The 72089-nt window shown below is 41.2% G+C and overlaps 1 long non-coding RNA gene across 1 annotated transcript; it reads right to left on the bottom strand.

The window, feature by feature from the left end:
* Positions 1 to 33480: 33480 nt before the first annotated feature.
* On the bottom strand, positions 33481 to 67356 carry LOC142829610 (uncharacterized). Its single transcript, XR_012904184.2, has 4 exons — positions 67021 to 67356; positions 65616 to 65702; positions 35542 to 35593; positions 33481 to 34076 (listed from the first exon to the last, which is right to left on the bottom strand). It is a non-coding gene; the product is annotated as an uncharacterized LOC142829610 (long non-coding RNA).
* Positions 67357 to 72089: the final 4733 nt, after the last annotated feature.

The raw sequence follows: 72089 nt of genomic DNA, 5'->3' as shown, positions 1-72089 counted from the left end.
CAGGGTGCAGGAGCAAGGGGTGGAGTTTGGGAGAGAAGGTACAGGAGTGAGGTGGAGGTGGGGTTTGGGCAGGAGGAGTATAGAGGCTCTTACCTGGTTCCCATCACTCAGGCACTGACCCCTTTGCTCCCATTTGTCATGATTCTAGGCAATGGGAGCAGAAGAGAAAACCTCAAGGCGAGCAGTTTTCTGCAAGGGAAGGGGGAGTGGCAGCATGCTGAGCCCCCTGGCCCACAGCAAGAAACCAGTGCTGGTGGAGGAAGTGGGGGGCATGGGAGTGGAGCCCCAGCACAGGCTTCCTGCTTCAAGGGGGAGAGGAAGCCCTGAGCCTGTGGCCCACTTGCAAGACAGTCTCGGTCCATGGACCACACTTTGAGAACCACTGATTTAGAAGGTAAGTGTTCACAGAAGCAAAAACTTTCTGAATAATTCTCATGATCTCGAGTAAGAATGAGAATTTTTATGATTCTGTAATTTCCATAAGTCCTCTTGCTTCAAGGGTCAGGTCACAATATCTATTCACAAAGTTAGATATAACATGCAGAATCTCTTTGAAATAATCCTCAATGAACTTTGAAGATTTTCAGATGACTAGATTTCTCCAAATCTTTAGAGAGGCTCGTCTTTAAACAGTAATCTCACTTCATGCCTATAGTCTTACAACTTAAGAACATATCCACCTCCTACTGAATTCTTCTTAAACTAGCCAATTAGCCCATCAGGTCTTCCCTCCACATCCATCTTCTCTCCTGAGCCTCCGGTCTCTCTCTCTCTGGGTATGTCTACACTACAAAGTTAATTCGAACTAACAGATGCGGAGCGCTTAGTTCGAACTAGGTAAACCTCATTCTACGAGGACTAAGCCTAGTTTGAACTTACTAGTTCGAATTAAGGGGTGTGCAGCCCCTTAATTCGAACTAGTGGGAGGCTAGCCCTCCCCAGCTTTCCCTGGTGGCCACTCTGGCCAACACCAGGGAAACTCTACTGCCCCCCTCCCGGCCCCGGACCCCTTAAAGGAGTACGGGCTGGCTATGATGCCCGTGCCAGGTGAAAGCCTGCCAGCACCCAGCTAGCAGACCCTGCACCTGGCACAGCTCGAGCCAGCCACCCGATGCCCCCCAGCCCTCTCCCTCTTCCTGGGACCAGGCTGGTGGCTCCCGGGAGCTTGCCCGGGACTGCAAGAGGTGGGTACCTGCCTGGTCTAGTGCGGACATCGTGGACCTCATCCATGACCTCTGCACTAGGCACAGGAAAGTGGCCGTCTAGGGCAGGATAGCTGCCAGCCTGGCCACCCAGGAGTAGGTGTGCATGAAAATCAAGGTGGTCCACTGAGACCCCCGACCCTGAGCCCTGAGCTTACAATGGCCGTACTGGGTCAGAACAAAGGTCCATCTAGCCCAGTAGCCTGTCTGCTGACAGCGGCCAACCCTAGGAACCCTGGAGGGGATGGACCGAAGACAGTGACCAAGCCTTTTGTCTCGTGCCATCCCTCTCCAGCCTTCCACAAACTTTGGGCAGGGACAGCACTCCTACCCCCTGGCTAATACCACTCCATGGACCCAACCTCCATCACTTTATCTCACTTCTCTTTAAACTCTGTTCTAGTTATAAGCCTTCACAGCCTCCTGCAGCAAGGAGTTCCACAGGTTGACTCTTTGCTTTGTGAAGAACAACTTTCTGTTACTAGTTTGGAGCCTGCTACCCATTCCTTTCCTTTGATGTCCTCTAGTCCTTCTATTATGGGAACTAATGAAAAACTTTTCTTGAGGCACCCTCTGCACCCCACTCATGCTTTTATAGACCTCTATCCTATCCCCCCTCAGTCTCCTCTTTTCTAAACTGAAAAGTCCCAGTCTGTTTAGCCTCTCTTCATATGGGACCTGTTCCAAACCCCTAATCATTGTAGTTGCCCTCCCCTCTCCCACCCTCTCTCTTCCCCTCTCCCACCTCCTTTTCCCAGTCTCCCTGAGTTTTGTTCAATAAAGAGAGATTCTATTTTTGACCACACGTTTTCTTTATTTTGTACATCAGGAAGGGGGGCTAGGGAAGGGTAAGTGGAAGGAGGTGAGGGAGGAATGGGGTACGAACCCCCGATGGGGAGGACTGGGCTGGCTCTGCGGGCTTCTGGGGATGGAAGCTCTCCTGCAGCCCCCCAATTGCCCCCTCTCCCCAGATGGCAGCCTGTGGCAAGTGCAGCCGGGCTGATGGCCGAGTGCTGTGATGTGCCCAGTGTGGCAAGCGGGGCACCCCTGAGAACTGTCTGTCCGGGGTGGGGGTCGGGTCCCTTTAAGCACAGCCCTCGGCTAGCCTGAGGCAGCAGCTCCACGCTCTAAGTCCTCATCTGATGCCCTGCCGGCACTGCTTCCGGCCATCCTTAACCCCGGTTCAGGGTCCACTTAATGTGGACATGCTAGTTCAAATTAGCAAAATGCTAATTCGAACTAGTTTTTTAGTCTGGATGCGTTAGTTCGAATTAGCTTAGTTCGAATTAGCGCTGTAGTGTAGACATACCCTCAGTCTCTCTCTCTCTCTCTCTCTCTCTCTCTCTCTCTCCTCCTCCTCCTGCCTTCCCCATTCCACCCCCCCCCCCCCCGGCTCTCCTCCGCCTCCTGCCTCTCTCTCTGTCTCTCTTTCTCTTCTCCTCCCCTCCCCCTCCTGCCTCTCAGTCGGGGGACTGCGGAGCACAAACATCCATTTGGGCTCTGCAGTCCCCGTGCTGCATGGGGACCATGGCACCCAAATGGCTGCTTGCGCTGCTTGCTCCCCCATGGCAGCACAGCTGAGGGGTGCAGAAGTCAGCCGAGCGCCACAGCGGGAGGCGAAGGACATGACTTGGGCAATAGTGCCGCCCCAAGGGAACAGCCAGGGAGGCAACAGCGCTGCCCAGAGGGAACAGTCAGCATTTCAGCGTTACAGAGTCACAGACATTGTGCTACTATCTATATGATGTATTACTATACACCAAATGTAATCGGTGTTTCAAGCTTTTTCAAGGTATTTGCTTTTTAAAATTTTTACTTCCTTTGTCCTTTGACATAACTGTGGCCCTGTCAAAGCAGGAATGTATTTTGAAGGTCAAGACCTAGTTTGTGGAGGTCTTTGAAAACTCATGTAATATCTCCAGAAGTGAAGACATTATAATTAGGTTACTCCAATAAGTCTCTCCTTGGCTTTGCCATCAACAGAGTTGCATGAGACACGGAGAAACATTCTACAGCATCCCTTGTCAAGTTCTTCTGCCTGACACGTGAAGACCACACTACCATCTTCAACAATAACTTCAAACCCATTTTCATACTATCAATTGTTTCATTCTGGAAGTATACCTTTTCATTTTTAATGAGATTTTTAAAAGCATTCTTTCATGTTGGAACGTGATCTGCATTAACCTTCAGTTGTTTGAACAATTCACCAGGAATCAGAATAAAATTTAAGTCTGAGAGTAACCTGATTATTTTGGGTTGGTTTTTGTTTGTTGTTTGGTGTCTGTGCATGTGTGCACACATACACAAAGGACTATCACAAAGGCCTATTTGTCATAATCAGAGTACCCAAGAGGACCATTTGAATTCCTGGAAAGGTTATTTTGATGATAATATGATACTCAGTTGATGAAATCTAAGTATAGAACTCAGAGCCAAGTTGCCTCTTCACAATTTGTCCTGGGGTTGGCGCCCAGGCTCTTGAGTCACTACAGGGCAGCTTGACAGATGCCGTCTCTCTTGTTTGAAGTGGCTGTTTCATTTGTGGACACTACAAAAATAATCTGAATTATAATTAAACATTGTTTAGCAAGTAAGGCTGTGCATCTGCTTTCTGTAGAAAGCCATATAAACCTCCAAGTACGATGGCAAATTCTAATAAATCACAATTGTTTCATATCTGTACTCTCTATTTTCCACGGGCTTCTTTGCCTCAGGAATTTAGAGGGTTTAATATATAGTCTCGTCTATCTAGCTTTTTTCCATAATCCAGTAAAATAAATATTACACAAACACCGTATCTGACATTCATTGAACCAGAAAATGACTCTTGAGTCATCTGAAAAAAGTGCAACATTAAAACATATAAAGACTTAAACCCCCAAATAGGGGGGAGGGGGAGAGAGAGCCTCTTCTCTCCAACTGTCTAACTGTTAAATGTTATTTGAAAATCTTTCCTCTTTCTTTAACTCTCCATTTGATTCTAGGAGAAACATGCATTATGAGGATCAGGTTTGCAGCAGCTTCACAAAAAGAACCTCTGCTTGCCAATGATTCCCTTCAGTGAAGTTAAAACAGTGTCCAGGAACAAAAGAGAGTTTGTTTATAAAACCATCAAGAAATTGTCTCAGTGGGAGCCTGTATTTTCTGAATTATCACAGGATGTAAGTGATTGCTGGAAATGGATACATATTGTAGTAGAAGCACATTATATACAGTTCCAATAGATATGAAACATCACTACGCTCAAAAGTCATATGTTCAAAGAAAATAATATATTTTTTTTATTTTTCTCAGTGTTTACCTGTACTTTCTATGAGGCCCACCTCCAAAGTTGCATCTTCAGGGTTTTACTGTCACAGTCAATGCAAGGCTTTTTGCAGTAAAGTTCCCACAAAGCCTGGTCTTGGGCTGCTCCAACATTGTAGAGCACAGTTTTTATATAATATCTTATTCATTGTTAGAATCTCCACTAAAGTTTTCATAATCCTTTGTCATCTGTCTGTTGCTGTGGAAACTGGTGATGCGGTTGCAAATTCAGTATTAAGACTTCACTTCTGAATCAATTCAGAAGGGAAGGTGGTCTGGGAAGGAACATGCTCTTGCTGGAAACTAAATCTTCAAAAACTAGACAATGAAGACCAAGTCAGTTTAAAAATGGAAAGATGAATAGATATTTTTGAGCTTTGTGCATTTTCAGATGCATCACATTGTGAAAGTTCTACATTAACCCTTTTGATAATGGCCACGCATTATGACACTGCAAGTCAATACCCAATGGTTTTTGGAGGAGGTGCTCTCCTGTACAGACTACTCTTCTTTTTATGACTGTTGGAAAATTACAAAGAACAAATCAAACCCATGACCAGACTTGCCATTAAAAACACTGCTACTGGGCCAGGAATCAGCAAAAGGAAACATGTTACATCAGGTGATGAGACTATTTTCTTCTCACCTTTCTATCCAGATGGAAGCATGCTGTGTGAAAAGGCAAGCAGGGAATGTCAGATTAGCATTTCAGACATGGAGAGGGTATCTAGCAGAAGTGGGTTGCCAGGGGCTATCACAATAGCAGGAGAACCTTCACTTGTGGATAGATCAAGACAGGTAGGAAGCTGGTATTCACTTTTTCACTGCTCCATCCCAGAAAGAGACTAGAGAGGGGTTTGTGATGAACTCATCTCTTGGGAAAGTGTGCTCACTCTTGGTACTCCAAGACTGAAAGTCAGGAGTGAAGGTGAGGTAATGGGAAATAAGGAAAGAGCTAGAGGGAGAATTCCTCCTATACTAATAACATGAATAGAATCTTGCTCTTCCTGAACTTGGGGGAGCAATGCTCCCCAAAAGCTGATCCATCTATGTTTATGTGGTGAGAGTTCTCCCTCAAATTCAAAATAACTTAATGGTGGGTGGTTTAGATGTCTGAACTGAGTATATTTCTTTTTTGGGGGAGGGATCTGATCGGTCATGAAATAGTTTCACTAGAGGGACTGTTGTTCTGTTGTTTAAAGGTGCCAGAGTGCTCCCACCTCCATTGAGAGAAAGGAGGTAATTTGTGTCTGGGGCAAAAGATGCTTGAAAAGTTACTTTAATTGTCTCTCTTCTACTATTTCACTGTTTAAACAGATTGAGAAAAAGCAACAGCCTTCTCTTTACCAAACTCATCAATGCCCAGCTAACAGAAATGCAGATCAAGTTTGTCTTTACCTTAGAACAAAGTCAATAACTGAAATCACTTTTGGTTATTGATGAGCTGTCTTACCCACCTGCATCCTGATGACTTTCATACTTTGAACAGTCATCTTTTCCCATGATCTAACACTTCATCTGACAGCTACCTGAAACTGATCACCCTAGGAAAACAACTGCTGATGTAAGGTGCCATGATGTGGATGCTTTCAGGATCAACTTAATCATTTATCAGATAAATTTCTCACAAAAAAGCCATTTCCATGGTAAAGGGTAAGACCTTTTGTCAGCCAGTTGCTAAGGATTTGTTCTTGTTTCCGTGACAACCGGAAGACTAAAGTCCATGTGTATTTAAAAGGTCTGACTAAAGAATCAACTAAAACCTGGCACATGATAAAACAGAATTTCTGTTTTGTGTAAGATATATCCCCTGCCTTCATCATTGGTTCAGTGCTCCTTAGGGTGGTTCATCCCTTTGTTAAACTGTAGAAAAATGTTTATGTATTAAAAGGCTTGCTTAAATTGGAATTGTTTGTTGGCATGCTGGAATTCATTGAAAAAACTGTTTCATTGGCATTAAGTTTCACTAACTGGAGTTAACTATAAAATTGCTCAACTGTATGTGGTAGAATTTTAGCAATAAGTCTAAAAAAAATCCTCATCCAGTGATCTTAAGTCAACTGCACATTTTTTTCCTGGTACATCTTAACTACCAGCCACAAAGCACAATTGTACCCGATAGTATATATCTTTATGTGGAGAATTTTAGAGCCAAATTTTGAGCTATAATCCACCCCATGCAGTTCCATTGACTTCCGTAAAGCTTCATCAGATGTACCGCATATGAGAACTTAGCATGAAAATACTATTCAATGGGGGAAACTATGACCTTAATATCTAAAAATAAAAAAGGAGTCATATAAAAAATGGAATGTAGGACAAATTACAAAGGATGAATATAGGCAAACAGCACAGGAATGCAGGGGCAAGATTAGAAAGGCAAAGGTACAAAATGAGCTCAGACTAGCTACCAGAATAAAGGGAAACAAGAAGACTTTTTATAAATACATTAGAAGCAAGAGGAAGACCAAGGAGAGGGTAGGCCCACTGGTCAGTGAGGAGGGAGAAACAGTAACAGGAAACTTGGAAATGACAGAGATGCTCAATGACTTCTTTGTTTCAGTATTCATGGAGAAGTCTGAAGGAACGCCTAACATAGTGAATGCTAGTGGGAAGGGGGTAGTTTTAGAAGGTAAAATAAAAATAGAACAAGTTAAAAATCACCTAGAAAAGTTAGATGCCTGCAAGTCACCAGGGCCTGATGAAATGCATCCTAGAATAGAGGAGGTATCTGAGCCTCTAGTTATCATCTTTGGAAAATCATGGGAGGCAGGAGAGATTCCAGAGGACTAGAAAAGGGCAAATATAGTGCTCATCTATAAAAAGGGAAATAAGAACAACCCAGGAAACTACAGACCAGTTAGTTTAACTTCTGTGCCAGGGAAGATAATGGAGCAAGTAATTAAGGAAATCGTCTGTAAACACTTGGAAAGGGTCATAATTCAAAATTACCTGGACAAATTGGAGAAATGGTCTGAGGTAAATAGGATGAAGTTTAATAAGACAAATGCAAAGTGCTCCACTTAGGAAGGAACAATCAGTTTCATACATACAGAATGGGAAGCGACTGTCCGGGAAGGAGTACGGCAGAAAGGGATTCAGGGGTTATAGTGGACCACAAGTTGAATATGAGTCAGCAGTGTGATGCTGTTGCAAAGAAAGCAAACATGATTCTGGGATGCATTAACAGGTGTGTTGTGAGTAAGACATGAGAAGTCATTCTTCCGCTCTACTCTGCGCTGGTTAGGCCTCAATTGTGTTCAGTTCTGGGCACCACATTTCAAGAAAGATGTGGCGAAATTGGGGATGGTCCAGAGAAGAGCAACGAGAATGATTAAAGGTCTAGAGAACGTGACCTGTGAAGGAAGAATAGGCCCCCCCCTCTAGGCCCCAGTGCCCCTGCTGTTGGGAGGAGACTTCGCGTGCTCCCCCAGATCAATCAGGGCCTGGAGACAGGGGAAGCACGGGAAGTCTCTCGCTCCCTGCCCCTGCCCTGAAAGAGGGTGCTGTGCTTAGAATCAATCCTGGTGATTGACTCTAAGTATTGCACGCTGCTAGTGGGGTGGAGACTTCATGCACTCTGCCGTCCCCAAGACCTGATTGGTTTGGGAGCAGAGAAGTGGCAGGGTATCTGTGGGCCAGATAGACCCATTTGGTGGGCCAGATCTGGCCCACAGAGGTCCTTTTGCCCACTCCTGATACAGTGGCCTATCATATCTAATCTTACTGAAGAGCCCCAGGATCTGTACAGATCCAAACATGGGTGATCATCAGGAGCACTCACTCACAGCTTGCTCTGTAAGAGAGGGGACAGGTGATCTCCTGCAGATGGAATTTATTCAGAAGTCCCTTTACTTTCTTCATGTGGGCATTCATTGAATAATTATTTTCAAATATATGTTTCCTGGTGAATATCAAATAGTCTAATGTATAATAATGCTAATCCTGACCCTGATTCTCCTCTCATCTATGCTTGTATAAATTGGCTCCAGTGGCATCACTTCTGATTTACAAGGGTGGAACTGAGAGGCCATTTAAAAAAATTATTCAACATTCCTGTTACTAATAAGGTCTTTTTTAACACCATATGTTTCCCATAAAGGCCTTGGCTGCATTGAGTGCTATACGATAGGTTGTCTGGAAGCTGAAGACAAGGTGCATGTACTTTGCTTGAAAGACTTTCTGAATGACCTACATACAGTAGCTAAAGTTACCGCATACTGCCACATGACTGGATGTGGTCACATTTACAAAGTTCACACTGTAACATTCACAGGGAAAGCCCTTTCATGATGAAAGAGCTTCAATAAATACAGCATGATGTATTTTTACATCTATAAAAGATCTGAGAAGAGGAAAAAATCTAAAAGGCAATGCAGGACAATGCAGTACTGTGCTCTTTTGGGAAGGGAAAATATTCCAAAACATACCAAACAAATACAGTGAAGCATATAAAAAAGTTCCTCAGTCCAAGACTGTTTTCTTCTAATTCTCAATCTTCATCTCTGCTACAAAAAATAAATCTAACTTTTTCTTTCTGAGTAGAGTGGCAGCTTGTCTTATAGATGTAACAATTATGCATCTGACAAAGTGGGTCTTTGCCCACGAAAGCTTATGCTCCGACACTTCAGTTAGTCTATAAGGTGCCACAGGACTCCTCGTTGCTTTTGCAGATTCAGACTAACACGGCTACCCCTCTGATAATTATACAGTATTCATCCTTAATAAGCCAACATTTAATGGCCATTAACATGCTGTCAAAAATATTGCCTTATTTCTCTACATTTTGAAATGCAAAATGCTGAGTCACAACATTCAGATTTTAGTTAATGTTGGCTATCTAATTCTCTAACCAAGTCACATTCTTCTGGCAAATCTTTGTTGATCAAATTACACTTCCACACAAGATAGATTTTTTTAAAAAAAATTGTGGATTGGGTGTAGTTGTTTTTGTTAAATTATGACCCAAATTATGGCACATTTTACTTATGTTAGTCAAAACTTCATTTGACACCAGTGAGAATAAGATTTAGTTTTTAGACCCAAATCATCTTCCACTTGTCCAGTGAGGAGGGCCTCTGATCTATCACAGCTGCTGTGGTTCTGCTGCATAGTGGAGGAAAATGCGTACTAAGGCATTGGCTTAGGATTTCCATGGTCACTAAGCTCTTTGAAATTTCTCATGTAATTGAGCCAATGCACTATAATCTTGACCTACAACTATCCTACTATTCTAATCCCATTCCTTTTTTTTAAGCAAAAGATGCCACATGTAATGTGGCAGTTCTGGGGCTGTATACAATTAATAAGAAATTGACTAAGACTATTCATTTTCACTAGTTACTAAAAATGAGATTTGAATTTAAGAAGCTAAATTCACTTTTTCTTTCTGAGTAGAGTGGCAGACTCAGATGGGGGACTTCAACTATCCAGACATATGTTGGGAAACTAACACAGCGAGGCACAGGCTATCCAATAAGTTTCTGGACTGCATTGGAGACAACTTTCTGTTTCAGAAGGTTGAAAAAGCTACCAGAGGAGAAGCTGTTCTGGATTTGGTTTTAACAAATAGAGAGGAACTAGTTGAGAACTTGAAAGTGGAAGACAGTATAGGGGACAGTGATCACGAAATAATAGAGTTCATGATCTTAAGGAAAGGTAGAAGGGAGACCAGCACAATTGAGGTAATGGATTTCAGGAAGGCAGATTTTGATAAGCTCAGAGAACTTGTAGGTAAGGTCCCATGGGAAGCAAGACTGAAGGGAAAAACAACTGAGGAGAGTTGGAAGTATTTCCAAGGGACGTTGTTAAGGGCCCAAAAGCAAACAATTCCGCTGTGTAGGAAAGATAGAAAATATGGCAAAAGACCAGCTTGGCTTAACAAGGAGTTCTTGCACAATCTCAAAATAAAAAAGGAGTCATATAAAAAATGGAAACTAGGACAACTAACAAAGGACGAATATAGGCAAGCAACACGGGAATGCAGGGGCAAGATTAGAAAGGCAAAGGCACAAAATGAGATCAAACTAGCTACAGGCATAAAGGGAAACAAGAAGACCTTTTATAAATACATTAAAAGCAAGAGGAAGACCAAGGACAGGGTAGGCCCACTGCTTAGTGAGGAGGGAGAAGCAGTAACAGGAAACTTGGAAATGGCGGAGATACTCAATGACTTCTTTGTTTCGGTCTTCACCGAGAAGTCTGGAGGTGTGCCTAATGTAGTGAATACAAGCAGAGAGAGGGTAAGTTTAGAAGATAGGATACACAAAGAACAAGTTAAAAATCACTTAGGAAAGTTAGATGTCAGCAAGTCACCAGGTCCTGATGAAATGCATCCCAGGATACTCAAGGAGCTGATAGAGGAGGTATCTGAGCCTTTAGCTATGATCTTTGAAAAATCATGGCAGACGGGAGATTCCAGAAGACTGGAAAAGGGCAAATATTGTGCCCATCTATAAAAAGGGGAATAAGAACAACCCAGGAAACTACAGACCAGTCAGTTTAACGTCTGTCCCAGGGAAGATAATGGAGCAGGTAATTAAGGAAATCATATGCAAACACTTGGAAGGTAATAAAGTGATAGGGAATAGCCAGCATGGGTTTGTGAAGAACAAGTCATGCCAAACTAATCTGATAGCTTTCTTTGATAAGATAACGAGCCTTGTGGATAAGGGAGAAGCGGTGGATGTCATATACCTAGACTTTAGTAAGGCATTTGATACGGTCTCGCATGACATTCTTATTGATAAACTAGGCAAATATAACTTAGATAGGGCCACGATAAGGTGGGTGCATAATTGGCTGGATAACCGTAGTCAGAGAGTTGTTGTTAACGTGCTAAATCCTGCTGGAAAGGGATAACAAGTGGAGTTCCTCAAGGGTCTGTTTTGGGACCCGTACTGTTCAATATCTTCATCAATGATGTAGATATTGGGATAGAGAGTACGCTTATTAAGTTTGCAGATGATACCAAACTGGGTGGGGTTGCGACTTTTTTGGAGGATAGGGACATAATTCAAAATGACCTTAGCAAGTTAGAGAAATGATCAGAGGTAAACAGGATGAGGTTTAATAAAGAGAAATGCAAAGTGCTCCACTTAAGAAGGAACAATCAATTCCATACATACAAGATGGGAAGCGACTGTCTAGGAAGGAGAATGGCAGAAAGGGATGTAGGGGTCATAGTGGACCACAAGTTGAATATGAGTCAACAGTGTGATGCTGTTGCAAAAAAAGCAAATATGATTCTAGGTTGTATCAACAGGTGTGTTGTAAGCAAAACTCGTGAAGTCATTCTGCCGCTCTACTCTGCACTAGTTAGGCCTCAGCTGAAGTACTGTGTCCAGTTCTGGGCGCCACATTTCAAGAAAGATGTGGAGAAATTGGAAAGGGTACAGAGAAGAGCGACAAGAATGATTAAAGGTCTAGAGAACATGACCTATGAAGCCAGGCTTCGTGAACTGGGCTTGTTTAGTTTGGAAAAAAGAAGATTAAGGGGGACATGATAGCGGTTTTCAAATATCTAAAAGGGTGTCACAAGGAGGAAGGAGAAAATGTGTTCCTCTTGGTTTCTGAGGACAGGACAAGGAGTAATGGGCTTAAAGTGCAGCAGGGGAGGTTTAGATTGGACATTAGGAAAAAATTCCTAACTGTCAGGATGGTCAAATATTGGAATAAATTGCCAAGGGAGGTGGTGGAATCTCCCTCTCTGGAGATATTTAAGAACAGGTTAGATAGACATCTGTCAGGGATGGTGTAGGTGGAGCTTGGTCCTGCCTTGAGGGCAGGGGGCTGGACTCGATGACCTCTTGAGGTCCCTTCCAGTCCTATGATTCTATGAGCATATATAACTCTTCTGCAAGCTTTCTGGTTCGCCTATGAGGCTTTGTCTACACTGAAGGATTTTTGCACAAGAAGCTTTTTGAGGAAGAGATCTTCTGCAAAACTTCTTGCGCAAAAGCGCATCCACGCTTCAAAAGCGCATTGCAAAAGCAATGTGCTTTTGCACAAAAGAGTGTCCATGCTGCATGGATGCTCTTGTGCAAGAAAGTTTTGATTGCCATTCACAGAATGGTGATCAGAGTACCTGTGCTTTTTCTGATAGGCTCTTTCTGCGCAAGAAACCCCTGTTGAGCATCCACACACACCTTTTTGCGCAAAAAACTCTTGCACAAAAAGAAGTTATTCCTCACAGAAAGAGGCATACCTACACCACAAAAAGCCTTCTGCTCTGCTGTTTTCCTGTAAATTTTCTTGCACAAAAATGCACTTGAGGTGTGGACCCTCCGTAGGTTTTTGCGCAAAAACCCTGTACTGTAGACATAGGCTGAATGAATAAAAATTAAGCTTTTACTATAGTTACAGAAAAAAATCCCTCTGGCCTGGAAAGGGGGTTCCAAATGTGAAGGGTGAGCATGAAATCTTGTATGCATGTTGTATCACTGTTAGAAACACCTGAAATCTATAGACATTTCTGGAGGAAATATGGATAGGACTTTTAATTCTATTTTAAATAGACTAGGATAGTAGCACTTTCTTTGGAAGGATAAAAGGGAAAAGAGGAAATATTTTGCTGAAAATAACACTTGCCCTGCTTAAATAAACACAGTTAGATGGAGACTGCATATAGTAAAACCAACGACAACAAAAAATCTGGCAGAAGGCATAAAACTCCCCTTCAGATGAGCCTTCCCATAACTGTAATTAAAATCCTCAAAGGAGGAAATAAATGTACACCAGCAGGAAGGAAGGAAAGAATGAATAAGTAGTAGAGGAGCAAATTGAACTACATTTAAAAAAAAAATCACTCAACCTTTTTATTTTCACTTGTTCTCAAGGCCATCTATGGCTTGTATTTAAAATACGTTAGTGCTTTGATGAAATAGTGATCAGCATCATTTTAAAACCAGATTGAATAGCTTGACTAAACAAAGCTTCCATCCGGACAGTGTATTAATAATTATACCAGTTCCCTATTTTGAATAGTAAGGTCAATATTCTCCTCCTGTTATACTGTATGTGTGCAATGTACCCACATGTGAGAGAAGGCAATATCTGGTAGGTATAGCAAGCGTTTTTTTTAACTAAGCCAATGAACTATAAATATTTACTTCTGAATTAGAAGATATGATAGTCTTCCCTAACATCTGCTACTAGGGTTTTCCAAACTAAATCTAAATCTGAATTTTGCAGCTGCATTCTCTTTATAATGACCGAACTGGAAACTAAATACCTCTAATCTTTGAAGTCTAAGGAGGCATTCCAAAAACTACTCCCAAACTTCAATTTAAATTTTGTAGTTTGGGCTAATCTATAATAATTTTAAATTTTAAGAATTGGAAACAAAGTACTTACTTTGGAGCGCTGTACTTATAAGGGATATGCTAATCCCTGTGAAATGATAGATGTTTGAAATATCTTGTAATTAAAAATGCCATGCATCTATTTTTGCTGTATCTCTAGTTATTCATTCCTATATACTGTCTTTGAATTCCACCACAGATGGATATGTGTATATTCTGGGGGAAGGTTAACTAATGCCCAGTTAGACTTCTCCTATAATTTACTCTGTTCTTATTTTTATCAGTGTAAATCCAGAATAACTGCTGCAATCAGTGGAATTAGCCTAGATTTCTACTGAAGTAAATAAATGCAGACTTTATCTTCAGAAACCTTAATCATCTGTGTTTTAATAAATAAGTGTTTTTCTTCAGGTGATGTCCCTGTGGGTGCTCCACTGTTGGTGATGGGTAGTCCCGGCGCCACAGATTGGAGCTTTTTGAGCAGTTGTCAGCAGGCTGTGCATGCATGGAGAGTGCCTCATGCTGCTTGATCTTTGACACCTTGCACGTGTGGCCCAATCCCTCCTTCAGTTCCTGGCTTACTGCCCTCGGTGTCTGACAGAGCTCTTTGTTCTCCTCAAGCCTTTTTCTCCTCACAGAGATAGTTCAAGTTATTCTTACCTTTGCCTCAGGTTTTTATAATTAATATTTATCTCTTACCTCTGTTTAAGAAAAAAATAATTTTTCTGTCAGCTCTGGACCGAGTTGCCAGTAGTGTCGGCTACAGCTTTTCCAAACCACCGCATAATAGTCTTACCCTACTCTCCCTCCCTTTGTTCTCAGTTTAAAAAACAAAGAGAAAAGGAAAAGAAAAAAAATAAGAAGAGGAGAGGGACAGTCTAGGGACTTGAGACTTTAACAACGCCCACAAGTCTTGCTCAGACTCCCTCCCTCCCTTCTACGCGGAGTCTTAGTCACTCAGGCATAGATGAGAAACAGAAGGTTGGGGGTGGGGGCAGGCCACGCATGCAAGGCGCTAAAGTGCAAGCAGAGTGAGGCGATCTCCGCACATGTGCAACCTGCTGACAACTGCTCAAAAATCTCCAATCTGCGGCTCCAGGATGACCCGTCACCAATAGTGGAATACCCACAGGGGGACACACCTCCAAGAAGTCTTTATTGCACAGGGTGAGTAACTTCCTTTCACTGCAATTTAAACTTTGTTGAAATAACTGTTTCCATATAGCTAAACTAAGCAACTGGTTTTAAATAAGTGATTTTTATTTTTAGCTGATCAGTTAAAGTATGAGTCAAAGGGAAAGAATGTATAACTAAAATTGTAATTTCATATGAAACATTAAACTGCATAAATCTGTATTTTGGCTAAAGTTGTGTGAGAATTGGGAAGAAATGAGTTTGCTCAGGAAGTCGGTGTGGAAGTGAGAACAAAAATCGCACTGCCAACTGCACTAAAGTAACAGGTTCTCTAGATCTGTATGAGATTTATCATAAAAAGTCTCAGTGGGATAGCCTGTTAGTCTGCAACTTTAAAAACGAGTGAGAAATACTAAGCAATCTGCAAGATCTTGTAGTATTCCAGTGGGAGCATGACAAGATGAGACAACATCTCAGTGACCACTGTACAACAGCAAGGGTTGAAAAACAATAAGGAGTGACAATGTAAGTGGAGAACAACAAAAGATGTGTGACTTAATCTGCTCTGGATATGCTAGAAGGTTTTAATCTAATATATACTAACTAGTGGATTTACCCGGCATTGCCCATCATTGTGGGGGCTTAGTGAAGGGGTATGAGTACAAGAGTCAGCAGGGACCTTGGAGATGTGAGTGGGGCACAGGGCAAGTTGTAGGGATTCAGGAGTCAGGGCACAGGGTGAGGGACTCATGGCAGGGGGGCTGGGAGATCTGGGGGTCCTACCAGTGTCACCTGCGGTGGTGAAGGTGGTGCTGCTCTGGAGGTGGGGGGATGATGCTGCACTGCCTGGCCCGATCATCTCCTTGGGAGGGCAGTGGTTTCTACCCGGGCCTCTCCTGCTAGGGGAGGGTCAGTGTCTCCTCCAGAAAAGACTGGGCCACTGTTCCTGGTCTCTCCCGGTGAGGGGACATCTTTTCCTGGGGCACAAGCTCCGCCCTGCTGCATGGAACTGTTTGGGTAGGAGGGCCACATACCCAGTCCAGTGGCTGGAAATATGGCAAGCCCCCTCCCCAGCTGGCCACTCTCTTGGTGGTATGGCTGCCCCTCTGGGTTCACACAGCAGTATAGCTGTCCTCCATATTCATTGCCTCCAATGGTCACTCTGCCAAAGCTGTCCCTCCAATCAGCCCCATTGTTATGTAAAACAATCAAATTCCAGGCACATCCAATTTTCCTGGCACAACCAAACCCTGACTTTGCTTTAAGTTACCAAATTTGGTGGTTGTAGCTCTTACCATTTGGGAGGAGTTCTTGAACAAATAGACTCACATACAGACACACACAAAATCCTAACATATATATATATATATACAAACACACACATATAGATTTCATATTAAGGAAATTAATAATAATAATTTACACTTTTTCTTTCTAAAGGGCCAATATAGTAGGAGAATACACATAAACCACATACTCAGATTAATACATATAGCCAAGAGTAATGGACATGAATATCAGAATTCAGCTATCTTGATTGCAGAAGATGGCTAAGGTGGAGATGAGCAGTGATCTCTGAAATGCTGGACTGGGAACAAAGGAATGTGTGAGTTTTCCAGAGCTAGGTAGGGTTGGGGGAGAAATGAAAGCTTAATGAGAGGATGGTAATCTTTGGGGAGCAGACTACTTCACTTCCTGCAGATGATTCACCTAATCAAACACTATTTTGTGAAAGTACTACCATGCCCCTCATTCTGAAAATTGTGACAATTTTCTTTCACTATTTGATCTGAGGAAGTGGGTCTGGCCCACGAAAGCTCATCACCTAATAAACCATCTTGTTAGTCTTTAAAGTGCTACATATTCCTGTTTTTTGTTTCAGCTATACCACACTAACACGGCTACATTTCTATCACTATTCTACATGGGAAAAGTGTGTCATGGCCCTAAAAAACAAGGAGAGAGATCTGAGATAGAGAGGAGAGAAAGAATGGACACTGAATTCTAGAAACATAATATATTGGCTTAGTGCAAAAGAATAAAGAGTTAAGAATACCTTTATTTTGTTGAATAGTAATAGAAATGTAGCCGTGTTAGTCTGGTGTAGCTGAACCAAAATGCAGGACTATGTAGCACTTTATTTTGTTGCTAGGTTACAGGGAGTATACATCTGAATATGTTCTGCAAACAATTTTTTGAAGCTATTGGAAATTATTTTGAATAAACCTTAATTTGAAGAATTTGTCTGCAACATCATGCTGTCTTCCTGAAAAAAGATGAGAATCTTTTGTCCTCTCCAAGAGGTGAAACAATGTCTGGAGTCTTTAAATACACTTAAGGTTTCAGTCAAAGGAATAGATTGAGAAATCCATTTCCAGGCAACCAGTTGCCATGGGCTACAAACCAGTGAACATAAAGGATAAAACCAAGGACAAAGAGGAGACATATGTTAGTAGGTGCAGGTGACTATGGATTTTGCTAGGCATGTCTACACTAGGTATGTCTAATTCCTGAGATAACTATTTTGAAATTGCAGTTCACACTACAGGGAAGCCTCAAAATTAGTCCAAGAAAGGCTCCTTTAATGTGGGCTCAATACCTTGACTTAGAACACCAATAAGCACTGGGGAGCAATTACTTTGAATGACTTTTTAGAGTAGTTATTTTGAAATAACAGCAGTGAAACGTCCACCTTATTGCTATTTTGAAATAACGATTTCAAAATAAGCATTTTTCCTCATTGAATGCTGGAGTTGTTATTTCAGAATAATAGGCTTGGTAATGTGGACACTCTGCTTGTTATTTCAAAATAACTCCCTAGTGTAGATCAGGGCTCTGTTACATTCCAAAGAAGTTCTGTAACTGACATGAGATAATAAGAGAGTGTGGTGACAAGGGCTGGCTGGGAATAAGAAGTAGTTTAGTTGGCATTAGTTCTTATTGTCTTGTTTTCAGTGAGTTCAACTCTTAAATTGCATTTACCAATCATAGTGCACTGCCTCAAGGAAGTTGTAGTTTCAGACACCCCTATCCTGCTGTGGGTTGGGCTACTTGGAGAGTCACCTCTATCATGATGCATCATGGCCTCAGCTTGATCAGAAATGCATGGAGCCCCATAGGAGGGTCTCATAGCACCATAACTTGAACTAAAATACACAATTTGAGCTATGCAGATTGTGTATCTTATTTTGATGCTATTTCAAAATAGCTTATTTTGTCATTTGGCGCTGTCTACACAGCATCAGATTTCAAAATAAAGTGCTATTCTGAAACATCCCTTACTCCTTGTAGAATGAAGTTTACAGGGACATTGAAATAGAGAGCCTAAAATAACGGGTTTGTTGTGAAGACATGGGATAGATATTTTGGGATACTCCAGTATCCTGAAATAGTGTTGCAGAGTAGATGTACCTGAGAGAACTAGTCCAGCCAAAGAGTCTGGTACCTAGAAGAGAATGGTGTCATCATGCTCCTAAGATTTCTATAAGGAAATAGGCAACCATATGGAAGTGTAATTTCATACTGTACTAAATAAAAAAAGTGTTTCAAAGTAGTTCAACCATCCAAAATGAAACCCTTCATTCCAGGAGTGTCAAAACAAAGCCTAGATACATAGAAATATGCTTGCTTCCAGTGTCTGCTTTACTGTCAGTTCCCAGAACGTGGCTGGAAAGATGCCTGTCTCAAAATTAGGGGTTCTGCTACTAGACCAATATAATACTTAACTCTTTTTTTTAGTGTCTGAAAACTCTAATAATTCCTTTGGATGCTTAGTTGCCACAGACACCCCATTTTGAGCTTACACTTTTATGCAAGCCTTTCCTATCTCTGAAACAAAAGACAGAACTTTGTAGCACTTTAAAGATTAACAAGATGGTTTATTAGGTGATGAGGTTTCGTGGGCCAGACCCACTTCCTCAGATCTCCTATCTCTGTCTCTCTTTTGGCTCTGGTCCATTGAACCTAAGAGATAAACCATGGCATCTGACTTACACCCATGGGTCATCCTTTCCTTCCAGTTAACAGAACAGGATTGAAAACATTCTCTTTGCTTTTTCTTTTCTGTTCCTTTGGAGGCAGCATATTTTTACTGAGATCTAGTGTATCCCACATATCTAGCGGGTGTGGTTCACTGTCTTATGTAGTGCCACTTAGACCACTTACAGTGAGAGATAAGAACAAGTGAGCGCTACAGCCCAAGCTAAAAACCAGCTGGCTCTACAGCTCCAGCTGTAGCAACTCCTATACTAAGCTCCAGAGATCCTAGGTTCAAATCTGCCTAGTGGTAGTTACACTACCATAGACAGAGCAGCACCTGAGACCATTCAACAAATATCTGTAATAAATCTCCATATAACAAAATTGTTCCACTGAACAGTGATATCCTTATCGCTCCTATGCCCTCCATTTCCATAGGGTAAAGCATCACCTAGCCTTGTTCAGCACCATATTCCTTCATTCTCCCCTGCTGTGATATATTATTGTTTCCATTATTCTGTCTGTTTCTATATTCCCTGTTCCCTGAACGTGATAGCTTACAGACATAACAAAGTGAAATTATAGGATACTAAATAATATATTTTCTATTAAAAGCAAACTACCTCTCTAGTTCCTTTCTGTGTTAAAATATTAGACATAGATTTCAACTGTAACTTCTACTGATGCTATTTAGAGCTGCTTAACTATTCTGGGCCATGACTGGAATCCTCCCTAACATACTGAAGATGGGCTACTGATTGCTGACATGAGACTTCTCTTTATCATTGTGACCACTGCACCCAGGTGAATGTATTTAGAAAGAAACTGTCCAAAAGTTCCTCTGTTACTAGTTATAGACTTGTATGATGTACTAAATGACAACAGTGAGGTCACTGCCTAAAGAGTCTGCGTAAAAGGCTTAGCAATTCCATTCTCCCAGGTGGCTATACCACACACCTTTTTATTAGTGAAATGGTTTAGCCTCATGTTCCTGTTTTACTTACACTTTTCCAGATTCCACTCTAATGATTAGGATTTGGAAGAGGATCTGAAAACCATCTCTGAGGCACTAAATCCCCCTTCAAGTTCCTTGAAGAGCTTGTCATAATTTAGTATGGAGTGAAATATTCATTCTTCCATTCCAATGCTGCAGGAAATCCATGAAAGAGTTATTATGATTATTGGATTTGTTAACTCATAATTGGAGACCCATCCATACTGTGCACTCACCCCCTTAACTCCCACCTCCCACATACACACACGGTATGAATGAAATATTCCACTAATGCACATTGCCACTATTGGAGTCCAACTAGAGGCTTGATAGTTATGGCAGTTGTGAGAATGTAGGTTAGCATCCAACTCATCTCAAAACATTTCTAAATGGGAGACGACCAAAGTGAGCAGGGTTGTAGTGTGATGGCACTGTTATTAAATAGGAAAATGTCTAGACTGGTGCCTATAGCATCCTACTGAAGCTATGTTTGGACTTGAATATTTACATTGTCTTTAGTTTAAAAAAACTTGTTATGGAACTGGAAATGCAAAATACATTGAATTCTGAGTTATTTGCTAGGACAGACAGAATCTACCTTTGTTTTATAAGCTATCAAGAATTCATCTTTTCTGGCTTATCATAGAATCATAGAACTGGAAAAGTCCTCAGAAGGTAATCAAGTCCAGCCTCCTGCTCTAGGCAGGACCAATCCCAACTAAATCAACTCAGCCAGGGCTTTGTCACACTGAAACTTAAACACCTCTAGGGATGGAGACTCCACTACTTCCCTAGGTAACCTATTGCAGTGCTTCACCACTCTCCTAGTGAAATAGTTCCTAATATCCAACCTGGACCTCTCCCACTGCAACTTGAGACCATTGCTCCTTGTTCTGCTATCTGTCACTACTGAGAACAGCCTTTCTCCATCCTCTTTGGAAGCTTCCTTCAGGAAGTTGAAGACTGCTATCAAATCCCCCTCACTCTTCTCTTCGGCAGACTAAACAGATCCAACTCCCTCAGCCGCTTCTCATAGGTCATATGCACCAGCCCCTAATCATTTTGGTTGCCCTCCGCTGGACCCTCTCCAATGTGTCCATATCCTTTTTGTAGTGGGGGCCCCAGAACTGGACACAATACTCCAGATGTGGCCTCACCAGAGCCAAATAAAGGAGAATAATGACATCTCTGGATCTGCTGGCAATGCTCCTCTTAATGCAACCTAATATGCCATTAGCCTTCTTGACTACAAGGGCACACTGTTGACTCATATCCAGCTTCTCATCCAGTGTAACCCTCAGATCCATTTCTGTAGAACTACTACTTAGCTGGTTGGTCCTCAGCCTGTAACAATGCTTGGGATTCTTCCATCCCAAATGCAGGACTCTGCACTTGTCCTTGTTGAAACTCCTCAGATTTCTTGTGGCCCAATCCTCCAATTTGTCTAAGTCACTCTGGACCCTATCTCTGCCTTCAACTGTATCTACCTCTCTCCATAGCTTCGTGTCATCTGCAGACTTGCTGAGGGTGCAATCCATCCCCTCATCCAGGTCATTAATAAAGATATTGAACAAAACCGGTCCTAGAACCGAACCTTGGAGCACGTCGCTAGAAACCAACCGCCATTGTGACATCGAGCCGTTGATCACTACCCGCTGAGCCCGGCCTTCTAGCCAGCTTTCTATCCATCTTACCGTTCATTTATCCAATCCATATTCCCTTAGCTTGCTGGAAAGAATATTGTGGGAGACCGTATCAAAAGCCTTGCTAAAGTCATCCACTGACTTTCCCATGTCCACAGAGTCAGATACCTCATCATAGAAGCTAATCAGATTGGTCAGGCATGACTTGCCCTTTGTGAATCCATGCTGACTATTCCTAATCACTTTCCTCTCTTCCAAGTGCCTCAAAATGGATTCCTTAAGGATCCCTTCCATGATTTTTCCAGGAACCGAGGTAAGACTGACCGGCCTATAGTTCCCTGGATCGTCCTTCTTCCCTTTTTTGAAGATGGGCACTACATTTGCCTCTTTCCAATCATCTGGGATCTCTCCCGATCTCCACGACTTTTCAAAGATAATGGCCAAAGGCTCCTCAATGACTTTGCCAATTTCCTCAGTACCCTCGGATGCATTAAGCCCGGACCCATGGATTTGTGTATGTTTAGTTTTTCTGAATAGTTCCTAACCTTTTCTTTACCCACCAAGGGCTATCGATCTTCATCCCTTCTTGCATCACTTAGTGCATTAGTCCGGGAGTCAACCTTGTCCGTGAATACAGAGGCAAAGAAAGCATTGAGTACTTTAGCTTTCCCCACATCATCTGTCACTAAGTTACCTCCTTCATCCAGTAGGGGCTGCACACCCTCTCTGATCATCTTCTTCTTGTTAACATGCCTGTAGAAACCTTTCTTGTTATCCTTCACATCCTTTGCCAGTCGCAATTCCTCTTACACTTTCGCCTTCCTGATAGACCTCCGGTATTCTCAAGCTATACATTTAAACCCATCCCTGGTCATTTGTCCAAGTTTCCACTTTTTGTAAGCTTCCTTTTTGTGCTTAAGTTCACCAAGGATTTCCACTGTAAGCCAATCCGGTTTCCTATCATGTTTGCCTCTCTTGCTATGCATCGGGATGGTATCTTTCTGTGCCTTCAGTAAGGTTTCTTTAAAATACTGCCAGCTGTCCTGGACTCCTTTCCCCTTCCTGTTTGCATCCTAGGAGATTCTATCCATCAGGTCTCTGAGGGAGTCAAAATCTGCTTTTTTGAAGTCCAAGGTGTGTATTTTACTAGTCTCTTTTCTTCCTTTGGTCAGGATCCTGAAATCTACTCTCTCATAATCACTGCTTCCCAGGTTGTCACCTACCGCTACTTCCCCTATTAGTTCCTCCCTGTTTGTGAGCAGAAGGTCAAGCTGAACACGGCCCCTGGTCGGATCCTTCAGCATTTGTACCAAGAAGTTATCCCCAACATTCTCCAAAACTTCCTGGATTGCCTGTGTACTGCCGTATTGGTCTCCCAACAGATGTCAGGGTGATTAAAGTCCCCCACAAGAACCAGGGCCTGCAATCTGGAAGCTTCTCTCAGTTGTCCGAAGAAAGCATCATCTACCTCATCTACCTCATCCACCTGATTCGGTGGCCTGTAGACGACACCAACCACAACATCACTGCTGTTGTTTGCACCTCTACATTTAACCCATAGACTCTCAACAGGTTTTTCTCCCCTATACACTGGAGTTCAGAGCAATCATAGTGCTTTCTTACATATAGTTTAACTCCTCCTCCTTTCCTCCCTTGCCTGTTCTTAGCCTTCCATGACAGCGCTCCAGTCATGTGAGTCATCCCACCAAGTCTCTGTTATCCCAATTAAATCATATTTCTTGGTCTGGGCCAGGGCCGCCAGTTCTTCCTGTTTGTTGCCCAGGCTTCTCGCATTAGTGTACAAACACCTCAGATAACCAGTTGATCGTCCTATCTTCTCCATTCAAATCAGGGTCCTCCTTTCTTGCTCGTTCCTCTTTGCATTTCTTCCCGATATTCAACTTTCCCACTCCCCTCAGGGTTTTGGTCACCGTCCCCCAACGAGCCTAGTTTAAAGCCCTCCTCAGTAGGTATGCACGCCTGCCCGCGAAGATGCTCCTTCGTCTCTTCCTAACAATCCTTGTGCCCAGAACAGAGTCCCATGGTCAAAAAAACCAAAGCCCTCTCTGCAACACTGCCTGTGCAACCACGCATTTACTTCTTCAATACGACAATCCCTGCCCAGTCCTTTCCCTTCTACAGGGAGGATGGACGAGAACACCACTTGCCCTCCAGATTCTTGGATCCTTCTTCCCAGCACTACATAATCCGTGGTAACCCACTCAAGATGATTTTTGCCTGTATCATTAGTTCCCACATAGAGAAGCAGGAAGGGGTAGCAATCCAAAGGATTGATCAGTTTGGTAAGCCTCTCAGTCACATCCTGAATTTGAGCTCCCGGTAAGCAGCACGCCTTTCGAGATTCCAGGTCCAGATGGCAGATGAATGGCTCAGTCCCTCTTAGGAGGGAGTCCCTGACCACCACTAACCATTGTCTTCTTTTGGGGGTGGTGGTTGTGGAACACCCATCCCTAGGACTACGCATCCCATGCCCTTCAGTAGATGGTGTTCCCTTGCGGTTTCTTCCTTGTGAGGTCCCTTCCAAAGCATTCACCACTGCAGAGCCTGTGGAGAGAGCCTGAAAGCGATTACTTACCTCTATAGCATTGGGGGATTCCCATGCTGGCCTTTTTCCCCCTCTAGCAGTTACATGCTGCCAGTTCTCTTCCTAGTCCCATACTGCCCTCTCCGGCTCTTCTGCCTGCCATGCTTGCAAGATTAAACTCTGACTTTTTTCGAGGAAGTCTTCATCCTCTCTGATCGAGTGTAGGGTCGACACTTGGGCCTCCAAAATGGCGACCAGCTTGCACTTTGTGCAGATGAAATCCGTTCTTCCTTCCAGGATTAAGTCAAACATTGCACACGCTTGCAGGTAACAACAGCAGACCTATCTCCATCCATCCCTGCTGTCCTGTTCACGAGCTCCTTGGTCACTTGCCCACTGTATTATAAAGCCCTGGACTGCCTGAAAGTCTCTCCCCCTACCAAGGCTCAGCCAATCAACAGAGGCTTCTGTTTGCAAGCTTTTGAAGAGGGATTATATATTTTTGTATATATTGAGTGATGATACAGTTTTCTTCTGAATTCTAACTTACGAGTACATTCTTTAACCTATGAATGTAGCAAGGCACAAAATAGATGTATAAACATGCCTTATCTCATGAAGACATTTTAAATTTAGGGGCGCAATGCATCTGCAGTACTCCATTCCTTCCCAGCAACCATGAGAGCCCTTGTAAAGATCTTAATGATACTCAATCAGGGAAACAAATAACAATCCTGCATTCAAGTAGTGCTCTTGGCAAAACTACTCAGAAGTTTTTCATAATTGTTTCCTGTTAATAATGAATTTTACAGAAGACAGACTTCAGTTATTGGGGACATGCTGCCCTACTTTTGTGATACAAGCTCTGAAACAGATTTTTTAGAGTCTGTGATAACTATATCTCATTGGTTTGTAGCTATATAACAAGACGTTAAATTTTCTCTGAATATACCACCCTTCACATGGCACCAGGGACTGCATTAAATCCTGACTTCCCAGTAAACAAAAGTATGTTTTCAAAGCTAAGAAGAAATTGTCTGGATTTGCCATCATTCACCATGACAGTAAATATCTTCAGCAAGTCTGACAATTTTGCTTATTGTGGACATCTGTACAGTACTTCAAGGCATCAGGGGAATATTTTTGACATCACAGGAACAGGTATTATCTGTGTGTTCTCTTTATGCATATGTGGTACATTCCTTTAAATAATAGCTCACAAGACTGAGTCAAGAGCTGTTGATCAGTGTGGAACAGATTCACATAGCAGCACTTTGTAGCATTTATGGGAGCTCAGAGTAATGACTGAAATTCTAGAGCTTAGTCTAAGCTAACATGGTACTGGTTCTATATTAAAACAGTATTGCTTTTGTTATAATTAGCAATGATTCTATAAAACAAATATTATATAGTGACTGCTTTAGAGATAACTCATGCTAATTTTTAGCAGCTCTAATTACAGGTATTACTATGTTCTTTGTATTCTGTCCTGATGACTTCTCGATTGCTTTGAATCAAAATACATTTCATTTTTATTATGCAAACCTTATCAGCTTGCTGCTGATTGGAGTGGTCTGTGTCCATCTCAACCTGTACTTTGACTAATATTAATGCTGAGGAGAAGCACTGAAAGAAAGGGGGAGATAAAGTTCTGTGTAGTTAAAGAGCAATGGTGAGGTTTTTAGCATAGGATTTATCACTTCTAGGTTATACACTCCCGGCACGGTGTCTCACACATTAGCTGCCAGGAAAGCCAGAGCTTAAGTCTTATGCATAAACTGGCTCTGTTTATCAATGTACCATTTTTTGTTCATTTATTTTAATTCTGAATTTTCCAGGTTGAATAGTTCTTCAAGTCTTTCCAGAGAGAAATGACCATAAAGCCTAGTTCTTATCATCACCATTCTCACAGACTCTTCCCCCTCATATACTTCTAACAAATTCTAATCCATTAGCCGCTCTCTCAAAATATTTCATAGTCTGTATAGTCTTTAAGAGCTTGTATTCTCACTGGAGCAAGAGGAGTTTGAGAGAGAACTTTAGGATTTCTTTTCTTTTTACACAAAGACTTGAGAAAAGAAGTGGAAAATGTAATCAGCTAAAACAAAGTCCACTAATTAATACTAGAAATCCAAGGAAGGACTGTATTTTATTGGTTAAGCAATATGTTCAATAGAGTATATGAATACAGCTTGGACCTCCCTGGTCCGGCACCCTCAGGACCTGACATGTTCTGGATGAGGGATTTTGCTGGACCAGGGGAGGTCATTTCTGGACCGCTGCCACTGGCGGCCCTGGCTCAGCCCACTGGTTTCCCAGACCTCCTGCTGGTCTTGCTTCCCTGCCTACCTGCTGAGCTGCTATTGCTGCCATGGCTCCAGGACCCTGCAGGCAGCTATGCACACTCTGCTGGAGCTCCTGAACCTCAAAACAGCCACGCTCCACAGATCCATGCTCCACTGAGCTACCACAGCTTCCAGCCCCACCAGGAAGCCATGCACTGGGTCTCCCAATCATGATGGGCAACCCTTCTGCCAGCTCACTGCAGGCAGCCCACTGCCCTGCCCGCCCCCAGGAGATCCTTGCCACTGTCCCTCCACTGGGACTCTCTGGTCCTGTAACAACCGTGCCGGACCATGGATGTTGCCGGACCAGAGAATCCTGGTTAAGAGAGTTTCAACCTGTAGTGAAGATGGATAAAGTCCCAGTCTCAAAGGAATTCTGAGGGCACAAACAGGTACATGTTGTTGCAATAGAGGAACACATTTTCAAATGTACATGCAGGCTTTTTTACAGAGGCCTGACAGTCAATGTACTGAGATCATAGCTTATCATTCTGACCAGCATGTGTCATTTCCTTGTACTGTTCCTTCAGTCTGTATGTAACCTCCCCTCCTCCCCCTTCCCCCCCCCCCCCCCATGACAGAGGCTCCTGGTACAAGTATTATACAAATAATAATCCTTTTCAGAGTCTTTGAAAATTTGTCTCGTGTTTGCTGAAAGGTACTCACACAAATTGATGCAGTCTTGAAAAGAAGAGACCTCCCGGGCCTCTAGGCAAGGTGGGAGGGGACCCCACTCCATGGAGCACACTGCATTGTGCTCCAGCAACAGTTTCAAGGGTACAGAGTTCTTGATGTTGCACAGTGGCAGCAATTGTGGACAGGAGCCCTGGGCCCTTTTAAATTATCAGGCCTCGGGGCAACTGCCTCTGTTGGCTCCTTGCCTCCTCCCCACCTCATTCATGCATCTGAACAGATGGAAAAAGTTATGTCCACTTTTAGTCTCTTGCAACATACAGTTCTTAATTAAGATCTCTTTGTATGCATTGCTTGCTTAGCAAACTGTAGCAACAGCTTAAGTCTGACAGTATATATTTTAATGAATAAAAAATGTCATTCATTAAGAACAGTCTGGTAAGTAGCTGTTCTTAAAGTATGACATTTTTTATTCATTAAAATATATAAATCAGGTCCAAGTACTAAGACCTCCTAGTAAAATGGCATCACCAATCTTAGACAAGGTACAAGCATAGTGCTGAAACAACAAATGCCTCTGAAACATTTCTTTCATTCCATTTATCTATTATTGGGAAAAATGTGAATAAAAGAACCCTACATGTGTTACCATAAGCATAAGGGAGTTTACATGGATATTAGCATGCCTATAGAAGTTGCTTAGATCAAGCTTAATTCTATTCTTTATTTGGAATATACAGTAAAAGTATTTCTCAAGTTACAACATACTTGAATATGGGTAGATTTAATTTAAAAATAATAGGATAGCAGCTGTGAGAACATTTTCCATGTGACAACACTGAATTCGTGACTTCCAGGCTACGTCTACATTGGCCCCTTTTCCGGAAGGGGCATGGTAATTTTTGAAATCGCAATAGGGAAATGCGCGGGGGATTTAAATATCCCCCGCGGCATTTAAATAAAAATGTCCGCCGCTTTTTTCCGGCTTTTAGAAAAGCCGGAAAAGAGCGTCTACACTGGCCCCGATCCTCCGGAAAAAGCGCCCTTTTCCGGAGGATCTTATTCCTACTTCAAAGTCTATTGCGATTTCAAAAATTACCATGCCTCTTCCGGAAAAGGGGCCAATGTAGACGTAGCCCCACAGAATTCTGTCTTTGTCTCAGAGTCTTCACCATATTTTTAGACTGCTCAAGTCTTAAACTGGAAGTTAAAGAGAAGCTTCAGGCAATTATCCTACAACTGACTCTGTGGGAAGACTCTTACACTTGTGTATAACTCTGTAGGCCAGGTCTATGTGATAAATTTGATTCAAGATATGCAACTCTAGCTCTGAGAATTGCATAGCTGGAGTCAATGTATTGTAAATCAATATTATCTGGAGTTCCCATTGTCGGAGGCTGATGGGAGAAACTCTCCCATTGACTTCCCTTATTCCTTGTGACCCTGTTTAGTACAGGGGTCAAAAGGGACACTATCAGAGTTCAATTTATCGAGTCCTTATTAGATCTGCTAAATTGAACCACAGAAGATCAATCTCTCGTAAGTAGAGACAAGATTTTATATTCAGTGGTATTCTGAATGGCTGGTTCCACCTGAAAAGAACTAATTATATTACAAACATTAATGGGTAGCTGGTGGACTTAGCAACTATTCCACCTAGATGGAATCTTATGTTAAAGATTAGGGAGCACTGCTTAAAAACTTGTCCTTTGCCTATTTTAGCAAAGAGGTTTAGTACTTAATGTACATGAGCTGTTGCTTTGCCTGAAGGGTCAAATAGAGATAAGGTTGAAATTCTGTAATTTTTTCTGAATGTTAAATATATGTACGAGATTTCAGTATGGAGCTTTCTCATGCTACCTCCTGAATATATGCATGCATATCATGCACATAACTTTATCTTATGAAGATAATTTCTCTGTTTCAATGTTTAGTGGGCAGAAAAGGAAAATGGCTTGTTATTTTTTAAGGGATCCCTGAACATGGTGAGTTTATTCATTCTGAAGCATTACATATCTTTTTAATAATGTTCATATTAAAGTGTCAGACAAAAGACATTGGCAATTTCCAACCATAACTTAAAGATATTAAGTTAAATCTATTCAGAGATCACAAATTTAAGATTACAATTTAAATGTGTTTTGTATTTCCAGATATTTAACTGTTTTAAATTGGGTTAGGTCTGTAAAGTTAATTGATCTGCTTGTATCTATGGCCTGGTCTACACTAGGGCTTTATTTTGAAAAAAATAAAATTTATGTATTTACCCTTACGTCAACTATATAAGCAGAGTGTCCATGATACCAAGCCCATTACTTCAAAATAAGGTGATGCTTATTTTGAAATAGTTACTCCTGCTTTTCTCAGGGAATAATATTAATTTTGAAATAGTTATTCCAAAATACCGTTGGTGTGGATGCTCTGATGCCACTATTTCAAAATAACTACTCCCTGGAGTAATGCACACTAATTACTCCCTGGTGTTTCCTGGAGCTCTAAGTTGAAGTAACACATCCACATTAATGGAGCATGCTTTGCATTAATTTAGAGGCTTTCCCATAGTGAGGGACACACTATTTCGTTTTTGTAAAATCAAGAGTTATAAAGTTGAATTTAGTTATTTTGAAATCGTTTCCTAATGTAGATATGCCCTGTGTTTATTGTGGTTATTGTTCAAACACCTGTCAGGGATGGTCTAGGCAATACTTAGCCCTCCCATGAGTGCAGGGGACTGGACTAGATGACTTCTTGATTCCCTTTCATGTCCTAATAATTACCAGTCTTTCTGTAAGACACTGGACCCAACATTTTTTTCATTGACTTCAGTGGGAGCAACATGAGGCCTAATGCAATAAATTGATTCTTACCAGATTAAATTCATAGCTAATGAAACACATAGCCAGGCAGGTCAAATTCTGGAATAACTCCACTGACTTAAACTCATAAGATTAATGAGAATCTGGCCTAAATAATTGTAACAAGAACTCTGCCCTCACAAATGTAAATTGGGGCAATTCTATTGAAGTCAAGGGAATACCAGGTATAAAAGTGGCATGAGAGAGGAATGAAAACATTAAGAACAAAATTGATTATAGAGATGGTTCATAGGATGTTATTCAATAGGTCAGTAAAAATTAAGCCAGGACATAATTTTCCTCAAAAGGTACTACCAATAGTTTAATTAAAAATGAAACTGTTTTTTTTAATCTCACTCCAAGCTTTGTGATGCTGCATCTCTTTGTACAGAGCAGGTGTACAAATAATAAAGCAGTCTCATGTAATAATACACTGTAGTATTAATAAACTGTATTAGAGTAAGCCATTTCAATTCTGACTGTGCTGCAGGGAACTGTCAATCTCAAGGTTAAACTTGAAAAAAAAATTCATTTATGGATTTTCACTGAGGATTTTGTCAAGCTGTTTCTTAATCAGTTATAAAAAACATTGGTTTGATCATCTTAAGCTTTCAGAATATAAAGAAGCAAGAATCAATAAACCTGCTATGGACTAACTCCAATAAGGAATATGTTATTTGCATCACCATAGTTATTTTCCTTGTGTTTGTTTCTTTTCTGTACAGTCAAAATTGGGGAGGGGAAGAACATCACAGCTGAATTAGGCTCAGAATTCTTCTGTGTTATGTATGAGGCAAAGGTGGTTCTAACCTGTCTGCCTCATCCAAGACCAGAGCCAGAGAAGTAACTGGCCCCAATAAATATAAGAATAGCCTCAGATATGCTCCAGCTTACACGGTCTACTAATGATCACTGCACTGGCTCCAAGCTCTTGACCTTTGCCATCTTATGCCCTCTACACTGGAGGTAAGGTCCTATGTAACAAAGCCAAGATAAGTAAATTTTCAGAGGTCCTTTTGGGACTGGTTTAAGGTCTTCTGTCTTCTATTCCCCTGGTGTAAAGGGACCACAGCTCTCTGCTGTTGTTTTGGCAGTAATATCTTATAAAATTGAAATTTCACTCTAAAATCCATGCTGCTAATACATGTGTGTACAGATTAATGTAATTCTCAGAGAGGGGTATCTTTATTTTTGTAATACCATGTTAAATTGTAAATAAATCCATGGTAGTTCACTTTTTATAACTTAGCCATCATTTTTCAAATCAAGATTGAATAAATTAAAAGCTATGTATATTAATGATCTTGAGTTTTACATCAGTTTGTCAGACTGTTTCATTGAAAAAAAGATTGAAACACATTTTATTTCTCATCAGTTCCAAAATCAACGTGAACAAAATGATTTGTGAGATGTCAAATTGATCAAGCAAGTTTATATATTACCAGACTAAATGATTTTACAAACATAATGTGCAAAATCAATCATTCAAAAATTGGGAAAGAAGACCTTTATTTGGCCACCTTGTGCATATAAAATAACTTGAATAATCATGGTCTTTTGTTCCATGGGACCATTCAGTGCAAGAATGAACCATGCCTAGGAAATAAATCAGGTATATATAATGGATTAGGACTTATCTGGATGACCCCTGCCTCATTTGTTACACTTGTTCGTTGAAAGATGTGTAATGAATGATGCAAGGAATTTCAGGAAGTGTATGAATGGCCTTATGGCTAAGGCAGACAACTAGCATGATGGAGAAATAGATTCTATCCCTGCCTCCACCACAGAATTGCTGATATTGCTGGGCAGTCACTTTCACCAAAACTTTTGTAATTGACCACTGTTTCACTCCTTTTCTGTATCCAGCTTCAGAAACTTGGGGTCTGATTTGCAGATTCACTGAGAACTCACAACTGCAATTCTCGTTAGTTACTTCTGTTCTGAACATCCATGATACTACTTTTGGAAAAATACAGGCCTAGATGCTTTGAATTGTGCAACCAATATCAGTGGATATATCTGATCTTACTCTGAGATTTAGTACCTCAGTTTTTAAAAGTGAGAATACTCAACCTCTGGAACAAATTACCAGGAGAAGTGTGAGATTCTCCACAACCTGATGACTTCAAATCAAGACTAGTTGCCTTTCAGGAAGATTTATTCTAATTAAAGCAAAATACAGGAGTATGTAGCACTTTAAAGACTAACAAGATGGTTTATTAGATGATGAGCTTTCGTGGGCCAGACACACTTCTTCAGATCAAATAGTGGAAGAAAATGGTCACAACCATATATACCAAAGAATTTTCACTGTAGTCAGTATAGTATGTTGATCTTAATGGATTGTTCACTTTCAGTCCTTTGGGTACGATGTCCATCTTCTTGCACTTGCATAGAAAGATGATGTCTGTCTGTATCTGTGCAAGTTTATTCATATGGTTGATGGATTTCCATTCCAAACGGCTAAATGTAGTGCCTTGCATGTAGAATAGTGATAGAAATGTATATTTCTATCACTATTCTAGTTAAGTAATTTAGCTCAATAAATAAGATTCGGGCCACGTTTTGAACAATGAGATGAAAGAAACTGAATAGACACCTATGTACTGAATGCCATCCATCCCATGCACTGAATGAGCCAGGGTCCTGTGGTAAAAATGGTATGATTATTAAAATGTCATGGCTTTATTATAACACAGAAGGGGACAATATGAGGGTTGTATGGGTAGATTTAATCTTGGTATCTCCAAACTTCTGAGTATTTAGTTTCTTAGACTTACTATGGTCTATGCTGCTACACTAAAACGTCCATAATTAAAGACCATTTGTCTACCACATGTGATACAAACAGTTATCCAGTATTTTCAATCACTTTTTCAGTCAAGTAAAGAGCGTATATGAATTCCATTCTCATTACCTATGTCTACATATTAGGTGTCTGTAAAACCTTTTAAAATCATCCCTTCCTTAGTGGTTTACATGAAAACTCTCAATGAGGCTACCGGAAGCAGAACTTCCAACCAGTCCTAGATATATTATAATTACTGATAGTGTGAGGGAAGAACCCCTTGCCCACAGGAAAAACTAAGACATCTCTCTGAGAATCCCTTCAATTTGTTCCATTAAGGGAAAGACAAGGAATTGGTTAAGGCATAAAGCAATGGTCCCAGGTCCAAGATCCACACAGAACTCAGGGAATTTTTCCTGGATCAGATATCTTTACTTCCCTTTGTAAATGTAACAATAAACATGTACCTTTTAAAAATGCTGATGCAAAAGAAACTTAGTCTATCACAGATACAAAGTACATGGGACTTAATGGTGCTCAGGCCTTGTTCTGGCCCTTCACACAAGGGTAAATATCTCACAAAATTAACTGAATTAACAATGTCTGACTTTGAACGTCTCTAGTCAAGCTAATCTCCTAGTAATGAAGACCTTAAAGCAGGCTCATTATCAATAATTGGCACATCATGCCAGGATTTGGCCAAGCATTTATGAACATATTCTAAATATGCTCAGACATAGCATGGGATAACTTCATAGCTAGAGCAAAGCTAGAGAGAAACTGTCAGTTGTGGGTTATTTTCATTCTTTGATAGAAGAAAGCAGATTTTATCATAATAGAACATTTTTCTATCTAAAATATAACTGCAATGGACTGGTAGTATACAGGTTTAATTAAACCAAGCTCTGTCTTTAATTTCTTTAAATCAGAGAGGTGAAAATCGTTGCCAGACATTGATTCTTTAGTGTGTTTACACAGGAAAAGCAGATTCACTAACCATCAAATGCACAATGCTAGCAACCATGAGTTCCTTCATGTTTTCTGAATAAAGTGCATTATTTCCCTCCTGGAAAATCAGTGGGTGAAATGACGGAAAACTGTACTCAAATCAAGCCTTGGTGGTTTATAATAGTTTCAAATGATGCAGTTGGTTACAGACCAGTGTTTCCATCGCACTCATATGCATTACTAATAAGTCACATCTGAATGACTTTCTTCTGAATGAAGAAGTGGAAGGGAGATCTTCCTTCATAATCCTTTGAACTTGCCCTTAAGCCCAAACTGGTCTATTAGCAATAATTGTTGTAGCTGGTGAGGCTTTGACTTGGCTCTCCATTGTTTCCCTCTGAAAGTAAATGTGTGTGTTTGTTTTAATAATGCCCTTGTCATTAGGCCCAACCTTTAGAAATCAATGCAAATAGAAGGTTAACATTAATTTCCTTACTCTGAAATCAATCTTGGATTAAAAAGAAAAGCTAAAATGAAATGCACTTAAGTTACCCTGACAATTTCTTTTGTTCTTAATTTTAGTCCTTCATCTATCTGTCTCTTAAGAAGGCTTGATTATATAAATATGATTATATTGACCTAATACATGGCCCCAACAAAAAGTTTGACAAAAATATACCACTAAAAAACAAACATGGCAGAATAACAGCAACTCAGGATTTGAGCTCTTCAGTGAAATTGCCAGAGTGAAACCTCTTGAAATAAATAGGGCTCTGCCTACATCAGTGCTGGGCAAATTGCAGCCTGAGGGCCACATGCAATCCACTGAGGCTCCACCTGTAGCCCATGGACTCCCTGTCTGCCCTTTTCCCCCATGTGCCTCCCAAGCACTGGGATCCTGCAATTCCTACTCCTCCCCTTCCCTCCCAGCACTTTTGGAGCACCATTGCTCTCCATACCCACTCCTCCCACTCCCTCACTGAGCTGGAATGCTGTGAACCAGATGTTTGTGGTGTTTCAGCTCTGGGAGGAGGAAGGAGGAGTGGAGATAGAGCGTGAATCAGGCAATTTGTGGTGCTCTGAAAATGCTGTGAGGGAGGGGGAAGAGTAGGAAATGTGGGGCTCTAATGCATGAGAGGCATGTTGAGAAAGGAGTAGGCAGGGGATCTGTGAGCCTAGTGAGCTGTGGGCTGCTACAGCCCCCTGAGATGAAAGAGGACCACTCAAACAGCCCACTCACTGTTCTTGGTTGCCCATTGCTGGCCTATATAGATACAACCGCAGTGTTGTCACTTTGGTGATTCTGATGTTAATATGTTCATGGGAGTTAACATCTTTGATTTTGTGTGTGTAAAAACTCACATGTATACACACACGCACATAGTACTTTATTAGAATCCTTCTGATTTTTAAGGACAGATCAACATCAAATTTTATTTTAAGGCTTGGATCCAGTCCTCGAGGTTCAGGGTTCCCCCCAGCAATGGGGAGACTGTGCTGGTGCTCCAGCCCCCTTACCATCACCCTGCAGGACCACACTATCCACTAGCCTGAGTGGGTCTTCTAAGCTCTGGGGTGCAAAGGGAATGTGTCTTTCTCCTTCTCAATCTAGGGCCATATCAGTGCGGGATATTTTTGCTTTGGTTTGGTTTTTTTTGCTTCTCACTTGTATGCAGCAGTCCTTGACTGAACCCCAAAAAAGTTTCCCCGGCCTTGTTTTAAACCATTAGCTTTCCTCAAAGATTTATTTTGATGGTACTGACTAGATGGGGTCTAGTTAAATGCAAAATTGTAAATATTTACATTAAGTGGGAATGGAACTGGCTCACAGAAGCTAGCGATATAAAAGTTGGAATTCTTACCTCAGCTAGAGGGGACTGTGAGAGACAAGGGTGAGAAGCATCCCTAATAAGCCTGCAAAAGGAAAGGAAAGTTTGTTAAATCATCTGTTTTCATTTTGTACGGTATATAGTACACAGGTTATCTTGAATATGTTTTTCTTTGAATGCAATCTACTGTAGCATCTTTCTCTCTTGTCTTCAGTTTTTTCCCTCCAGAAGTGTTTTATAAATGGACGTATATCTTTCACTGAAACTATATTGTCCAGTTTCCATCTCTTGCTGAAAGGGAGGTCTTTTACCCCAGTCAGTGAAACAGCTATTGGTTTATCGCCATCAGACTACACGAAGTGAGACAGAGCATGCAAAAGATACATGCCTTTTGAGTTTCTAAGAGCACACCTTCACTAGGCTCATGAGTTCTGAAGCTTTTTGTTTAAAAGAAAGTTGTTATCATAAAGCTGTCTTTTTTTTTATTAGTGCCCTACATTTGCCTGTCTTAGCTCCTTTTATTACCTCTGTATAATTGAATCAGAGAATAAGGTCTGGAACTGATGCTGAATTCAGAAGGTGGTCTGCCATGTGCTATTTTCTGCCAGAGAAATTGTAGAGGGAAATGTATGATGACTTTGTCCTTGTCATCAATACGTTATATCCTCCTTTGCCCCATATAAACAGTTTCTTTTTTATTATACACCAACTATGTCCTTAAGACTGTATGGAATAGAGCACATATAAACAAGGACGTCTAATAACCCAAAACACACTCAGGTTGTGGTCAACAGAAATTGTGAGCATGGCCTCTTGCTCTGCTTTGGTATATTTAAGTAATAATTCCTCAAAGTTTTTCACCTATTTTGCAACAAGAACTCATTCTTTTCAGAGCAATATCAATTTACAGTGATCTTTGGAAACACTACTGCTTCCCCATTGGTATTATGTCTCATCATAATCCTAACTATTTTTCCTTTAAATATTCTGCTGTAATCCTAATGATAGGCTAGAGATGTGAACAAGTGAATTTTCTCCATATTTCAGAATTCACCTTCATAAACTAGTTACATGTCTACACTTGCTAAACTAAAATTGAGTAAAATGAACATAAATATTTCCAAATAAGCCTCAAATGAAAAACTGGCTCATTCAATCAGACATACTGCCCATAGAGTTCTCTCTATCAAAAAAAAAAGTTACAGGATTTTCTTTTATATAAAAATCTATTAATTCAAACAATGTGCTGAATAGTGCAGAGATCAACATACCTTTTCATCTCCTGTATTAAAATATGATCTTAAAATATTTCCATTGGTGCTGTGGGTGCTTCTGCACTTCCTGACTTAAAGTGGCTTCCATCATATGCAGAGTTTACAATTTGGTTCAGTAGCTTGTCTCCCTGGTATTTTGGAGTGGTAATTTCCACTCCAATGCATCTGAGGAAGTGGGTTTAACCCAAAAAGGTTATGTCCAAATAAATTATTTCCAATCTGGTGACAAGTTATACCTCCAGATCAGCGGCATAGCCATGGGTACTTGCATGGCCGCACAGTACGCTTACATCTTTATGGCTGACTTAGAACAACGTTTCCTCAACTCCCATCCCTTATCAACCCTCCTTTACTTACGCTACATCCATGACATCTTCATCATTTGGATCCAGGGTCAAGAAACACTGGAAGAATTCCACAGAGATTTTAACAACCTACACTCCACCATCAATCTCAGCCTAGACCATTCGACATAAGAGATCCTTTTCCTGGACACTACAGTACAAATCACTGATGGCAAAATCAATACCACTCTCTACAGGAAGCCCACTGACTGCTAAACTTACTTACATGCCTCCAGCTACCATCCAGGACACACCATATGATCCATTGTCTACAGTCAAGCCCTTAGGTACAACCACATCTGCTCCAATCCCAGTGACAGAGACCAAAACTTCAAGATCTCTACCAAGCATTGATAAAACTCAATTACCCACCAGGGAAAAAAAGACAGATTGAAAGGGCCAGATGAATACCCAGAAACCAGCTACTTCTAGATAGGCCCAAGAAAATCAACATTAGGATACCATTTGTCATCACCTGTAGCCCCCAACTCAAACCCCTCGAAAGCATTATCAATAAGCTTCAACCTATACTTGAACAGGATGCTACACTCCAAGAGACTCTGGGTGACAAAGTTATACTTTCCTATAGACAACCACCTAACTTCAGGAAGATTCTTACCAACAACAACAGGGCATACCACATTAAAACTAACCCTGGAACTTTCCCTTGCAACAAACCCCATTGCCAGCTTTGTCCACATATTTACTCTGGAGACACCATCACTGGACCTAACCATGTCAGTTATACAATCAAGGACTCATATTCCTGTACATCCAGCAATGTGATATGTGCCAGCCATGTCCCTCTGCGAGGTATATTGGACAAACTGGTCAGTCACTTCACCAGAGAATTAATGCTCACAAATCAGGCATCAGACATCTCCACACAGAAAAAAATGTTAGCCAACATTTTAATCAAACTGGCCATTCCCTTAAAGACCTAACAACACGTGTGTTACTACAAAGAGACTTTAACAACAGATTACAGCCGCATTTCTCAGTTGTGGGTCCTGACCCCTCGGGGGGTCGCGAGCAACTTAGAGGGGGGTCACGGTATCACAAAATTTGAGAACCCCTGGATTACAAAGAGAGACTTCAGAACTCTTTTTTATGCTAAAATTCGACACATTGCGAATGGGCCTTAATTGAGATGATAATTACCTTATACATTACAAAGACAGCCTCCCCACCTTTTGATATTTGTAGTAACTCCAGATAAGCCACTTAATTGATGCTTACAATAAGCAATTTCCTGCTTCCTTGTCACTTCGCCCCTCCTCATCCCCACCTTCTATGCTAAGTATCTGATTCAAAATCATTACTGTATATTTTGTGTACTTTTTCATTGTACTGTTATATAATGGTCATGCCCAGGGCTTGACAAATGGTGGCAAAATCTGCTTGCCAGCCCTGCACTGTGCATGCGCAAGACCCGCATTGCGCATGCGCGCACAACCAGTGAATGGGGCGACCGGCTGAAATCTACTCGTCACAGGTGAGTAGATTCACTGATTTGTCAAGCCCTGGTCATGCCTATTCACTTTCAGAATATGATCTGAAGAAGCGGGTCTGCCCCACGAAAGCTTGTCACCTAATAAACCATCTTGTTAATTAATCTTTAAAGTGCTACATGACTGGGTTTTTTATGGCTACCTCTCTGAATTATGTCTGTCAATCTCAATAATATGAAATACAGTGTCAAAATGGAAGAAATTTCCACTAATTGTATTTCTCTCAGGACTTCTTAGAAGGTCATTTAGACACTCTGTAAAGTCATTCCAAGCTCAATCACTGTGATGGATGTTTATCAAACATGAAACTGTGACAGTGCAGCATGTTCAAGTACATTAGAAATGGTCCTCTGGACACAGCCTTATGGGTAGAGAGAGGCATCTTTATATTTTATATGTAAAAAACACAACCTACTATAGGACATTCATTGACACCAGCCATCTATCACAGCTGAAGAACAGGATTATAGACATCTGAGGAGGGTTTTTTAGAGAGGAAGGGCAGTGAGAAAAAAATGTTTGCCTTAGTTTAAAAAATTACGGTGTTTTTGTTTTAAAATAACTTCTACCCCTACCTTCTAATAAACTACTTATAGAAAAAAAATCAATAGCACTAGAGAATCATGGCAGAAATTTTACTCTAATCAGTAGAAGCAGCGATGCATGAAAGACTCATCCTTTGTAGCCTTTGTCTGAAAAACATATATTGGGTTGAGTACAAAAAGTATACTTTTTGTATGCACTAGTATTTATCTTATGTACTTATCTTCTAGCACATTTTTTATTATTTCTCTTAACTGAAGACCTACCTTTGAAGCTGAAAGCTGTATGAACAAGTGCTTGATCTTAAAATACTAATAGTCCTATGAATGCATTAGTTATGATTTCAAGGAGGGACTAGGTAACAAAAGTGAAAGTAACCTTCCAAGTAGAGACAAGAAAGGGGGTTTTATTCCTTAACAATCTGAAAGGCACAAGTAATTTCCTAATGAATACAAAGCCTTCTATATAGTATGAACATGAAATATAGTCAAGAAAACTAGGTTAATTTCTATATTTACATATAACCCTCAAAATATAGGGAAGAGAATCACAAAGGGAGTAATAAAGGATGCCAAATATCTGCCAAATATCTTAAGAGATAGATACAGATATTTATCAGATAGTTTTTCTTTTCTTTAATCTTTTAAGTTTAGCCTTCTCAAACCTAATTTTCTCATCAGCACATCATGAAACAGTAGTATACAATACGTTTCTTATATATATATTTTTTTTTCCTTGGTCTGGGGAAAAAAATCTTCATTATACATTATTGGTTTAAAAAAGGTCTCAAACACCACAATTTCTTCAGGGCCAATTAATCTTTTAAGATTCCACAAAGCTATTTTGTTAGATAGCAAAACCATGAGAAAAATATGGAAAATCATTAATATAATGGTTGAACGTTTATATGATAAGACTAAAGTCAAGCCAATTCTCATGTCTAGTTACAGATAGATCCATGAAGGATATGAACAAATTATTATTGCCGTTAATGCAGGCAGTTCTCTGAAACGCTACATTTGCAATATAAGGCAAGCTAAATGTGAAATGGTATCATCTGACCAGAAAAGAGTTGGATTAGTAGTAGTTTAAATCTAAGAATTCAATCTTTGTCTCTGCCACTGAATTGCTGTATGACTGGAGACAAGTCATTTCACCAACTTTGCCCCAAATTTTTCATCTTTAAACTGGGAATTCTGTGTTTATTTATAGGATACTACCATTTGTTATGTGTTTGAGAGGCTTGGACAAAGGTGTTATAAGGGTGTGAATAAACGGTATCATAAAAAGAAATGAGTGTGAAACAAGTAATCTTCCATAACACTCCGCATATGCCAAGTACAGTAAACAAAAATAGTGCAATAACATCAGAGAAATAAAGCTAGTGTAGCATGGCAATGGTCATTAACAGCTAAAATGGTAGTTGAAGTACTTAGATGTTTCTGATAAGTTAAGTTGTAGTAGAGACACCTGATTATACACAGCACAAAGTCAGACAGGAAGCTGCAAGTCACTATATATAATCATTTAGATTTGACTTGATTCCTCTACAGTTTGTTTATATTTCCACATAAAGAAAAGGTAATGGTTTATATGATGGTTCAGAAATCAACTGTGTTTGTAATAACGAGCCTTTCAATAATTCCTGTTTGGCTGACAGGAATCCATGTAACAGTCTTCTTCCATAGCTAAATATGATGCATTTTAAATCATACTGTGGCTTAATACAGATCTCTGCAAAAGAATTTGGCAATTAATATTAACGCTTGCTTGCTGATCATGAATTTAAACTTTTTTTAAGTCAGTAAGAAAACTTACAATGAATCAATTTAAAAAAAAATGTCTATCTTCTGCTGTCACCAGGTGTATTGCATCCATGGAGGGACAAGATTAAAATTAGTGTTACCTTCTGGGAGTTATTTACTTAAAACTCTGGTTATTCTAACATGATGTTCCAAACCCTGAGCTCCATCAGTTGTCAGAAGTTTACATGGCCATGTTTAAAATCCTTCCTCTGTCTTTTCAGTGCTATCTTTGATCTGGCTCCACTATATCTCAAGGATTAGCTCTGTGCATACTTCTAGTCTAACAGCTTTACGTGTCTCTTGGCAATAGCCAGCTTTAAAGTTGATACTGTGAAAGGTCACGCCTTCTGTTGCTATGCTTTTTATTTCGGAAACCCTCCATAAATTATTGAGTCTGCCCTGGCTTTAAATTCTTTATGTATACATTTGGTTGAGCAGCAAGCCCATATGTACAACTTGCTGCCTGACAGCTAGTTTTTGCACTACAAAGCAACTAAGTATAGTTTACTGAGCTTGGCCTCTGTGAATCATTGTATACTATAACATTCTTTTTTAGTTGTGGCTATGGCATAATAATCTATTAATGACCACTACTCCAGAGAAGATTTATAGACAGAGGCAATTTTGCTTATATATTTATATTATAAACACCTTTATTTTAACCTTTATTTTTCTTACTAAGAATATTTACATTCTTCTCTACCAGCTGCTGTTTTCACATACTAAGACTTAGCTCTGATCTTAAGCTATGTTCAAGCTGTGCTGAGATGGGGAAGATGCAAAGGTGACTTCAAACCTCCTAGTTGTTGAGTGGAAGCGTGTCCCTACACTAGCAGCAGGGTAGAGCAGTGTTGCAGGGGTCATAAAACATTCTGCCACCCAAAGTATCTCCTTTACACAAGGGAAATCCTGAGATTATTGGATCCTCATTGGGGTTTAGCCTACTTTGGGTTACCGCTCATACCTCCCTTTTTCTAAAGCCAGTGCATTTCAAAGCTGACCAGAGAGCATCAAATATTTTAATCAATTTTAAGTGCTCTTCTTCAAGTGTCTGCAATGTTCATATTTTTTCAGGGTTGTTTCCTCACATGGTTTACCATTGTTCAGACACCTCCACAAAAAAGCTTCTAATCTATCTGCTTTCAATTTTTTATCTGAATAACTTGAGGCTGCAAGCCTTTATGCTTTGAATAACATTTCAGGTAAAGTATTTATTGGTGTTTAGTTACTAAGCTGCTTTTAGACATCAGATATATCTTAATTGCTTTTAACTAAACAGTTGCCAGATGTTTTTAGTTCAAAGACATTTCTGAGTTATTAGTGCAGCAAATGTTGAGTCTGCAGATTTAATTTATTTTTCATCCTTATAATTTAGCAGCCAAATGGATTTATTTTTAAAGTAGTATTTTAAAAGGGTGTCATTTTTTATTCTTCACTTTGGAGTAACTGTTTATAGCTGAGTCCTAAATCTAGAAAGTCTATGCACTGGAAATGCTGCCATATATTGAACCATAGCTGCTGTCAAAATGAGGCATAGAGAAAAGAAACAAAACACTCCACACAGGGAATTGTGAAAACATTGTCTATAGCCTCATGCAGCTGTATTAAAGATAGTAAATGTCCCAATTGCATGTTTTGTATAATTTTGAGAGGACTTTCTATACATTCTCTTCTATACATTAAAGAATAACCTATTTAACATCGACAGTAATGTATTTCCAATTAGTGATTACTGTCTTCTAAGTAAACAGAGAGAGAGAGGTGTGAATGGAAAATAGAATGATAGGGAAATATCTTGCTGTTCCTTTTTCTGGCCACCAGGTGTCACTCTAGGAGCACACTTGTCCTAGTGTAGGAGTATTACTATGGCAGCAACTGCTGCCGGTTTTACAGAAAAAAATGAAGGTGCTTTACCCATGTTCAGTGTGTACAATGAAACCACCATGTTCTTTATTTAGAGAGACTGAGTGACTGGAAGGAGGAGCAGAATATTAAAGGAAGTAAAAGGTCTTTGCTCTCTTCCTGTGAATGTTCTGCATAACTCGAACAATCCTTACATCTATCAGTGTGTATTGTACGGCATTAAACAAAGTTTTTCTGAAGTAACTGTGTAGTAAAAATGCTGTCATTTTTACTCACTATCTTGGATTTGAAACCATGTTATTTACCTCTATTTAACATACAGAAAAATTGGGAAAGTACAAAACGCCCTTAATTTTACTATTGTATGCATGAGTTAAGTAGTAGCTTCCAATTGTATAAATGTGTTTGCATTGTTCTCATACCAAATTTACATAATAAGGGATGAGAAATAAGTGTAATATTCCTGTCTTTATATGGCACCCTTTATGACATCATCTGAAGCTCTTGGTCATTAATATATTTAACCTCACAACACTCCTGTGCAGGGGTGGAGGAGGAAGTACTACTATCCCTAATGTTATTCCCAGATGGGGAATTAAGATATAGGAAAATTAAATGATTTGCCCAAAGTCATACAGGACATTTGTGACACAGAAAAGAATTGAAACCACCTCAGGCTTGTTCCTTAAGTACTGTATTATCTGTTCTTCCCATCTAGTCATTTCTTCAAACCCAAAGGAAAACTAGTGGAAGAAAAGAGGATGCTGTAAAAGATTGTACATTATAATATGCATGCTTAGTTTTGTTATAGACACATCACAGTTGCAAAATCAGACAAGTTAATTCCTTTACTGATGACAGTTCATCTTGCCCAAGGTTAATTCAGTGTGAATGCTCCATTTTCAGAAAGCAGAACAGGATGCTGTATCGGATGCCAAAAAGAAAGAACAGCTGGCTTAGACTTTTTCTATACTTACCTGGAGATTGATGCTCCAAAGATTGATTTTCCAGGGTTTGATTTAGCAAGTCTAGTAAGGACCCACTAAATGGACCACTGATGGCACACACTTCCCTGTCCCTATCGACCCTAGTACTGCAGAGTCATGAGCTGTAAAGGAATAAACAGGAGATTTTCTCCCATCGACCTGTTGCAGTGGTGACGCCACAGAAATTCTGCTTAAGGTACGTTGATTCCACCTACACTATTCTTGTAGCTGTTGTCACATATCTTCAGTTAACTTTCTTCCCCAAGTGTAGGCCTGGGTATAGGTCAGTTAGTCTCCTCTCAGTGGGGAGATTCACGCTGCATGTGCATATCATTGCAACTGTAACTTACAATTAAAGCCTCAAGATGCCTAGGTAGTTGCTTTGTCAGACAAGCCAAATCAATCATCAGCCCATGCTGGTATAGCTAGTGGTGAGTAAAGCTTCTTTCCCCTGAAAACTTAGAATCATGTTTTCTTTTTTTTTCTAAAGTGAAATTCTGGGTGGAGGAAAATATTATGGATCTTATCTAGATTTCTTATGTGGGTTTTAATCAGTTTGATCTCATTCTCGTGATCTTCTGCACAAACTAACCAGTGGATTAGTTATAGGTCAGTGCATAGGAAGAAAACAGCCTTTAGCAAGCTCACAATTTCACTCCAGCAAAACATTCATATCATTTTAGTTTGCCTATAACTCTGCCACCTCTCTCAGGTGCAACAGTGCTATCAACTGTTACTTACTTTTTCACATGTCAATAAAATGGGCCCAACTCATGTCAATGAGTTATTTATGCTTGGGAGAGATTATTCATATGAGTAGCCCCACTACTAATGGATATAATTTTGTGGTTATCCACAAAAGTAAATCTGTGTCATGATTCTTCCTACATAGTTGTTGTTAGTATGTGTCTGACACAACAAAAGAAGAAATATGCATACACAAAAGAGACTTTCAAAACCCAGAGAAATAGTTGAGGAGGTCAGGGTTAAAGTATCAACTGAGGAAACAACTTCTGCTCTTGAAAAAAAATGAATTAGATTATCCAGATGCTGTTGTCCTTAAAACTTAATTTGTTGGCAGAGAGAAAAACACACAACTTTTTCAAAGTAAGGCTTATAAGTATATGATAGGAGGAGGGAAGAATGTCATAGTTTAACTAAGAATTGGAGTTGTTTCCATACATGGTTTGGAGCCTCACAATATTAAAATTGCATCTTTTTTGGAAACATACTGCATGTTTGTGTGTGTATGTGTGTGTGTGACTGTTATTTTTTGATTTTACAGTAGGGATAAAACAGTTTCAGGAGGAGGGAATAAATAAAACTGTGAACTGACTATATTGTTGGGTTCTTAATAGGACAGAAAAATTACGTTATATAGAATCAGTAATTACTGAGAGGTCTAAAAATGTATTTGAAAAGGTCTAGCTTACAATGATCAAGCTGCTACAGAATTTACCTTTTAATGTTAGGTTGGGTACATAGTAAAAAGTACATTTGGTTACCAGGGTTACCAAGAGTGATATAACCAGCAGATGCTTTCTTTATAATGTTGAACATTTAAAACTAGGAAGAAAAGCTAGTTTTTTAAAAGAGGTGCAGAGGGGAGCAATGACATTATTATAAGTGAGCAGCTGTGAGGACTATCAAGATTTAAGTCTGCTGTGCTATTTAACCTAAGTGCATCTGAACTAGTTTCACTGCCACCTAGTCCCACCCTACCAGTAGGACTGAGACCTAATGTGGTTGAAGGGAAGAGAAAGAATAATATTGCCAGGACATGTGTATGGAAGGGTCATGCTCTATTAATTTCTTCTCTTCACATACCAGCCTGAGAGGCATTAGCTCTTTCCCATATCACTGTCCTCCTCTGTCCAGACCCATGATGTATATTCCCTAGGGACAGAGATCCATACTGTGGGGAGACAAGCAGTACTCCCATGAAGGAGCATAGTATTACACGAGGTAGGTTCACCTCTAAGAACTTCGGTGTATTATTCATTTAAGATAGTAAGCCTATACAAGAGATAGCAGCAACTTTCAAGCCAAAAAGCACACCTGAATTCACCACAGGGCATCAATCCTTACTAGGAAAGAAAAGGTATAAATACCAGTACCAGATGAAGCTTCTCCCTCCATTGGTGCGGACACAGAAGAAACTAACTGAAGGGTAAGAGCTTCAACTTATAGAATTGTTTCCACAACACTGATTTTGATACTTTCCAGGTCACATGAATTATAGCTAAAACCTAAATTCTTTGTACTGTTTATTTGTTTAAAATGCTGTGTTGTATTGTTGGAGAATTCATTTGGGTTATATCCCATGCAATGGACATGGCAATTTTATATATTAGCAAACAAAAATGACAAATAGTGACAATTAATATTCAGCAAGGCTATACCCATATTTGAAAATCATGAAAATAAGAAATTCAGGGAGAAAGACTTGTGTATTTCATTCCAGCCTCATGTTGCTGTCAATAGCACACTCGTACACTCCATAATTCTGTCTCTTCAATCATCAAAAGTGACCCAAAAGCAATACACTCCTCAGCTTAATCAAAACTGCATTCTAACACAAAACCTTTAATAGTATCTTTACCTCAATAAATCATAACATCTGACTGTTGCACATTCCAAGTATTTGAAAACTTACTTTGCCTTAACACTGCAGAGGTCACTGCACTATCGCTGTGGGGTAGATAGCATTAAAAAGATGAAAAAAGATAAGTGTAGGCACTTTCTAATTGACTTTATCAATCAATACGGCTATCTTCAGGTATCCTTAGTAAAACTGTTTTGGATAAGTACAATTTTCATAAATTCAAAGGTTAATTGAACGTGCTCCTCTTAGAAAATATAAAACTGCTTTTTCTAAACATGCAAATGTATTCTTTTAAGCACAAGTTTTGCCAAAGAATTACAGAATTTAAAAATAGTTCATAGTTTTTTTCCCTCATTTTATCAATCTAGCTTTGTTTTACACACTTTTCATTTGAGATTTTTGTGTTTGACGTGACCTGCTTCACTAACTTATTTTCTAAAACACTTGAAAATTCTCCAACTTTTATAGATTTTGCCAAGCTATGCCGTATTTCTATGGCTCAGCCACAAGGCTAGCTAGAATTCTTTATTGGCAAGTCTAAGGGTACGTCTAGACTACAGGGTTTTGTCGACGGAAGTTTTGTTGACAGATACTGTCGACAAAACTTCTGTCAACATAGAGCGTCTAGACACATTCAGTTCTGTCGACAAAGCAAGCTGCTTTGTCGACAAAACCCTGTAGTCTAGACACAACCCTACAGGCAATAACAGAATTCTGTCGACAGAAGAATTCTGTTATGCCTCGTAAAATGAGGTTTACCAGCGTCGACAAAACTGCTGAGTTCTGTCGACGTTATGTCGACAGAACTCAGCGGTAGTGTAGACGCAGGTATAGTTTTGTCGACAAAAGTCCACTTTTGTCGACAAAACTCAGTAGTCTAGACACACCCTAAAAACATTTCTTTAGTTTGCCCTTATACCTAAGGTTTCAGTTCTGTGGTTTTGGAAACAGGTCATCAGGAGGCTAACATGGCTCACATTCTGTAAGCCTACTGTGGATTTCAGAACAAATGTTTTTTCATACCATTTCAGTGCGCTGCTGACTCACCACTTCAGCAACAAACCTGTCATCCAATTAACAAGGACCCAAACAGAACAGTTCCTCCAAACCTTTCTATAGGAAAAGTAGCCAAGATTGGTGACTTTGTTACTAGTGTAACTAAGCATGCTCAGAGAGAAAACACACAAAGGAGAATGCTACGGAAAGGCTGATTAGCTAGATAAGGGACTCTGTCATTCACAATTAAAAGAATGCAGAGAGAGCTTCAGGCTGAATTTATCTCTACACTGAGTGTAGTCACCCCAAGGTGAATTTGGCCCAGTGAATCTGTTCATTATATCTGCTTTCGCTTTGCCAAGGAAGCTCCTCAAGGCTGTGTCTTCTGATGATTGCAAAAATTCACTGAGTTTACTTGCAGCTGTGCACTGATTGACTAGGAGACTACTTTTATTGCTTCTCTGTTTCATTGATTGCCCCATACTATAGAAAACAGTGAATAATACTGTTTGCTGTCCCTTCTCTGTACATCCATTTGTATACCATCATCGTGTCCTCTTTTATGTGCCTCTCTCAGGTAAATAGTCCCTGTATTTTCACTCTTTTTCTGCATGGAAATTTCTCCATGCCAGTCTCTTCACTTGACATTCTGAATCCCTTAAAATGTCTGCTATTCATTTTCTGAAAAACTTTAAAAAACTGATTCAATAGAAACAATTTGTCATGATATATATTTAACCGGGGGATTTGCTGCCTCATGACTGAGGCCAAGAACTAAGACAAATTTGAAACAAAACAAAAACTGAACAGGTATTATATGGACAGCAAGAACCTTTCCAGTTATACTAAAGCAAAATTCTGGGCAGTTACTTTTAGAAAGGACATAAATCCTCACAAGCTACTCAATGAGAGCTAGATTATTTCTGTAGGTACAGCCCTAAGTATAGGACTGCATAATAAAACAACCACTGCACTCTACAGAAAGCTAAGCTTGAAAATGCCAATAGATTGTTGAATTACCACTACTGTGACCAATATGTGGCTTTCTGAAATGTTTTTATTTTCATCCCAGTAAATCCCCTGTGGAACATGAAGTTTGACAACACCAACTGTAAAAATGTGATTTATGGATGGCAATCTGTTCTTGCAAACTGGATACCAGCTGGCAGCTGTTGAAAATGGTGTAGACACTTGTGTGCACATAGGTAAAAGCATTAGCCATAGTATGGCAATATCTGTGAACTCATTTACAGACATGACAGCAACTAGAAAAGCCAAATTCTCATTAGGTCATGTTGTCCATCTTCCTGCCAGTACAGATACGTTCTCTCTAACAGAGGGGTAGCAGTGTTAGTCTGAACAGTATTCCTGATGATGCCACAGCACAACTGGTGGCTGAACTCTGTGAATTTATCCTCACACACAACTATTTCAGATTTGGTGACAACATATACCTCCAGACCAGTGGCACTGCTATGGGCACCCGCATGGCCCCTCAATACGCCAACATTTTTATGGCTGACCTGGAACAACGCTTCCTCAGCTCTCGTCCACTTACACCCCTTCTCTACCTACGCTACATCGATGACATCTTCATCATCTGGACCCATGGGAAGGAGACTCTGGAAGAATTTCACCATGATTTCAACAGCTTCCACCCCACCATCAACCTCAGCATGGACCAATCTACACGGGAGGTCCATTTCCTGGACACCACGATACAAATAAGTGACGGTCATATCAATACCACCCTATACAGAAAACCTACCGACCGCTATACTTACCTGCATGCCTCCAGTTTCCATCCCGGACACACCACACGATCCATTGTTTACAGCCAAGCACTGAGGTACAACCGCATATGCTCCAACCCCTCAGACAGAGACCTACACCTACAAGACCTTCAACAAGCATTCTGTAAACTGCGATACCCACACGAGGAAGTGAGGAGACAGATTGACAGAGCCAGACGTGTACCCAGAAGCCTCCTGCTACGGGACAAGCCCAAGAAAGAAACCAACAGAACACCACTGGCCATCACCTATAGTCCCCAGCTAAAACCTCTCCAACACATCATTAGTGATCTTCAGCCCATCCTGGACAATGATCCCTCACTCTCACAGGCCTTGGGAGGTAGGCCGGTCCTTGCCCACAGACAACCCACCAACCTGAAGCATATTCTCACCAGCAACTACACACCGCACCATAATAACTCGAACTCAGGAACCAATCCTTGCAACAAACCTCAGTGCCAACTCTGCCCACATATATACACCAGCAACACCATCACAGGACCTAACCAGATCAGCCATACTGTCACTGGTACATTCTCCTGCACATCCACCAATGTAATATATGCCATCATGTGCCAACAATGCCCCACTGCTATATACATTGGCCAAACAGGACAGTCCCTATGTAAAAGAATCAATGGACACAAATCTGATATTAGGAATGGCAACATACAAAAACCTGTAGGGGAACACTTCAATCTTCCTGGACACACAATTGCAGATCTAAAAGTAGCCATCCTGCAGCAAAAAAACTTCAGGACCAGACTTCAAAGAGAAACTGCTGAGCTACAGTTCATCTTTAAGTTTGACACAATCAACTCTGGATTAAACAAAGACTGTGAATGGCTTGCTAACTACAAAAGCAGCTTCTATTCTCTTGGAATTCACACCTCCAGATCAGCTGCTAGAAGTGGGCCTCATCCTCCTTGATTGGATCCACCTGGTCATCTCCAGCCTGATCCTGGCCTGCATATTTATTCCTGCCTCTGGAAATTTCCACTACATGCATCTGACGAAGTGGGTCTTTGCCCACGAAAGCTTATGCTCCTACACTTCAGTTAGTCTATAAGGTGCCACAGGACTCCTCGTCGTTCTCTCTAACATAATTCTTTAGTGCTTTGACTGGGGTTTCTAGCACTTCCTTTGGAACACTTTCACAACCAAAAGTGTACCCTGCAGATAGTATTTTCCAAGGGCCTACATTTTCCCTGCTCTGTTTTATCTCATTACTCCTAGTTGATGAACTTCTCTTACAAATGTTCTCTCTCCTGCACCCCACCCTTTAGCACAATTTATAGCTACTATACAACAAATTCCTTGGAAATGCTTACAGACTCATTCAAGAACACACTTCTTGTACTGCATAACAGGATTATTTAATTATTTGCCCCATGATGCTGCTAAAACATTTTTCTAAGAGAGGGAAGAGATATCGGTGGGGGGGAGGGGGGGTTCATTCCATTTTTTTTTTTTTTTAGTAAAGTAAAGTTTATCAAGTCACAATATAGCAAAACATTAGGTCTGGACAAGATGCTTTGAGCCAACGTTTTGAAAAGTACTCTAATATTTGCAACTGTCTTACAATTATGGTATCTTTGCATTGAAAGAAAGGTGATTTTACAATTAGAAGCATATGCAGTACACCAGAACATTAATTATCTTTCATTAATTGTTTTATACTAATTCTTCATTGCAACAAATGAATGTAATGAGTCTGCTTGCAAGAGCAAGGTGATCAAATGTTGTCTCCATCTTGGTATGAAGCTATATATTTTAATGTTTCCTCAAGAGTATGTTAAACAGAGCTGGACATGTAGGGATTAGCTCAAATTGATATGAATGCACCGACTCCCTTTAGGAAAGATCCTTCAAAGGAAAATCATGATGTAGTCTGACATTATGAAAACACTGTCAGGAAGCACATTAAGTAATTTACTTTCCAATTAGGAAATATTTATTAGTTACATGCAGAGGCATGTACAAGCTCACACTCGTTTCAGAAGTAGCTGACATCTCAGTATAATCTCATTTGCAGCTTCCATTAATCTTTAGCAATACCTTTCCAGTTATCCAATTAACCCAACCTGTTAAATTCATTTTGTTTTGGTTTCTCCAGAGATGCATACAGATATCTGAAATGGTTGGCTTGGCATTAAATAAAAAGGAACAAAATCAGAATTTTTTTTCACATTCCTTTTAGAATGACAATACAAGGGTAAGGGTTAGAGACAGTCAATATCATAAAATTATAAAAGCATAACTCAGTGACATTTCACTTATTTCTCATTAGGTGAGAAATTAACCTGACTTACTCCTAATAGGGTCGAACAGAGGAATAAGAAATGACAGAAAGAGACTAAGTTAGTGTTTAGCTATTTGGAAATTGCCATTAACAGCCTCTTAAGTATGTGCCTTTGTATTGTAGCTGCAGACATGTCATTACTATACAACTATTTTAGATGAGATAAAGCATTCTGTTGTGTCCATCAGCAGTGCCAAGAAGTCGCAATATGTATAAATCTTACCATGTGAAAACTGTTTCACAGTATATACAAATAGTCATCTATGATCACCAGAACATTTATATATACACACCCACACAATACACTTTATTTAACCAAAATTAAAGTCCAGAAGAGTAAAGGAATTTTAAAAAAAAGACTATGTGGTTGTGATAGGATAATCACCCCTACAGGGGATGAGAGGCACCGGATTATGCTTGATGCTATGTAGTGCCCTACAGTTACGATTATCTGATAGAAACCACAGCCCACTTTATGCATTAGTGCTTACTTACAGAAGTGTATTACTCATAGAATTCTGTTAGTATAAGTATGCAAAGTGGAGGTAAGGGAAAATGCTGTGGTTTCTGAAATACTCTGTAATCGTAAAGAGATCCATAGATTTATGTCAGCATGGGCAATACGCGGCCCATTGGCTGGACGCAGTTAGCTGGAGTTACCTCCTGATGAGTTGCCACATGCTTTATTTACCAGTGCAACTACAGGTTCAGCCACTTGCTGCTCCTTTTGGCTGCAGATCACTGTTCCCAGCCAATGGGAGCTGCTGGAAGTGGTTTCCCAGTCTGCATTGCTTCCCACAGCATCCGTTGGCCAGGAATGGCAATCTGCAGCCAATGGGAGCTGTGATCTAAGTATCTGACAGCCCGCCAAGAGCAAACCACGCCCAGCTCATGAGCCACTTATTGCCACCCCTGATGTACGTGATACCTTTTATCTTATGCCAGTTAGAAATTGAAATAAGATTAAGCTAGTGTCATTTTCACTCATATTCATGGATTACAAACACCAATAACTAGTTCAGTGCTTAGTTATGTCTTGATAAGTCACTCCATAAAACATTATGAAGAAATCTTAATATTTAAGCCCTGATCCAACAGGGCAAATTTTACATAATAATGCTGTAGGTTAAATAGTTTTAGTTAAAGCATCACAAAATCCTTGGTGGACACTCTTACTTCAGTTTGAAAGGTTTAGTTCAGTTTAATTTAAGCCATTTCCTAAAGTGAAGCTAAGCCAAAATAAATTTAGTGTAAACTAAATAGGACTCTATAAAGCCATTAGCACCAGTTGATTTTTAACAAAATTTAATCACACCCTACAGCGTGCATCTATCCACCAACAGGAAGCCTAAAGAAGTCTTATTGAAAACACAGAACAAGCCATCCTGATGCATAATAAGAAAAGCAAATATGGTAGGTGATCAGCATGGCTTAGCACTGAAATCCTTGGTGAGCTTAACACAAAAAGGAAGCTTATAAGATGTGGAAACTTGGACAGATGACCAGGGAGGAATATAAATACATTGCTTGAGCATGCCGAGGTGTAATCAGGAAAAACAAAGCACATTTGGAATTGCAGCTAGCAAAGGAAGTGAAGGGTAACAAGAAAGGTTTCTATAGGCATGTTAGCAATAAGAGGGTGGTCAGGAGAGGTGTGGGAACCTTATTGGATGAGGCAGATAAGCTATTGACAGATGATGTGGGAAAAGCTAAAGTACTCAATGCTTTTTTTCCCCTCTGTCTTCACAGACAAGATTAGCTCCCAGATTACTGCACTAGGCAACACAGGATGGGAAGGAGGTGGGCAGCCCTCGGTGAAGAAAGAACAGGTTAGGAACTATTTAGAAAAAGACCTGGGGATTATAGTGCATAAGAAGCTAGATATGAGTCAACAGTGTGCCCTTGTAGCCAAGAAGGCTAGTAGCATATTAAGGTGCATTAGGAAGAGTATTGCCAGTAGATCTAGAGAAGTGATTATTCCCCTTTATTCACCTGGTGAGGCCACATCTGGGCTATGTCTACACTGGTGGGTTCTTGTGCAAGGTTTCTTGTGCAAGAGCATCCATGAAAGTGTGGATGCTCTCTTGCACAAGAAAGCCCTGCCACGCATCCACACTGCCCTCTTGTGTAAAAGAGTTTACACTTGTTAGAAAAGAGCATCGCTCTTGAGCAAGAAGCCCTCTCTTACCATGCTTTACTGTAAATCTTCTTGTGCAAGAGTGGGTGGGCAGTGTGGACGCTCTGCGGAAGAACGGCTGTTCTTCCACAAGAACCTGCCAGTGTAGACATAGAGTTTTGCTTCCAGCTTTTAACCTGCCATTACAGAAAGGATGTGGACACATTGGAGAAAGTCTTGCGGAGGACAACCAAAATGATTAGGGAACTGGAACACTTAACTTACGAGGAGAGGCAGAGGGATTTGGGCTTATTTAGTCTGAAGAAGAGAAGAGTGAGGGGAGATTTGATAGCAGCTTTCAACTTCCTGAAGGGAGGGAGGTTCCAAAGAGGATGGAGAGAGTCTGTTCTCAGTAGTGATGGATGACAGAACAAGGAGCAATGGTCTCAAGTTGCAGTGTGGGAGGTCTAGGTTGGAGATTAGGAAAAATTATTTTACCAGGAGGGTGGGAAAGCACTTGAATGGGTTGCATAGAGAGGTGGTGGAATCTCAATCCCTAAAGATTTTTATGTCCCAGCTTGACAAAGTCCTGGTGGAGATGATTTATTTGTGGTTGGACCTGCTTTCGGCAGGGGGCTGGACTTTATGACCTCCTGAGGTCTCTTCCAACACTAAAATTAGGAGTACAGGATCTTTCAAAAAAAGCCTGCTGTTTTCGAAAGAACCACATCTAGACTGCAGTTTTACTTTCGAAATGACACTTGTTCGAAAGAGCGCCATGACGCAATTATGCAAATGAAGCACGGGATATTTAAATCCCCACTTCATTTGCACTTTCAAAGTGTCTCATTTACACCCCTCTGCCGACAGAGGGATGTAGTTTAGACGTAGCCTAGAATTCCACCAATTCTAGGATGACATTTTCATAAACACCTATTCCCATTGGCTTTCTTTGAGTGCTAGTCAACTAACTCCCTTAGGGTATGTCTACACTACCCCGCTAGTTCGAACTAGCAGGGTAATGTAGGCATACCGCACTTGCAAATAAAGCCTGGGATTTGAATTTCCCGGGCTTCATTTGCATAAGACGGGCGCCGCCATTTTTAAATCCCAGCTAGTTCGAACCCCGTGCCGCGCGGCTACACGCGGCACAGAGTAGCTAGTTCGGATTAGGCTTCCTAATCCGAACTAGCTGTACTCCTCATTCCACAAGGAGTACAGCTAGTTTGAATTAGAAGCCTAATCCGAACTAGCTACTCCGTTCACTCTTCTTTGAGTGATGTCCCCATGGGTGTTCCGCCATAGGTGACTGAGTAGCAGTACCCACCCATGGAAAGGAAGGTGGGATTCGGAGGCCCCTATCTGTTCATGGATGAAAGCACTGCAGATGCTATGGAAGTATGTGGAAGCCATCTGCTCTGAATAGCGTAGTGCTTGGCAAATGTGTGATAAGAGGCCCAGGTGGCTGCCCTACAGATATCGGAAAGGGGAACACCTTTTAGGAAGGCAGTGGAAGTTGCTACGGCTCTTGTAGACTGAGCTCTAGGGTGTTGTGGAAGTGGCACATTTCGTATAGCATAGCACTGGGTTATGCAGGAAACAATAATGTTAGCTATTCTCTGGAATGATATAGGCTCTCCTTCAGAACACTCAGCAAGAAAGACTAATAACCTGTCTGTTTTTCTAAAGGTCTAAGGGTATGTCTACACTACCACCCTAGTTCGAACTAGGGTGGTTAATGTAGTCAATCGAAGTTGCAAATAAAGCCCGAGATTTAAATATCCCGGGCTTCATTTGCATCTTGCCGGGTGCCGCCATTTTTAAATCCCCCGTAGTTCGGACTCCGTGCCCACAGCTACACGCGGCACAGAGTAGGTAGTTCGAATTAGGCTTTCTCTTCCATTATGAGTAATGGTAGTTTGAATTAGAAAGCCTAATTCGAACTACCTACTCCGTGTCGGGTGTAGCCGTGGGCACGGAGTCCGAACTACCGGGATTTAAAAATGGCGGCACCCGGCAAGATGCAAATGAAGCCCGGGATATTTAAATCCTGGGCTTCATTTGCAACTTCGATTGACTACATTAACCACCCTAGTTCGAACTAGGGTGGTAGTGTAGACCTACCCTTAGTGCGCTCTATATAAAAAGCTAGAGCTCTGCGCATGTCTAGTGTGTGGAGAGCTGCCTCATGCGATGAGGCATGAGGTTTTGGGTAAAAAGTGGGTAGCACCACTGGTTTGTTAAGGTGGAAATCCGAGCAGACCTTAGCGATAAAGTCTGTATGGTATCTCAGGATCACGCTGTCCTTGTTAAAAATGGTATACGGGAGGTACCGCCATAAGTGCTGAAATCTCACTAGCTTTTCACACAGAAGTGATGGCGATGAGAAAGACCAACTTCGTCGTCAGGGTCTGGAGAGGAATTGTAGCTAGTGGCTCAAAGAGTGGTGCTCCGAGAGTTCCAAGTACCAAGTCCAGGCTCCACAATGGGGAGAGAGTACGTATAGGAGGGTTTAGATTTATTAGTCCCTTGAGAAACCTCTTTGTGAGAGGATGGGCGAATAAAGAAACGCCAGGTATTGGATGCTGAAAGGCTGTCATTGCCACAAGATGGACTCTTAGGGTGTGTCTAAACTACACACCTCTGCTGACAGAGGGTATGTCTACACTACCCTCCTAGTTCGAACTAGGAGGGTAATGTAGGCATACCGCACTTGCAAATGAAGCCCGGGATTTGAATTTCCCGGGCTTCATTTGCATAAGCGGGGAGCCGCCATTTTTAAAACCCCGCTGGTTCGAACCCCGTGCAGCGCGGCTACACGGGGCTCAAACTAGGTAGTTCGGACTAGACTTCCTATTCCAAACTACCGGTACACCACGAGTACCTAGGAAGCCTAGTCCGAACTACCTAGTTCGAGCCCCGTGTAGCCGCGCTGCACGGGGTTCGAACCAGCGGGGTTTTAAAAATGGTGGCTCCCCGCTTCTGCAAATGAAGCCCGGGAAATTCAAATCCCGGGCTTCATTTGCAAGTGCAGTATGCCTACATTACCCTGCTAGTTCGAACTAGCGGGGTAGTGTAGACATACCCAGAGGGATGTAGATTAGGCACATCACTATTGCAAATGAATTGGGGATTTAAATATCCCGTGCTTCATTTGAATAGAAATGGCTGCCGCGTTTTGCTGCCGTGGCACTTTGCCGGCAAAAAGCAGCAGTCTAGATGGGGATCGGTCAACAAGGAAAGCCTTTTCCGACCGTTCCCTTACGCCTCATGCAACGAGGTTTACAGGATGGGACCATTCCAATTGAGGAGAAAAGCATCCCCTAAGTAACTGAGGCCCTCTCTGGAACAATAACGATGACATTTCTTGTCGTTGGTGGCGAATAGGTCTATCTGAGGAGTGCTGGGTGCTGTGGCAAGGCCGAATGGTAGAACTTGATACTGAAAGTCATCTGTACCGATTATGAAGCATAGAAACCTCCTATGTGTGGGATGAATTGTAGCATGAAAGTAAGCATCTTTGAGATTTAGAGCAGCAAACCAGTCACCCTGCTCCAGGGCGGGTAGTGTGGAGGCTAGTGTTACCATTTTGAAGCATTGTTTCCGGAGATATTTGTTTAGTTGCCAGAGGTCTAATATAAGTCTCCATCCTCCGGTTTTCTTTTGTACAAGGAAATAGCGGGAGTAGAACCCTCTCCCTTGGAATTGATGTGGTACTCTTTCTATGTGAAGCATAGTTTTTTGTGAGAGGGGTCCTTGAAGAGGGATGGGGATGGTGGGGTTGTGGGTGGAAGAGAACGGAATTGAATGGTGTATCCGGATCAGATTATCTCCAAAACCCACTTGTTGGTGGTAATGTTGGACCAGTGATGGGCCTTAGATGATGGTGAAAGATGTGGGTGGGGTCTGGAGGGGCTGTCTGCTTGCTCTTGATCAAGGCGTCAAACCTGCTGTTTGTTGCCGGGCTGAGTCTGTGTGCGGTTATTAAGGTTTCAGTGTCTCATTGGTCTGTGATGTTGACTGTGGCGTGACTGGCCAAAGGGACGGTGTTGATGTTGCCATTGCTGCCTAGTATGGAAGTAGTCATAGTGCCTTTGAAATGGTGTGTAGCAACTCCTTCTATATGGTGGGGTGTGCATTCCCAACAATCAAAGGTTTGTTCTAGAATCCTTACTAGAACGGAGGACTGTATCTGTATTCTCACCAAATAATTTGTTCTTCTCAAATGGTAAGTCCTCTACTTTTGTTTGCAGCTCCCTGGGAACTCCTGTGGATTGAAGAAAGGAAGCCCTTCTCATAACTACGGCCGTAGCTGTGGTGCTAGCTGCTGTGTCTGCCACATCCATGGCAATTTGCAAGCTGGCCTGTGTGGATGCATAGCCCTCCTGGATGATGGACTTAAGCAGGGGTCTTTTGGATTTCAGAAGTGCCTCCATCAGAGCCATTAGCTTGGCGTAGTTATCAAAGTTGTGGTTTGATAAATGCACTAAGTAGTTGGCTATTCTGAGAAGTAAGGTTGAGGACGTGTACAACTTTCTCCCGAATAAATCAGGCATCTTTGACTCCCTGTCTGCTGTGTTGTTTTTATATTGTGGTACCTTTGCTCTTTGATGCGCTGCGTTGACTACAAAGGAGTTGGGCTGAGGGTGGGTAAATAAAAACTCAGACCCTTTTGGAGGCACAAAGTACTTTTTGTCTGCCCGTTTCTTAGTTGGAAGGGCAAATGCTGGGGTTTGCCAGAGTTCATTGGCCACTTCTAAAATGGCTTCGTCCAAGGGTATAGCCAGCTTGGCACTCTGGGTCATTTGTAGGTTTTTAATAATGTTGCTTCTCCTTAATCTCCATTAGTTGTATCTCCTGGGAAACTGCCACTCTCTTAAAGAGGTCCTGGAACTGCGGTAGGTTGTCTGGTGGGAAGACGTCCCCAGAGATGACCGCTTCATCTGGCAAGGAAGACTGGTCTGTGGGAGACACCTCAGGTGGTTGTGACTCTGTTGTGGTAAACGGTTCCTCCTCCTGATCAGCAGGAGGAGGGTGGAGCAGCAGTGGGTCTTGGTCCAGAAATGGAGGAGCCAAGAGTGGGGAGTGTCTGGAGGAGGAGTAGCCCGTGGTAGATCTTGGTGGAGATCTGGGTGAATAATAATAACAGCATCAGTGTGGTGAGTATTCCCTGTGGTAATCATGGTGCTCATAATAGTCCCGGTGGTAGTAAAAGGACAGTGAAGGGGAACACCTGTAGGGATGATGTCTCTTACAATCATGCCGAGAAGATGATCTTGGTGAACGCAAGGACGGAGGAGGAGAGTAAGATCTTCTCAGAAGTGGAGATGGAGAAGCAGAGAACTGATGATCAGGGCTCGACAAATAATACCATCTACTCACCCTTGGTGAGTAGATTGCAACCCGGAAGAGCCAGGTTCGGGCGATCTGTGCATGAGCAGAACGATTTGTGCATGCTCAGATCACCAGAGAGCATGGCTGGCAAGTGGGGCTCGCCGCGGTTCGGCGAGCCCTGCTGATGATAGTACCTGCTGGTATCTCTTCAAGGTGTTAGAAAGGGAGATGGCAGTCTATCAGGAAGAGTATACCTTTTAGAAAGCCAGGGTGCTCTCCTCCTGAATGGTGGGGGCGGAGAATGCAATGGCGCTGGAGAGAATGTGAGAGGCAGAGAAGCTGCGGATAGACTACGGTGATGGTACATCTTCACACATGACTTCACAGGTGCCAGTGTTTCTGGTGCTGAGACCAGTGCCACATGCTCTGGTGCTGAAGATGGCTGGTGCCATTTGCTATGGCACCAAGGTCGGTGCCTCTCACCCCCCGTGCCAAGGTCGGTGCCTCTCACCCCTGTGATGAGGTCAGTGCTGCTTAACGAGGTGGTGATCTCTCCGGTACTGAGCCCACCTCGGAGGATGTAGACGTGGCCCGTAACGGTGCCAACTGTGCATGCAGCTCTGCGCCGTAGGTAATGCCGATGGCTTCAGTGTGGAGACCGCCAGTGCCACCATTGTCGAAGTTGCGGCCAAGTGGCGCGAAGTCACTGGTGGATCAACCTTTTTGGTTGTACTTGTAGTTATATGGGCACTCAGACCTGAAGTGCCTGGCTTGGACCCCGTGCTAGTTCTGCCATGAGGAGTTAAAGGCAGCGATCTAGTGGGGAGGGCTTAGACTTTTTCGGAGGTGCCCTAGTTGGTGAGGAGGATCTTCTCTTTTGAGCCTGTTGACTGGCTCCAGGGGTGGGGGTCAGAATATCCTTCAGGCTGGAGAGCCTTATCAAAGAGGATCATCCGGAGCCTCCTTTTTCTATCATGGTGAGCCCTAGCCGTGAGTTTTGAGCAGTGTACACACTTTTGTGGTACATGGCTCTCACCGAGGCAGCGGATACATGCTGCATGGTCATCTGAGGCAAGCATGGTGTCACGGAAAAGGGAGCATTTCTTAAATCCTGGACAACCAGGAATTTTTCTTTTTCTTTTCCTTTTCTTTTTTTTTGAATACATGGGAATGAGGGTGAACTATATACAAGAATAGAAGGGCTATAACAAGAGAAAGAGGGAAGAATGAGAACTTAACTATCTATCTATCTATATACACACATACACACACACTATTAATTTTTTATTTTATTTTATTTAAACTGGAATGTAAGTAGATAAGCGAATAGTAACAGGAAACAAGTATAACTGAAGAAAATAACTGGTTTTATCTCACAAACTATGTCAACAAGAGAGAGAGAATTCGCTCCGTCTGCACCCTGAGGCGGTTGAGAGGAATTGGTTAGAATCAGATCGCGCAGTGTGGGAGAGCATGAACGCCACAAGATGCCCCCATCCATGCATGATCCGGCCAACTACAGCTCTTGAAGATCTCCATCCTGCGGTGCCGGGACAAGCCCAGCACCTATGGTGGAGCACCCACAGGGACATCACTCGAAGAAGAAATAAGTGTTAACCTTCACATTTGGGTAAATTGATGGAACACTATCTATAGCTATGGTAAAGTTGTTGCAAGGGTTGTTTCTAGATGAGTATGTTAGTGCCACACACTGAGACTTAACTCTTTGAGATGCCAAAGTCTCGGCCAAAGTCTATGACTACCAGAGAATTTGCCAGGAAAGCAATATAGTAACTTGCACTTCTCCCCAGCTGAAAGGTGTAATATAATTGCCAAGTAAGAATATTGTTCTGACATCCTATCAGTAATTATACACATTGGGAATATAAACTGTAAAAGGGTATGTCTACACTTCATTCCTCTTTCTTGAGAGGAATGTAAATGCAGCTGAGCGAAATTGCAAATGAAGCACGGATTCGAATTTTCCGCACTTCATTTGCATAATTGCGTCGGGCGCTATTTTGAAAAAAGGAACGCTGTCTTGATGCCGTTATTTCGAAAGAAAACCCTTCTTTCGAAGTTACCCTCAAAACATATTTTATAAGGAGTAAGTGTAATTTCGAAAGAAGATTTTTCTTTCAAAATAACCGCGTCTAGACAGTGTTTCTTTTTTTGAAATAGGGTATTTCGAAATAGTGCTCTGACGCAATTATGCAAATGAAGCACGGGAAATTCAAATCTGTGCTTCATTTGCAATTTCACTCAGCTGCATTTGCATTCCTCTCGAAGAGGAAAATGCCACTAAACTCCATCCTTTTGTGCATATGTATTTCATTATAGTCTTCAATTAAACATCACACACTGCTTTTTCCTTACAGTTGGCTCCCTGTCTCTTATTGCTTAAAGGATAGATTATTTCATATCTTATGGTGCACTGAGGATACGGGATGAGATGAGACAATTGAACAGTGGGTAGTTGTAAACCTTATTTCTGCATAGGACCAGAGACAGGTATAATGCTATGGAGGTTCATAGGTGCTACACATTTAAAACAAATGTAAATTTAAATTACTCACACCACCTACTGCCAGCTACGAATGGGGCAAACCAACAAAGAGCAGAGCCAGGCCCTGGCTGTTGTAGACATGCCCTGAGACATGAGTTTTTGTTTGTAGTGCTATTTGGCCTCCCTATGCATGCAGGGAATGCAAGCAGGTGTATGGGATTAGGGCACAAGACATGAGGGAATAGCTATTCTGCCCCTTTCCTCTTGATGCGTAGAAGCGCAAGGAACCATTATCTGGACCCACATCCAGCAGAACTGTAGCTTTGGCTAGCTATACATTCTCTGCTTATTGCAAACTTCCAGAACAGTGTGTGCTGTATGAAAGACATTTGAATATTATACTGAATACAGAAGGTATATATAAATAAACATCAATAAGAGTACAGTATCTTTCTGATCTTAACTACGCTTCTTTTTCCATTTACTTTCTAGAAACTATCTGAGATGGCAGTTACTACATTCTCAGGCCCTGTCCTGAGGGATATGAATGCCAAGATATGGAACACTAGTGATTTGACGGCATCAAAGGAGCTCTTACTGTGCCAAACTGAGTATATCAGAATTACACTTTTTTCAGTCCTTTTTTGCTCTATTCACTTTCTCATCCTTGATAAAAGAAGCTATAAGTCTAGAAGTGGAGAGACTTGCAGAGAACTGCTTACTGTGTTGCTTTGAAAAACTGCTGTCTCTGGAGAATACACTAGAGTTCTGCCACATCCTATAAAACTTAGAAGACAGTATGAATTTTATTAGACTCTTTATTTAAAGTTGAAGAAAGAAAAAGTAAAGAGTCAGGCTTAGCCCAACAGAGAAAACAGAGCACAATGTGCATTTGTAGCAGTGGTAGGAAGGATTAATGTAACCTTCATGTCTATGACAACTAGGCCCACTGATGCGAGATGGGAGGGGCAAAGAGGGCAACTGCACCAGGGCCCAGTGATTCAAAGGGGCCCCAAGGTTCTCTAGCAGTGATGAGGGCTGGTAGGGGAAGGAATGTGGAACAGTCCAGGTAGCACTGAGGGCTTGCTGCCCAAACTCTGCCCCTTCTGCCTATGGCCCTGACCCTTCAAGGGGGGTAACAGGATTGTTACCCTTGCCTTGTCCAGGCCCCAACAATTCTGTTGGCTCTCACAAGTGTCTATTTGCATTATTTCGGATACAGTTTTCCATTGTTACAAATTGGGTGCTGCATAGTTCACGGTATATTCTTGTAAAAATATCATTAACAATTAGAACTGACTGGAAAAATCTTGACTGGAAAAAAGATGAAAATTCTCAAAAGTTCGCCCACCCCATTTTCCTAAATAGTTCTATTAAACAAATATATTCTGTGCCAGAAATGTAACTGGCCTGTTACAAACACAAGTTGTCATCCTTCCCTTTTGATTAAAATTACATTCTTGCTGAATTATTTGCAGAAACAGGACCACGGAGTATAATCCTATTCATGTCATGTCAATCTTATTTAAATGACTTACACAAATCACAGTAAGAACAGACCCCCCACAGAGCAAAATCCTGTAGTTTTCCCATTGACTTCAGTAGGAATTTTGCCTGCTTAACAGCCATGTACAGATGCCAGAATTTTGTTTCACAGAAAAAGTCCACATTCTTTACCCAGAGAGCTTATGCAGAGGATAGAGTCTCTGTCACTTACATTCAATACCTGTGAGGATGTAATCAGAAAACTCACACTTGACAATGACAAATTTAACATACAGTTATGTATGGAGGCCTGACTGTGAAGTTCTGACTCAAGCATGACTACTCTCATTTGCTTGAATGAGAGTCTTGCTTGAGTCAGAGTGGTAGATTCAGTCCTATAGTATTTGTATATCTTGTACTATTTTTAATCAGAACATGCAATTATCAAAATTAATACGCTTTATAAGAAGACAGTATTATCTGTGACACATAACACCAAACAGCAGTTTGGTCACTCTTGGTTATATGCTTAAATTACATATCAGAGCCAAACTCTATTACGCTGGGGCTAGTTCCTGCAATCTTTTACTTATAATTCAAGAAGCACCCGCTTATCTCTGTAGGAATTTTTATTAATAAAAATTGGGAGATTAGAGTAGCTATCAAAATAAAAAACTCAATAATAGTGGGGGATTTCAACTATCCTCATATTGACTGGGTACACATCACCTCAGGATGGGATACAGAGATAAAATTTCTTGATACCTTAAATGACTGCTTCTCGGAGCAGCTAGTTCTGGAACCCAGAAGGGGAGAGGCAATTCTTGATTTAGTCCTAGGTGGTGTGACTATACAAAAAAGTGCCACCGTGGCTTTACAATCGAGTAAAAGAAGCAGTGAGAAATAAAAAGGCATCGTTTGAAAAGTGGAAGTTAAATCCTCGTGAGAAAAATAGAAAGCATAAACTCTGTCAAATTAACTGGTGTGTTTTGTTTATTTTGGCTTAACTTATTTTGATCTGTTTTCACTTGCAATCACTTAAATCCTACTTTTTATACTTAATAAAACACTTTTGTTTATCAAGCAAGTGTAAACAATTGTTACCTGAGGGAAGCAACCACTTTGTATATCTCTCTTTCATTCATAAAGGGGGCAACGTATTTATGAGCTTTCTCTGGGTAAAACTTATACATGGGGTAAGACTAATATAATTGGGGGTTTGGAATTTTGGGGGAGTTGGTTTCCTGGGTGTTGTCAGCAGCCTCATAGCTCAGTCCTTCCAGAGCTAAGCTGATTCAGTGTTTGAGTTGCTCTGCAAGGAGGAGATATAACCCCAACTCTGTGCCTTGGCTGGGAGAGACCACAGCTTCTGGCCCAGCAGGATAGGGTGGTGAGGAGCCCCAGAGGGCAAGAAGACAGCCATCAGTGGCATGATCAGCTCATCCTGGACAATCCCAAGGGGATTTCTGTAATCAAACCCATCACAAGGGACACCATTGAAATAGGGCATATATAACTATGTCATCCTCCTACAAGTCAATCCAAGCCAGGAGAACCAGAGTCCTGATTTGCTAGTGCATTACTTTGCTGTTACACCTTTTCAGCTCCAAAGGTCTTGTGTAACCATCTCATCTATTAATTTATTTCTGAATTTCTCTTAGTCTCACTAGAACACTAGCCAAGTAGGTCTATATTTTCTAGGTTAACATTATCCAATGATTTTGGCAGAGCCTTGTCTATTCATATCAGTTTTAAAATCCAGAAATACTAATAAGATAACGAGTTAGCTTTAAGGACAGACAAGAACTCCTGCTGCATATAGCAAATGAGAAGATTCTCCATAGGCTTCTGCCAGAGACGTCCATTACCCGTCCCATTCAGCACAACAAACTTTCTGATGCTGGAGTCAGGCAGCTGAGAGATGCAAGAAGTTTCCATCATCTACATTTCAGCTGATTGCAGGGGAGCTGTGAAGTCTTTGTGCTGGTGTAAACTTAGGCTGACTTTGGGGGAAACATCAGCTGAAGGAGACTGACTAAGCCCTAGTGGGAGAAAACTTGTAGGAAAGAGATCTTAGGAGCTGGGCATATAAAGCTTCTTGAATAAAACATTAATTGAAAACTCCTGAGGTTTAAGGTGAAAAGATTGGCTCCTGCTTAGCTGACAACATTTGAATGGGAACAAAACACCCATATGTGAAAAATCTCTTTATTCCTTGAGCAATACTTTATACATATTTTTAGCCTTTTAGAGTGTTTTTTCTTAGGCACAGAAGGGGGTAAGTAGTATGTAAGGTTATGCCTGAATAGCAGCCTGCTCAGCAGCAAGTTTGTGAGTGTAAATTAAGCAAAAGAAGAAGATAGCTCATTAGTGAGTTATCATAAGATAACTTTCAATGAAGCAAAAAAGTGAATTTGAAAATATCCTCTAAGCCTAATTTTTCCAACTGAAAACAAATTCAAGTTTACCTTGCAGAAAGATTCAAACATTTATTATGGGGAAGTTTTTCTGTATGGGAAGAAAATGATGTTTTTATTTGTGTATTAATATAGATTAGTGTTTTAAGATCCCAGAAGCTCAGTTAGTCATTAGAGAGAGTTAGTGGAATCCTAGGTTTAGATTGCACATGTGTACTACCTCATACCTTTGAATGAAGTGAGTTAGATAAACACCACAAGCTCTCCTCTCCCCATCTTGCCAAGAGCCATGTTAATAAGTAACAGACACCCTCCTGAAGGGGAGAGAAAAGGGAAAGATGAGTTATTTGAGTCTAGGAGATAGTGGTGGTCATGATGGTCTACGAATCACCAACTGTTAATTCTGTTACTGATTACTAAGCAAACACAGAAGACAGTCTTTCAACAGAAAGTCCACAACTGTTCTACAAGGGTCACTTGAGGGTGAGATGTGTCTCTGAAGGATAAAAAAATGCAAATGAATAATTATGAGCTCATTAGAGCCTAGAAGTCTTCATAGAATTTTGTCTGATTCAGGCACTGAAATTAATGTGCAAGGTATAAAAGGAATAAATATAGTTCTCCTTTTACAATAATTTTTATTGTATGCTGGAAAAGTCTGATTTTAACTGTAGAGATGCTGCTGTTACCCTTCACAGGAGCCTGAGTGTGCATGGGGAAAGTCAACCTTATCTTCAAAAATTTGGGAATGGAAGAGGATGAAGGTGAGAGATACCGAATGATACAGCATGGCAGCTGGACAATGGCTGTGGCAGACTTCTTTAGACTTCCAAGATGACCTACAGAAAACTCTTCACTTGATAGTATTTGCACATGTGGAGATAATGGTTAGAATATGCCTGCAGAGCAGTACTTGGCAGAGAAATTTTCTGCTTCAGTAAGTAATTTATGGTTGTTTATTGCCAACATGCATGGGGTAACCTCCCAGGCTTAAAAAAACCCAAACAAACTGCATGGCTCTGGCTGCATTAGTACAGGTGGGAACAGCCAAATTAGAAGGGAGGTCGGGAATTCTAATAGGTTATAAGCTGTACATAGGTAGGATACTGATGAAGTACTCTAAGAACATAAGAATGGCCATACTGTGTCAGACCAAAGGTCCATCCAGCCAGGGTTGGCTTTACCATGAGGTGAACTGAGGCAGCCTCCTCAGGTGCCAGACTGTGTGTGTGTGTGTCGGGGGGGGGAGGCACCACTAGGACCCAGAGTGTAGAAAATTGTGTCTGCTGCTGGTGCATATGTATTCTCTCTGCAGTACCGTGGCGCCCTGTGGCGCCCCCAAGCCGCCTCATGGCGTTTGCCCCGGAGGGCTCACTGCAGTCCTTGAGTCCCAGTCCCCGAGGTCCTTCCTATTCGGACGTTCGTCTTCGGTTTCCCCCCCCGCAACAAGGCAGGAGGGGAAGGGGGGCCCGGGCCCGCCCACTCTCACGGGCCCCAGCCCAGGGCCCTAAGGGTTCTGGTCCAAGCGACCCGAACCCGGCTGACGGGGTACGACCCCTTAACACGCCAGCCCACCAGTCATCCCTGACTCTGCCCTGGGCTGCTTCCTTCCCCTTCTGCTCCCGAGCTCACCGACTCGCTGCAGTCCGGTGTATCCGTAAGCCGGACGGTGGGCAGCTGCTGCTGCGTCGCTCCTCTAGCCGGGGGTGCTGTGCTGGGCTGTCTCCGCTCGGCTCCGCTCGCAGTCCGGCTCCCCCCCTTTCCCTGAGGCCGCGGGTCCCTTTTGAAGTTGGCGCCGGGGACGCAGCCCCGGCGTCCTGCGTCGTCCCCGCCCCTCGCGTCGGGGCGTCTGCCCGTTGCCGGGGCGACGGGGGCCTAGTCTCCGGGGCGCCCAGATGACGTCCTCCGGTGCGCCTGAGACCGACGCGTTCCTCGCCCCCGCCGAACAGCGTGGGCAGCGGCGGGGTGCGCCCGGCCTCCCGCTGTACAGGGTGGCCGAGACGGGGCTCTCCGCCGCGGGCGGGGCTGCCCCGTCACAAGTACCATGAGAGGAGTAGAACAGGAGGAAGACAGAAATGAGACTTTTAAAAGTTTTGGCCCAAGCCAAAGGGCATGAGGGTGTCATTTGAGCTCCTCGCCTCAGGTGCCAAAATGTTGTGGGCTGGCCCTGCATCCAGCCCAGTATCCTGTCTGCCAACAGTGGCCAATGGCAGGTGTCCCAGAGGGAGTGAACCGATCAGGTAATAATCAAGCGCTCTCTCTCCTGCCATCCATCTCCATCCTCTGACAGAGGCTAGGGACACCATTCCTTACCTGTCCTGGCTAATAGCAATTAATGAACTTAACCTCCATTAATTTATCTAGTTCTCTTTTAAACCCTGTTATAGTCCTAGCCTTCACAACCTCCTCCATCCACTACGCGCTGTGTGAAGAAGAACTTCCTTTTATTCATTTTAAACCTGCTGCCCATTAATTTCATTTGATGGACCCTAGTTCTTATATTATGGGAACAAGTAAATAACTTTTCCTTATTCACTTTCTCCACACAGGTCATGATTTTATAGACCTCTATCATATCCCCCCTTAGTCTCCTCTTTTCCAAGCTGAAAAGTCCTAGTCTCTTTAATCTATCCTCATATGGGACCCGTTCCAAATCCCTTATCATTTTAGTTGCCCTTCTATGAACCTTTTCTAATGCCAGTAATTTTAATTTCAAAAAGGGGAATTACACAAAAATGAGGCGGTTAGTTAAACAGAAATTAAAAGGTACAGTGACTAGAGTAAAATCCTTGCAAGCTGCATGGAAACTTTTTAGAGACACCATAATAGAGGCCCAACTTAAATGTATACCTCAAATTAAAAAATATAGTAAGAGACCTAAAAAAGAGCCACCGTGGCTTAACAACCATGTAAAAGAAGCAGTGAGAGATAAAAGGTATCTTTTAAAAAGTGGAAGTCCAATCCTAGTGAGGTAAATAGAAAAGAACATAAACACTGCCAAATTAAGTGTAAAAATATAATAAGAAAAGCCAAAAAAGAGTTTGAGGAAAGCTAGCCAAAAATTCAAAAATAATAGCAAAATATTTTTAAGTACATTAGAAGCAGGAAGCCTGCTAAAAAACCAGTAGGGCCCCTGGACAATCGAGATACAAAAGGAGCAATCAAGGATGATAAAGCCATTGCAGAGAGACTAAATGATTTCTTTGCTTCAATCTTCACAGCTGAGGATGTTAGGGAGATTCCCAAACCTGCATCATCCTTTGTGGGTGATGAATCTGAGGAACTATCCCGGATTGAATTGTCATTAGAGGCAGTTTCGGAACAAATAGAAAAATTTAACAGTAACAAATCACCGGGACTGGATGGCATTTACCCAAGGGTTCTGAAAGAACTCAAATGTGAAATTGCGGAACTATTAACTGTGGTTTGTAACCTATCCTTTAAATCAGCTTCTGTACCCAAGGACTAGAAGACAGCTAACATAATGCCAATATTTAAAAAGGGCTCTAGAGACAACCCTGGCAATTACAGACCAGTAAGTCTAATGTCAGTACTGGGAAAATTAGTTGAAACAATAGTAAAGAATAAAATTGTCAGACACATAGAAGAACATCATTTGTTGGGCAAAAGTCAACATAGTTTCTGTAAAGGGAAATCATGTCTTACAAATCTATTAGAGTGCTTTGAAGGGATTAACAAACATGTGGAAAAGGGGGATCCAGTAGATATCGTATACTAAGATTTCCAGAAAGCCTTTGACAATGTCTCTCACCAAAGGCTCTTGTCTAGATTAGGTTGTCATGGGATAAGAGGGAAGATCCTTTCATGGATTGAGAACTGATTAAAAGACAGGAAACAAAGGGTAGGAATAAATGGTAAATTTTTATAATGCAGAGGTTTAACTAGTGGTGTTCCCCAAGGGTCAGTCCTCGGACCAATCCTATTCAACTTATTCATAAACAATCTAGAGAAAGGGGTAAAGTGAGATGGCAAAATTTGTGGTTGATACTAAACTGTTCAAGATAGTCAAGACCAAAACAGACCATGAAGAACTTCAAAAAGATCTCACCAAACTGAGTGATTGGGCAACAAAATGGCAAATGAAATTTAATGTGGATAAGTGTAAAGTAATGCACATTGGAAAAAATAACCCCAACTATACATACAATATGATGGGGGCTAATTTAGCTACAACTAATCAGGAAAGAGATCTTGGAGTTATCGTGACTAGTCCTCTGAAAACTTCCACGCAGTGTGCAGCAACAGTTAAAAAAGCAAATAGGATTCTAGGAATTATTAAAAAAGGGATAGAAAATAAGACAAAGAATATCTTATTGCCCCTATATAAAACTATAGTATGCCCACATCCTGAATACTGCGTACAGATGTGGTCTCCTCACCTCAAAAAATATATTTTGGCATTAGAAAAGGTTAAGAAAAGATCAACTAAACTGATTAGGTGTTTGGAACGGGTCCCATATGAGAGGAGGCTAAAGAGACTTGGACTTCTCAATTACAAAAGAGGAGACTGAGGGGGATATGATAGAGGTATATAAAATCATGAGTGGTATGGAGAGGATGAATAAAGAAAAGTTATTTAATTGTTCCCATAATATAAGAATTAGAGGACACCAAATGAAATTAATGGGTAGCAGGTATAAAACTAATAAAAGAAATTTCTTCTTCACACAGTGCATAGTCAACCTGTGGAACTCCTTGCCAGAGAAGGTTGTGAAGGCTAGGACTATAACAGAGTTTTAAAAAGAGTTAGATAAATTCATGGAGGTTAGGTCCATAAAAGGCTATTAGCCAGGGAGTAAGGAATGGTGCCCCAGCCTGTTTGTCAAAGGCTGCAGAAGGATAGCAGGAGACAAATTGCTTGATCATTGTCTTCAGTCCACTCCCTCTGGGGCACCTAGCACTGGCCACTGTCAGCAGACAGGATACTGAGCTAGATGAACCTTTGGTCTGACCCAGTTTGGCCATTCTTATATTCAGCATATCTTTTTTTTAGATGAGGAGACCACTCTGACCTAATGCATGTAATTGTGGTAATACAGAGCTTATCTCTTTAGCTCACGTGGTAGATATTTTTGGCACTGAAGATCCATGATTGAGTCCCTGCTGATGACAATGGTGTCTATATGTAGCTATATTTCATTACAAAGTAACATTCCAGATGATATTTGATCTCTGATGGACCTCAGACACTTGCTTATAAGAATGTCATGTGGAACTGTCAAGAGCCTTACTAAAATCAAGGTATATTGTGTTTAATACTGCCTCACTATCCACTAGGTCAATATTTCTATCAAAGAGAATTAAGTTGGCTGCAAAATGTGAAATGGAGCCAATAGGAGCTGTGAGACTCCATGGCCATGGTGCAGGTAAGCAAACACACTGGAGCAGCAAGTTAGAAGCGTTCTCAAAGTGATTTCATAGACCATTTTGAAAATCACTGATCTAGGTGCTTACAAAACAATTGGCTAATAATTTGATCTAGTATCTTTCCGGGTATTAAAGGTAAGCCGACTGGTTTTTAGATCCCTGGTTCCTAGTTCTCCTTTTTAAAGATAGTTACAATGATGGCCCTGCTCCAATCTTGTGGTGTCTCATTGAGTTCTGCATGAGTTCTCAAAGCTAATTTCTAAAAGCTCCAAGATTGCTTTAGCTAATTCCTAATTAATTAAGGTTATTAAATACCCTAGGATGAATTTCCTTCAGGACTGCTGACTTGAATACATCTATCAAACCTAAATAATTTTTAACCTATTTTTTCCCTATTTTGATTTGCATTCCTTTCTATAGTGGTTAACATTAAATGTGTGGCATGTCTGGTTATCATAATAACTTTTTTATTGAAGACTGATACAAAATAGGCACGAGGCACGTCAGCTGTCTTGATGTCATCAGTTACTATCTCTTTTTCCCTACTAAGTAAAGGACCGACATTTTCCTTATTCTTTAAATCCATTAGAGGCAAGATAAAGAAACTCTTCTTCTTCCTTTTTCTGTTCCCTGACTGATTCTGTCCCCACGTACATCTGTTGTACTTTTATATTTCTTATCAACTTGATCTTGATTTGACTTTTATGTAGGATTTCCTTTTGATGTTTAGGTCATTAAAGAGCTCCAGATGAAGCCATGCTGGCCTCTTACTATTCTTTCGGTCTCTCCCTTGCATTGAGATACTTAGCAGTTGTGCCTTTAATATTGTCACCTTGAGAAACTGCTAGTTTTCCTGAACTTCTTTCCCCCTTCAGTTTTCTTCCTGTGGCACCTTCCCTACCAAGTCTATTAGTTTTTTAAAAGGCCATTATCCTTAATCTGCTGCTCTCACTTCTTCCTTACATAATGAAATCTTGTGTCACAATGGGTTGTTACCCAAATTGCCTTTCACCTTCAGACTTGCTAACCATTCCTCCTTGTTGGTCAGAATAAGGTCTAAAAATGCTGTCACACCCTGGTTACTTCCTCTATTTTCTGGAAAAACAAATGTGTCCCTAACACATTCCAAGACCTTACTGGCAATTTTGACTTTTGCTGTATTAATTTCCCAAGAGATGTCTAAGTAATTAAGGCCTACATTAGTATCAAATTCTATGTTTTGGATTCTTCTGTTGTTGGTTTTAGAAATGCCTCATTCATCTCCTCTTCCTGAGGTCTATAACCCTTTTATCTTTAGCCAGAACTACCACCTA

The sequence above is a fragment of the Pelodiscus sinensis genome, chromosome 4 (genome assembly GCF_052426305.1).
Source record: "Pelodiscus sinensis isolate ZL-2025 chromosome 4, ASM5242630v1, whole genome shotgun sequence".
In the NCBI taxonomy this organism is placed as follows: domain Eukaryota; kingdom Metazoa; phylum Chordata; order Testudines; family Trionychidae; genus Pelodiscus; species Pelodiscus sinensis.
This window is presented reverse-complemented; position numbering and strand designations above follow the sequence as displayed.